The following is a 72089-nucleotide window of genomic DNA, read 5'->3' as shown; positions in this document are numbered from 1 at the left end:
ACAAACATTTCGTGCAATAGGGGCAATAACTTTGTATTTATTCAAAGGTATGAGCCGAGGGGCTATATTTTAAAATGTCTTCAGATGTCCTACTACATCCATGAAAAAGTTTTTCTCTACCACCCTTAACAAAAGAGATCTAAAAACTCATTAATTAACAGATTTCTAAATGACCTTGACCGTTGACCTTCATGTTATTTTGTTCGGCCAAGGTAGACGCTTCCATCCCAAGTGGTCCGAAGTCTCTATGATAAATAATAAAAAAGTTGGAAGTGGTTTAATGGAAATTCAAATACTTTCAGGGGCAATAACTGATAGAAGGGGGTGGCGGATCCTTTCGGTATTAGTAGATTGAAGAATCCTCTAAGTGTACTGAAGACATTGGTAAAAGTTCCAAGTCTCTATCTCTTATGGTTTCAGAGGAGTAGCGATAACAAGCTTTTCGTACACAAGGGCAATAACTTTGTAAGTTCTGGGAGTTATCAAGCAAAGGGTCATTTGGTACCATAACTTTAAATGGCCAATAACATAAAGAAAAAATTGTTTTAATATCTCTTGAAATAAAAAAGCTGTCCCTGGAAAAAAAGAGAAGAAAAAAATAAGAACTAGTAGACTAATTGTTCTCGAACAATTAGAGGTCTTTCCACCTCATTGTTTTTTATGTTTGAAATAAGATTGCTTCAATAGAATAAACTATTTTTTCTGCGTTACTCCATTAAAAAAAGTGTCAAACGATTAAGTTTGCAATTTTTTATTACTTGACGACCTTGACCTTTGACCTTTATGTCATTCTCATCTGACAAGGTAGACGCTTCAATACCAAGTGGTCTGATGTATCTATGATTATTAATTCAAAAGTAATTTGTGTTTTTATTGAATGTTCGAAACTTTCAGGGGCAATAACTGCTAGAAAGGGACTTTGGACCCTGTTAGTATGAATAGATTGAAGAAGCGCCTAAGTGTACTGAATACATTAGTAAAAGTTTCAAGTCTCTATCTCTAACGGTTAATGAGGAGTAGCGATAACAAGCATTTTGTACAATAGGGGCAATAACTCTATAATTGTTAAAAGGTAAGGGTTAAAAGGTTGTATTTTTAAATGTCTTAAGATGTCCTACTACATCCATGAAAAACTTTTTCTCTCCCATCCTAAACAAAGGAGATACAAAATTTCATTAATTTAGAGATTTCCAAATGACCTTGACCTTTGACCTTTATGTCATTTTGTTCGGCCAAGGTAGACGTTTCCATCCCTAGTGGTCCGAAGTCTCTATGATAAGTAATAAAAAAGGTTGAAGTGATTTTATAGATATGTAAATACTTTCAGGGGCAATAACTACTAGAAGGGGGGCTCAGATCCTTTCGTTATGAATAGATTGAAGAACCCTCTAAGTGTACTGAAGACATTGGTAAAAGTTCCAAGTTTCTATCTCTTATGGTTTTAGAGGAGTAGCGATAACAAGCTTTTCGTACACAAGGGCAATAACTTTGTAAGTTCTGGGAGTTATCGAGCAAAGGGTCATTTGGTACCATAACTTTTAATGGCCAATAACATAAAGAAAAAATTGTTTCAATATCTCTTGAAATAAATAAGCTGTCCCTGGAAAAAAAGAGAAGAAAAATAATAATAATAACTAGTAGACTAATTGTTCGAGAACAATTAGAGGTCTTTCCACCTCATTGTTTTTTTATGTTTGAAATAAGATTGCTTTAATAGATTAAAGTATTTTTTTCTGCGTTACTTCATAAAAAATTGTCAAACGATAAAGTTTGCAATTGTTTTATTGCTTGACCTTGACCTTTGACCTTTATAGCATTTTGTTTGGCCAAGGTAGTCGCTTCCATCCCAAGTAATCCGAAGTCTCTATGACAAATAATAAAAAAGTTGGAAGTGATTTTATAGAAATTTAAATACTTTCAGGGGCAATAACTACTAGAAGGGGACCTCAGATCCTTTCGGAATGAATAGATTGAAGAACCCTCTAAGTGTACTGAAGACATTGGTAAAAGTTTCAAGTCTCTATCTCTTACGATTAATGAGGAGTAGCGATAACAAGCGATTTGTACAATAGGGGCAATAACTCTGTTAATATTTAAAAGAAAAAGCCAAGGGGCTATATTTTAAAATGTCTTAAGATGTCCTATTTCATTCATAAAAAAGTTTTTCTCTACCACACTAGACAAAAGAGATCTAATAACTCATTAATTAACAGATTTCCAAATGACCTTGACCTTTGACCTTTATGTCATTTTGATCGGCCAAGGTAGACGCTTCCATCCCAAGTGGTCCGAAGTCTCTGTGACAAATAATAAAAAAGTTGGAAGTGATTTTATAGAAATTCAAATACTTTCAGGGGCAATAACTACTAGAAGGGGGCCTCAGATCCTTTTGGTATGATAGATTAAAGAACCTTCTAAGTGTACTGAAGACATTGGTAAAAATTCCAAGATTCTATCTCTTATGGTTTCAAAGGAGTAGCGATAACAAGCTTTTCGTAAACAAGGGCAATAACTTTGTAAGTTCCGGGGGTTATCAGGAACAGGGTCATTTGGTATCATAACTTTAAATGGCCAATTACATGAAGGAAAAATTGTTTCAATATGTCTCATAATAAAAAAGCTGTCCCTTGGAAAATAGAGAAAAAAAATAAGAATAAACTAGAGCAAAGCTCGTGGCAAAGCCACGAGTAGGTCTTCCGTTGTTGCTGCGGGTTGAAAATATATGTGATATGGTGTCAAGCGGTTATAATGACTAAACTTTCAGTTCTGCTTTTATATAAAAACGTGTTGTGATTGAAAGCCTGTATATAAAACGTGTTTTGAAAAAGAAAGGAGGAAAATGTGTAAGGAAAACTATTTGTCGAACACAGTTTGTGTAATCGTTTCAAAAATTCTTTAAAAAATGAGATGTTTAATGGCGAGTTAAATTTTCAAAGGGTAGCAAGCATTGTTATAAACAGTATGTACTCATGATTCATGTCAGGAATTGTAATTTTTAAAAACCGAACCCGCCTACAAAACACGTAACCTTTTCTATAGGATAACTTCTTTATTTAAATCTTTCTTAATTTTTGAAGACTATGTGCAAGTTAAGAATTATTACGAGCTGACAAAATTTAGTATGATGGCTTCTCTGAACTTTTCTACAGGGAAATGTGTGTCGTCTGATATTATTTAATGATACGAGTAGACTTGGACATTCAAAATAATATATAAATCAGCTAAAAAAAAAAAAAGATCGGCGGGAGAATTTATGCAAAAGCGAGCATCTAAATTTTACACCAGATGGTGCTGTTTCATAGAGACACCGCTATGTAACGTGAATTAAATAACCTTATTTACAGAAATGAATATTGCTTCTCTAGACAATGTAATAATATGCAAAATTCTTATTTTTATGTCAGTGGGTTGACTAATTACATTGTAAATTAAAAAAAAAACTTCAATTGCGCTTGCGTAAATTGGAATTCTTGGAAGGAATTAGACAGTCTGTGTTAAAAAATTCGAAGAAGTTATGAAACTGGTCAGTTTCTAGATCAAACTGCGCATTGATGTATTAAAGGACTATCATGGGTATCGTCTGTACCCACGGTCCGGAATCCGTATGTGCAGTCATACATTGTATGTACATCGATACACCTTTACCTCCCCACCTACAGCCATACAAATCAGGGTGCAACCTTCATATACACATGCATAGTATTAAAGTTCTTGAAACTATTTATCTTGTATTTTAATATATTGGGTATTCATTGTTCAGGTAAAATTAGTATTCCACTTGCTGTAGCAAACCTTGTAAGTAAATTAAGTTGCATAACAACCTCATAATACACAACTTCATTTAAAATTTTTTTTTATCAACTTTCATACAATTAGCAATAAATAAAATCCCCAATAACGCACATCTATCTCACTTAAGTGTAACTTTGAGAAGCGCATATATTTTTGGGAGGCAGATATGTTGCTATATTGTAGTCTGCAAGTCAAGTGAATTATCATGGTCTTTCAAGGAAATAAGAAATCTATCGACACTTGCAGTACTTTGATGATTTCTATGGCGATCGACTGCATTGCATAATGTAGTCGTATTTCCCAAGAACAAAATTTCCTTTGACTTCAAACTTTTAATTATAATACATTATGAATTATTCTGTTCATACATGTAACTATAGAAGTTTAGCGTGTTTAACAGGTTAATTTATTAGCCACATTCTCAGGTTACGATTTCACATCTTCAATGTGAAGATGATTGACTTCGAATAATAGTCTTATTGTTTATAAAAGCACCCTTCGAACTGTTAGTCAATTACATATGTTCTGAGAAGCGACACAAGATTTTCGGTCGCACGTGGCGATTGAATTAACACAGACTGACCGAATAAGCAAACGGGTGGGAAAACGAAACACGTTGAGGAGAAAATGTTACACATATCGAGAAGTCATCAAAAACGATTTTCGACAGATCTGGTTATCTTTTCGCCAACTTAAAAAAAATCCAGAGCGAGCACTTGTCAGCGGGGCGGGAGGAGGGGGGGGGGGGGGGCGCAGCAAATAGTTCGCTTCCACACTAAAACGAACAACCATGTAGAAAAAACTACTGAATTGATTAATATGTGACCTATAAAATCTAATCTAAAGTTGTTTAAAACTCATGTGAATATCCTTTCAAATAATCATCAAATGCCTCAATTCAGGACAATTCAGGACATTCTTTTATCGTGCTGGCACCTACCGCAAACATGTAACATGGAACTTTGATTATAATTTGATTTGATTTTTAAACTACCTTGTACGCTATCGTATAATTAAATCAATGCTTAATCAACTGTACAAGTAAAATAAATTTATCTTTTCATCTTAAACCTATAAAATAGTTGAAAACATAATAAAATGCAGTTTTGTCCGTGCAAAATATGAAACATGAACGCGTGATAAGGTTCATGTAGAAGAACACGAGCCGACCGCGGATCACTTGTCCACTCGCGCTGGATCTCCTCTGCCATGTGCGAGGGATGATCATCATTTAATATTAGTGTGTGTGTCTAAAAAAATTTAGATATACAAACTAACCATTAATTTATGTCTGACGATGTTTCCGATTTGGAGTAATATCGTTCATTAATATTCACTTACACTCAAATTTTTAAGTAAATAAATACAAGATGGACAAACTTTTATAACATAAATTTAAAAAAGTTCTTGTATTTACGGATATATAAACTCAAACACGTTCATATTCATCTAAGTGTGCGTGGCGGTGTGCGAAACTTGTGTATTAGATAACCGCTATCCGCTAGGTAGTGCAGCCGTGGCTGATCTTCTCGGCCGTGGACGAAGGATAGATTACGTAAATGTAAAACGCACAGACACGCACAGCTCAGAACCCAGGAAGATTTGAAAAGTTTGCAGTATAATAACCATATTCTATCAAATAGAAGTTCTTTATTTTAAACCCACAATTGATCTATGTCTGATATTGCTTTAGATTGAGAATGACATTGCTTTTATTAATTAACTGAACGATTTCTTAATTAACACCTAATCGTTTAGTCCATAAACTTTTATGTGTAATCAAAACTAAAACAATTCTTGAGTTTGCAGCTAAATAAACTCATATTTGAGAGACGCAACTCTCGTGTATTAGATAACCGCTGACCGCTAGGTAGCCCAGCCGCGGCCATGGTGACCGATTTTCTCGGCCGCGGGTGAGGGAGAGTTTCGTTAACTTGGCCTAATTGCCGCGAGAACTGGTCAACATGTATTACTTTTTACCCTCATATTATGCAAAACCTGAACACAAAAACAGTTTTATGAGATCAATAAAGTCACAAACAACATTTTTTGCAGCGACGTCCATATCGAAAAATTTACCGTTTTAGAGTTATGAGGCAAAGACTTTTAAGGGATCTGGACGCCTCATTTTAGGGGCTAGCCCCTTTGTTTTGGTATCAAATGAAAGCTCTTAATATTCTGCACAACTTTTGTTCTATATGTGACTAGAAAAAATTTACAACTAAAAAGTTATTAAGCATATATACAAGCAAAATTTAACATTTTTTGAAACATAAATTTCGATGTAATTTTTTAAGAGGTAAACGTGGGTTAATCAAACATGTAAAACTAGGAGGACAACGTTCAAGATGTCTACATTAAAGATTTGTAAATTAAAACTACTTGCTACGGATCAACTCGGAGCCTTTGCAGGTACACGAGACCCACTAAAAATATATTCAAAGGTGAATAACTCAAAACCGGAAGTAGCCATTTCACAATATTTTGTGCTATAGTAAGCTGTTGTCATTTCCAATAAACCCTGAAAATTTGAATAAAATCTAATGACAAACAAGCGAGATATTACAGTTTAAAGAAACGTCTAGAAGAAAAAGAAGAAGAACTAGAGCAAAGCTCGTTGCAAAGCAACGAGTGGGTCTTCCGTTAATGACGGAAGTAAAGCTGGAAGTTCCTGTAAGAAGCAGAGCTCTTTAACCATTAACAATAGTAACTAAAATAAAAAGATCAAAAAATCGAATTATTCCTGGTACGACTTAACAAAATCCGAATGATTTTAAGTACGAATTAACAAACACCTTTCCAATTTTAAGAACAACTTAACAAAAAAAATCCGAATAATTCAAGAACGACTTAACAATTATTTTTGGTACGAGTTAATTCTACTTTGAACAAAACGCTATTTTTTAAACCAAGGACACGGAAACAAAATTTCCGGAAAAATCAATTTTTAAACCCCGATATCTCTTTAATGAATCGTCCGATTTTAAAACGGCTTTCAGTGTTAGATTCAGCTTGATAAGCTCTATAAAACACATATTCGTTTTTGATTTGATCAGAAAATTCATTTTTTCGAAAAATTTGTTTCACTTCCGGTTTCGACCGGAAGTGACAGATTTTCATTTCGAGCCTTATTACAGAGGTAAATCGACCAAATCATAACCATTGAAAATTTCAAGCCTCTATCTTAAAGCGTTTTTGAGAAAAGTCCGGGACAAAATGACTTTTTGAAATTTTTAAAAATGACGTCACGTCAAAACGGAGGTAACGTTCTCTTTTAAACTTTAACATTTTTGAGGGACGCCAACTTGCAAAAATCTCTGAAAATTTCATAAAAATCGGTCAAAAACCTTTTGAGTTATGAGGCAAAAAAGGAGTCAGAAGAAAAGAAAAAGAATAATAATAATAACTAGACACGATCTCGTTGCGAGCAACGAGGAGGTCTTCCGTCCGATTTTTAGAAGGTGAAATGACGTCATCGACTTTAATTTTTGACAACAAAACATGATATGGAAATAGGGGTGAAGAACGAATGCTTTCCTGTAATGCTTTTTATAAGTTCTTTTACGTTGCTTTTTTAAATACCTGCATTTCTTCCAATTGAAATAGAAAAGATTAAACTATTTTACCTCTGGCCCCTAATATCCCTAGTTAGTTAACGCATGAGAAAATCATTATATTGTTGGGATATATAAACGTATTATACATAAAGTCTGTCCCAAGATATTTTTGCCACACATTTTCTCAAATTATTCGATATTTGTAAATATCTCTTGATTCAGACGAGGTTCATTCGATAGTATGAAAAAATCCCAAGATTTCCCTTTTGTAACGTCCCCTCTAGCTTGTCAGGTTTCAATACACGGCTAAAAAAAGAATGTCTACGGGGATTTTGCATTGCATCAGCCAATATAAAGCCCGGATGAAAACGTTGAAAAATTGTGCTAGATATTCCGTGAGACTTCCGAATTGAGAAAAGATGTAAACATTCCCCATTATAAATCTCCGTAGGAAATCTGTTTTTGATCCTGTGAATGTTTACGAAGGAAAATAGTAATTTCCGAATGAAGTTTGACCCCCTAAAAACGTTAATACCTAATTACGTAACACATGATAAAATCAATAGATTTCTTGGATACATAATAGTTGAGATCGACACAAAATTTAAAATTTTGATTAATTCATGTGATTTTGAATGACCATAGTTGTGAATGGAATTGTAGATCATTTTGGAGAATAAGCGGGTATTGAACATAATTAATGCACATGATCATGTACATGACAAATAAAGTGTCTTACACATGTAAATCTTAATGTAAAAGCTGCTTGGTACAATTTTCAATAAAATGATTGTATGCTTTTAAACGATGGTTATGCTAAGTATGTGTGCAATAATATACGTTGCAGTAGTTTTTCCGGTCAATTAAGCCATATTTCAATGAAAAAAATTATGTACATGTTGAAACTCGTTGAATCCGGATGTTGTGTATTACGGCATGCTGCCCAATCCGGCGACATTATTCAGCCCCTTGACATTTTCCTATCATTTTTGTGCAATCCGGATCCTGTCTATTCTGTAAACCGGCGAAATGAAAAAACATACTGCTTATAATTAGTGAGAGTTATCTCCCGTAGTCCGTCTACTTATCGATCGGTCGGCCTTCTGCGAGATATTTTAAATGCTTAATTATCGACCAATTTTTCTGTCGTTGCTATTGATTTAAATAACTGTAAATATAGATCCAAACTAGCAACTCATTTCAGCTAATACCGTAAAGTCTTGTTATGAATTGCAAAAATTAGATAATTAGATTATAATTCACCCCATTTTTTCAGGCCGTGATTCAGGATACTGTGAGAGTAAGACTGCCGATATTGTTTGTTATCCCCGTTGTACATCGTATGGCTACACGTACAGAGTTTCATATTATTCTAGATCTGTCAAAATGCTAATTTTTTTTAAAATAAAATTCTCATTATATTAATATTCATCCATTGTTTCCCTGCATCATAACAGTTCTCGCCATCAGGTGTTTCAGCCACCTGTTGACTTGTTAATGTTTTGTTTAACAATTTACGGTTAAGCATGCACTTTACAGGTAGATCGGATGTTTGAAAAATTATCAATAACGATGATTTGATTCAAAAAGTATTTCCATCGTATGTATTCCGTTATGGATTTATTGTTTCAAAAAAATAATTTAAAATGAAAATTGGTACCGTATAGATAAGATCGATGAAATCTAATATATTTCAGAACAATTGAAAATTTTACAAGAATACAGGATCAGGACCTACTGCATTAAATACTAAAATTAATTTGCAACAATGTCCTCTAAACCGGATGTTGCCTAATCCGGCCATTTTTTTTTCAGAACCACCCTCCGCCGGATTAGACAATTTTTGTGTATATCCACAAAATAATCGACATAAAAGGGTTTTGCGTTATTTCGCCTCGTGTTTAAACTGGCCCCTTACGTCGAAGCTAGTATGATTGTATTACGACTTTGACATCTGTCTTTTTTTATATAATCTGTTATAACATATGAAAAATACAGCATGACTATTTAAACAAAAATAAAGCAGTGTACATTTGTTCATTAATAGTGTTTATGTTTCCGTTGTTTATAATCATTGCAAAACATGCAGGATGAATAAACCCAATCATTCGAAGGATGAAACCCAACGGTTTCCTTTTTTAAACATTCCAATGATGTATTTTGAGGGGTTTTTTGTATGCCCAAATTTTTTTTTTATTTTGAATATTTCTAACGTTGAAGGGAGAGCAATTCCGTGTAAATACATCTATAACTTTGTAAGATCATTCATTTGGTTTGCAAGGAATTAAAATTATTTGATACTGTAATGGCCGACAAATCAGACCATGCAGCTTAAAGAAATTTCTCAACTTATTATACCTCGAAACGTTATTTCAAATCAGACACCAAACAATAAAGGGAAATGGAAATATTCGGCGGATATAAATGTTAAAGTATTCTTATGATAAAAATTGGTATTTTTGGCAAACATAAATTAATCATTTTTTATCTCCTACAAGATATAATCGCACCTGTGTTTTGTATCCATCTCTTTTAAACTCTTTTTAGCCAAATCTGTAAAAATTCGTGGTCGTTTCACCGTCTTGTTTTAAACCCCGCTGAAATGTTCACAATCGATTCGCTGTTGAACGAAAGACTCGACTAGAAAAACTTGCTGCATGGACCGTCTAACATTATTAATTTTAATGATGAATTCAGAAACTTATAGATTTCAAAAAGTGTCATTTTTTGTTAAGTTACAGGAACGTTGTCATTCATGCACATAACATTTGTACAAAATAAGTTATATGTTATTCAACCAGTGTTTGAAATTTAAGACCGTTCTTGAAATATTTGGGAAAGAAAGTTTAGGGGTCATCCTTTCATCTTTTTATCGGGCCCGTGTAACAAAATTTGAGCCATTTCCGAATAACTGTGTGCACAAAAATCGTAAATAAAAGAATGCAGGTAACGGGAGCTTTAAACAGGGGAGCAGGGAGTGCTTTAAAATTCATATTGACATATATTAATGTACCGTGTAAAATTATCAATCATAGTCATTAGATAACTGCTATTGCCTGATTGGCGAATTTGATTTGCCTATTGACTCCATGACATCTACAATTTCGCTTGGTTAAACGTTAACATTTTAAAAAAAACTATATATATAAGCATGTACTCCAATCAGGTGTTGTACTTTACAGAACGTTTAAAAAATAACGCGATTGCCGAGCGCTTCTTTTTTGGGAAAAATAGTCCTAATCAGACAGTGAATACATAATACAGCATACAGACGTTTTTATTAATATATATATAATTTATGTATTAACTATTTAAGTGTGCTTGAATATGCAAAATTTAAAGCCAATTCGATTTGTATTAGATAATTAATCTACTAAGTATTATTTTTAACCATGTGTACTCTACTCGATTTTTAACTGTCCGAATACAATCAAAATATTCACAATGAATGCACATGTACATAAACTTTTTATAACTCACATATTCTTTCAGAATCAAAAATAAAAATAAAATTTTGATTAATAATAAATTAATAAAATCAGCAATGAGTATGCTTTTTAATGAATCTGACCACCATTGAGAAGAGGTTATTATACCAATATTGTGACCCTTATTATTTAACGGCCTGAATGTAAATAATTTTTCAACTTCTTTAAAAATGGTTAGTTTTATCATGCCCGCACCTACCACAAGCATGTAAAATTGTACTTCTTAAGCTGCCTTATCTCGAACGCTTTTTAAAAATATTTTCAACTTTTACTTACTACATCCTGCTTAACCCTCTCTCTCTCTCTCTCTCTCTCTCTCTCTCTCTCTCAACTCATAAAAAATTCTAATACTTTGTTAGACAAATGAAGAATCACATTATCATAGATTACAGATACTTATGTGAATATCGCCAATATTTTGTTGAAATTGGTAGTGTAATGCATTTAATTCTCAGCAGCAAAATGTCACAAATAGAAACAGGTGAATTTATTTACATTTCATCGTACGACTGTAAAACGTATTATATTCATCGATGGCAGTTTTTTCCTTTATTTTACGAACTATGATTTAAATCAATGGTTTGATGTATCGTTAACCGATATCATTGGAAATGAAAATAACAACGAATCAAAGAGCATTAAAATGTGGGATAACGTATAAACACGAGAAGCATGTGTCCTACAGCGAATCGGCTGTCCACTAGCGCGGCTTCTCCTTGGCCCGTGTTATGAAAATGTGCACTCAACGTGGTGGGTTTGAAATGTTTGCAGTTTGATAACTAAATTTTATTTTCCAACAATAAAACTATTTCATGACATAGACAAGATCACAAAGAACGCCCCTTTTTCAATGACAGTCATACAATCTTTTTTTTTTATTATTACAAGAGCAAAACAGCAATACTTCGTAGGTAATGGTATAATCTTTTTCCATTTACTCTTTAATATCGTTTAAATCTGAATTCTTTGTGTTTGCAGCAAAATAAATAAACCCGTGTGTGTATTACAGCAAGGCGCATATCTTGTGTATTGGATAACGGTAGACCGCTCGCTAGTCCAGCCGCGACCCATTTCCTCGGCCGCCGGCAAGGATCGGATACGTATAATTGTTTACATACATGAAGCTCGGAATACAGCTAGATTTTAAATGCGACTCAAATACATTGCATAGAAGTAATTCTTTTACCCATAATGTGTTTCCCTAGAAAAGAATTACACTGTTTCAACACTTTCCGAATGCAAGCTAGTACACTGTCTATGGTAGTAGGTAATGGTATAATCTTTTTTTATTTACTATTAAAATCACTAATATCGGAAGTTTTGTGTTTGCAGCTACATATAAAAATCCATGTGTGCATTACAGCAAGACGCAAATCTTGTGTATTTGATAACGGCAGACCCGCTCGCTAGTCCAGTCGTGACCTATTTCCTCGGCTGCGGGCAAGGGTGGATACGTAACTGTTCACATACACAGCTCGGAATACAGCTAGATTTTAAATGCGACTCAAATGAATTGCATAGAAACAGTTCTTTCATCCGTAATGTGTTTCACTAGAAAATAACTAAAATGTTTAAACACTTTCCGTATATAAACGGGTATCCTTTATGTCAGTTATACGCACAAATACCCCGTTTATTTGCCAAATAAAACACAAATACATGGTAACAAGTCTGGCTTTTTACACTCATATTACGCAATACCCGAACAAAATATTATTGTTACGACATTAATAAGACCATAATGAACAACTTTTGCAACGACAGCCATATTAAAATCTTAACCAATTTTGAGTTATAAAGTGAAAACTTTGAAGGGTTCTAGGCCCTTAATTTGAGGGGCCAGCCCCTTTTTCTAGGTGTCAAACAAAAGATCTTGTAAATATAAATTGTTTTTCTTCTACATGTCTTAACAAAATATTTGTGAGAAAAAAGATAATCTAAGAAAACCAGGCAAAATCACAACACTTTTTTAATCTCATTTTTCGAGCCCTACCGAGCTTTAGCGCCTTTTGCGCCTGAAAGTGATTAATGCCTTATTACATATCTACAATCTTTTATCTATCATTCCTGAAAATTTGAACTAAATATCTTTTATAGTTTTTCATAACTCTCTTGGACAAGCCGTCCCTCTGAAAATCAAGAAAACGTCGATATTTCAAAAACGGAAATGACGTCATCAACCAAAAAAATTTCCGATCAAGTTTAAACTAATATCAATAAGATCTGAAAATTTTATTAAAATCGATCAAAGAGTTTCCGAGTAATCGCTGACACAAAATCGGTAAGAAAAAAAAAGGAGAAGAATGAGAAAAAAAAACCGAAGAAAAACAATAAGGTCTTCCGTTGGAAACGGAAGACCTTAATAATAAAAAGAAACCGAAGAATAACAAGAGGGTCTTCCGTTGAAAACGGAAGACCCTAAAAATAATAATGAAGAATTTCCAACAGAATCAGTACAAGGTCTTCCGTTGGAAACGGAAGACCTTAACTAGTAGACTAATTGTTCACGGAACAATTAGAGGCCTTTCCACCTTCCATAATGATTCAAAAAAATTCCCGAAAATGTTGATAATTATTGAGTAATTAGAGAAAAATCAATTTACGAAGAAAAAAAAAGTAAAAAAAAAAAAAAAATGGGTTCCGCACAGTGGTATCGATCCGAGTACCCTTAGATTCGTAGGCAAGAGTGTTGCCACTACGCTATTTCGCTTGTTATCTGATAGAAGGTAAAACTTGTTGAGTTGTGTAGTGAATTTGGATGATGATAGAAAGAAGAGACGAAGCGTTCTTCTGTCCATCTAAAATTGATACCCAACGCTGAGGAACCTTTAGAATAGATAGGGGCTTAGCGATTGGTTGGGAGGGCAGTATTTGTTCACCAGTTTATTCATAAAAATCAGTGCTGCTTGTAAACAATGTGGCCGGATAGCGTTGACTAAGAAATCAACAGGTCAGGTCAAACTCTGGTCGCCGGCGGGTATTTGAAGGTGTGGGAACGTCACTTTTGCTCAGCTGATGCGAATTCTCCCTGTGATTTGAAATGCACGTGCTTAGAAATCTACTAACTGTCATGCATTCGTGGATTACAAGTACGGAAAATCGGAACTGAATTAAGGCCAGTCATGTATTTCAGCCAAGTCGGGAAATAAACAAACTGAAAGAAAATGTAAATTTAATTCATCTAAAATCGGGGTCTGGGAAGGAAGAGTTATCTTTCGTTGCACTTCAACACAAGTCGTCACAGGTTGCCGATAGAAATGTAAACACAGATTTTCAGTGAAATTTGAGCGTGAATTTATTAGATACAAATATCGAAGCGTTGAAATTTCGTTTCTCGGGACGATGGTTCGATGCCGCTGAGGTAGATAACTTTCTTCAATAGGGTTCATTTCGTTTGAAATTTGGCAGGCAATTAGATTCAGGTGTGAGTAACAGTCCCATGAATTTTCGCCAAGTTCTACAGAGTTTTACTGGAGCTGGAATTTTTATTTGGAGGCGTAGTCTAAAACGCGGTCTGGAGTCAAATGGCAGGCAGTGTTTCACCTTTTTAAAAAATTCTGACAAACGGTTGTAACACTTTTTTAGGTTTTATTTTAAAAAGGAATATCAAATTTCAAGTTCAAATAACGAGGGTCATGTTCATATAAGAATTCAATCCTTGTATAAAAGAAGGCCGGGGGGGGGGGGGAAGCAAATTGTTCATATAACTGAATCTGATATATATGTTGCATACACTTATTACTCATTAGTTCTAAGAGGTCAAAGATCAAGGTCAGGTCAAAGGTCAAGGTCAAAGGTCAAGGTCAAACCTAAAAATTAGGGGGGGGGGGGTGTTGGTTGTTTTAAAGAGCTTATTGCACATATAAATGAATCTGAAATGTATATGTTAAATATACTTGTAACGCATTAGTCCTTTAAGGTCAAGGTCAAAGGTCAAGGTCAGGTCAAAGGTCAAGGTCAAACCTAAAAATAAAAGGGGGGGGTGAATTTGTGTTTAAAAGAGCTATTCGTACATATAAATGAATCTGATATTACAGATGTTGCAGATACTTATAACACACCAGTCCTAAGAGGTCAAAGGTCAAAGGTCAAGGTCAAAGGTCAAGGTCAAACATTAATTTTTAAAAAAAGGGGGGGGGGGGGTGTTTATTTCTAATGTGTTTGTGAAATCAATGAAATTGAAAGGGGAATTACTGCCAGAAAGGGATGTTGGACCCTTTTGGGATCAATAGATTGAAGAAACTTCTAAGTGTAATGAAGACATTGGTAAACGTTTCAAGTCTCTACCTGTTATGGTTTCAGAGGAGTAGCGATAACAAGCATTTCGTACAAAAGGGGCAATTACTCGCTAACTATTACAAGATGGGAGCTGAAGGGCTACATTTTGAAATGTCTTAAGACGTCCTACTACATCCTTGATAAAATTTCTCTATATCACCCTAAACAAAAGAGATGCGAAAACTCATGAATACACATATTTACAGATGACCTTGACCTTTGACCTTTACGTCATTTTGATCGGCCAAGGAAGACTCTTCCATCGCAAGTGGTCCAAAGTCTCTATGACAAATAGTAAAAAAGTTAGAAGTGATTTTATGGAAATTGAAATACTTTCAGGGGTAATAACTGATAGAAGGGGGTCTCGGAACCTTTCGGTATGAATAGATTGAAAGAGCGTCTAAGTGAACTACAGACGTTAGTAAAAGTTTCAAGTCTCTATCTCTTATGGTTTCAGAGGAGTAGCGATAACAATCACTTCGTACACAAAGGGCAATCACTTTGTAAGTTCTGGGAGTGATCAAGCAAAGGGTCATTTGGTACCATAACTTTTAATGGTCAATCACATAAAGAAAACATTGCTTCAATATCTCTAGAAATAAAAAAGCTGTCCCTGGAAAAAAAGAGAAGAAAAAAAATAAAAAACAGAAGAAAAACAAAAGGTCTTTCACCTGAAAGGTGGAAAGACCTAACTAGTAGACTAATTGTTCATGGAACAATTAGGAGGTCTTTACACCATTCATTTGCCCTCTTGTTTTGTTCAAATCATTTGCGGGAAATCTGTAAATTTTAAGAAAAAAAAAAAAAAAAATTGGTTCCGCACAGTGGTATCGATCCGAGTGCCCTTAGATTGCTAGGCGAGAGTGTTTCCACTACGCTATTTCGCTTGTTATCTGATCGGAGGTAAAATTTGTTGAGTTGTGTAGGTAGCAAGGGACAGTTTCGAATAAAGTCCCCGGTCAGTATTTTTGTAAAATTGAGAGTTGCTGTACTTGAAGGCTTATGAGTGTTGCTAAAATTCATGAAATGATTTTTAATGATTATCATTAGTTAGAGGGGTGTCTCTTGTTGAAATTGATATGCAATATGTAGGCCCCTTATGTTAGGTACATGAGAATCAGAAGTAAAATGCGAAACCTGCGGCTATGACTATACACAGTGAAATTGCAAGTTACAGACGGGAATCAGCTGATGCGAATTTTCCTTGTGATTTGAAATGCACGTGCTTAGAAATCGATTAACTGTCATGCATTCGTGGATTACAAGTACGGAAAATCGGAACTGAATTAAGGCCAGTCATGTATTTCAGCCAAGTCGGGAAAATAAACAAACTGAAAGAAAATGTAAATTAAATTCATCTAAAATCGGGGTCTGGGAAGGAAGAGTTATCTTTCGTTGCACTTCAACACAAGTCGTCACAGGTTGCCGATAGAAATGTAAACACAGATTTTCAGTGAAATTTGAGCGTGAATTTATTAGATACAAATATCGAAGCGTTGAAATTTCGTTTCTCGGGATGAGGGTTCGATGCCGCTGAGGTGGATAACTTTCTTCAATAGGGTTCATTTCGTTTGAAATTTGGCAGGCAATTAGATTCAGGTGTGAGTAACAGTCCCATGAATTTTCGCCGAGTTCTACAGAGTTTTACTGGAGCTGGAATTTTTATTTGGAGGCGTTGTCTAAAACGCGGTCTGGAGTCAAATGGCAGACAGTGTTTCACCTTTTCAAAAAATTCTGACAAACGGTTGTAACACTTTTTTAGGTTTTATTTTAAAAAGGAATATTGAATTTCAAGTTCAAATATCGAGGGTCATGTTCATATAAGAATTCAATCCTTGTAGAAAAGAAAAGGGGGGGGGGGGCAAATTGTACATATAACTAAATCTGATATATATGTTGCACACACCTATTACTCATTAGTTCTAAGAGGTCAAGGTCAAAGGTCAAAGGTCAGGTCAAAGGTCAAGGTCAAAGGTCAAGGTCAAACCTAAAAATAAAAAGGGGGGGGGGGGGGTATTTTGTATTTGATAGTGAAATCAATGAAATTCAAAGGGGAATTACTGCCAGAAGGGGACGTTGGACCCTTTTGGGATCAATAGATTGAAGAAACTTCTAAGTGTGCTGAAGACATTGGTAAAAGTTACAAGTCTCTACCTGTTATGGTTTCAGAGGAGTAGCGATAACAAGCGTTTCGTACAAAAGGGGCAATAACTCGCTAACTATTACAAGGTGGGAGCTGAAGGGCTACATTTTGAAATGTCTTAAGACGCCCTACTACATCCTTGATCAAATTTCTCTATATCACCCTAAACAAAAGAGATACGAAAACTCATGAATACACAGATTTTCAGATGACCTTGACCTTTGACCTTGACCTTTGGTGCAGCCAAAAAGTTCCTGGAAGCCATCGCCAGTGGTTTCGCGGCTCTACCTTTAGTCGTTACATTTTTTTTTTTTTTTTTCATGAGAATTAAAAAATTTGAGAGGCAGTCGTTCTAAGAGGAGACTGCGAAACCTTCTGTCTTTCGGCGAGATGCAACTACACTTCTGACCGACATCGTCCGCGAAGGTTTGCAACTTGCAAGTGTCGCGGCTTCAGAGGAGTAGCGATAACAAACTTTTACGAGCGCACGTCAATAGTTACGAGACGTGTGGAGTTTTAAAGACGCAGGGTCAAATGCCCTCATCATGTTCCGAAAGCAGTAAGACGTGCATGATAGCGTTTCGATAAGTCGCGAAACAAAAATTTCACTTTGCTTACGGAAGAAAAATAATAAGAACTAGTAGACTAATTGTTCTCGAACAATTACAGGTCTTTCCACCTCATTGTGTTCTATGTTTGAAATAAGATTGCTTCAATAGAACAAATTATTTTTTCTGCGTTACTTCATAAAAAAAGTGTCAAACGATTAAGTTTGCAATTTTTTAATGCTTGACCTTGACCTTTGACCTTCATGTCATTTTCATCTAGCAAGGTAGACGCTTCAATACCAAATGGTCCGATGTATCTATGATTATTGATTCAAAAGTTATTTTTATTTCTTTATTGAATGTTCGAAACTTTCAGGGGCAATAACTGCTAGAAAGGGACTTTGGACCCTGTCGGTATGAATAGATTGGAGAAGCGTCTAAGTATACTGAATACATTAGTAAAAGTTTCAAGTCTCTATCTCTAATGGTTAATGAGGAGTTGCGATAACAAGCATTTTGTACAATAGGGGCAATAACTCTATAATTGTTACATGGTAAGGGTCAAAGGGTTATATTTTGAAATGTCTTAAGATGTCCTAATGCATCCATGAAAAAGTTTTTCTCTACCACCCTAAAAAAAAGATATAAAAACTCATTAATTAAGAGATTTCTAAATGACCTTGACCTTTGACTTTTATGTTTTTTTGGTCGGCCAAGGTAGACGCTTCCATCCCAAGTGGTCCGAAGTCTCTATGATAAATAATAAAAAAGTTGAAAGTGATTTTATGGAAATGTAAATACTTTCAGGGGCAATAACTGATAGAACGGGGTCTCGGATCTTTTCGGTATTAGTAGATTGAAGAACCCTCTAAGTGTACTGAAGACATTGGTAAAAGTTTCAGGTCTCTTTCTCTTATGGTTTCAGAGGAGTAGCGATAACAAGCTTTTCGTAAACAAGGGCAATAACTTTGTAAGTTCTGGGGGTTATCAGGAACAGGGTCATTTGGTATTATAACTTTAAATGGTCAATTACATGAAGAAAAAATTGTTTCAATATGTCTTATAATAAAAAAGGTGTCCCTTGGAAAATAGAAAAGAAAAATAATAAGAATAAAAAACATAAAGATAACAAAAGGTCTTTCACCTGAAAGGTGGAAAGACCTAATAAAAAGAAACAGAACAATATCAATAGGCCTTTACACTGTGGTGTAAAGACCTAAAAACATAAAGAAAACAAAAGGTCTTTCACCTGAAAGGTGGAAAGACCTAATAAAAAACATAAGAAATACAAAAGGTCTTTCACCTGAAAGGTGGAAAGACCTAAAAAGAAACAGAACAATATCAATAGGCCTTTACACTGTGGTGTAAAGACCTAATAAAGAAGACGCGAGATCATTCCACAAAGCCAAAATCAGAGTATGCATGCTAAACCAAACATTTTGGCCCATTTTTTTTTTACGTCGAAGGTCAAGGTCATCCGTTACCCCAAAAAGTGAAGAAGGGGGTTTACAGACTAGTCGCGCAAGATAGAATCTTGGAATTTTTGTCAAAGGGCTCTATATCGCCAGGGGTCAAGGTCAAAGGTCAAGGTCAAAGGTCAATGTCAACTTTCAGGGGATTCGCATGCGCCGAAAGATCACACACTTTTGCATTAGACAGCTTTACCGATCCAAGTTGACCTTGACCTTTGACCTTGACCTTTGGTGCAGCCAAAAAGTTCCTCGAAGCCATCACCAGTGGTTTCGCAGCTCTACGTTTAGTCGTTACATTTTTTTTTTTCATGAAAATTAAAAAATTTGAGAGGCAGTCGTTCTAAGAGGAGACTGCAAAACCTTCTGTCTTTCAGAGAGATTCAACTACACTTCAGACCGACATCATCCGCGAAAGTTTGCAACTTGCAAGTGTCGCGGCTTCAGAGGAGTAGCGATAACAAACTTTTACGTGCACGCGTCAATAGTATCTAAACGCGAGGTGTTTTTAAGACGCAGGGTCAAATGCCCTCATCATTTTCCGAAAGCAGTAAGACGTGAATGAAAGCGTTTCGATAAGTCGCGAAACAAAAAATCATTTTTGCTTACGGAAGAAAAATAAAAATAAAAAGAAACAGAACAATATCAATAGGCCTTTACACTGTGGTGTAAAGACCTAATAATAATAATAATAATAAAAAACATAAGAAAAACAAAAGGTCTTTCACCTGAAAGGTGGAAAGACCTAAAAACATAAAGAAAACAAGAGGTCTTTCACCTGAAAGGTGGAAAGACCTAATGAACATGGCATTTTTAGAATGTATGGTGCCAATATATGCACATTGGATGCTTGTGCATGCTATATGAAAAAAGATACTTCTCCAAAAGTCGATCTTTCTTTTCCTCATTTTGCTTTAACTTCTTTATTCTTCCGTACATTTACACATGATTGTCATTTGAGAGTTTCATATCAATGGTTATCATATTTCACTTTGTTCCGTTTTTAATTCTTTGGAGTATTTATAGTATTTATAGAGCTTAATTCTATGTTGCTTTAACATTTTGTTATCCGTAATAATTTGAAGTACTTTCTTTTATATTAACACTTGTTCTTTACTACATTATTATACCTAATGTTGTCGCGATAACAAACCTGAATTCAATCAAGTCGTTTGAATGAAAATAAGCAAAGCGGTAGTGTATTTGCTGCAATTGCTCTCCCGTTCCGGTCTATGAAAATACGCAGCAAGCTTAGTGAGATTGCGGGGCGTTCGCTCGTTAAGGGAAATTCCCTCCTACGTATATCCATAACAGATACACTGAGTTTTTCAAGTTCTAATATAGATTATATCCATAAAATAATACGTGTAATCATTTTTGCAAGCTTCACATCAATCTCCGAGAGTCTGAAAAATAGCGCAAACACCTGCAAAACTAAATGGGGACTCAGCTTGAAAGTAAGCATGATAATGTGCGATAAAGATATACATGTACCTTTCAGTTAATTCGTAAATGTGTTTGAATTAAAGCTGAAGTTAAAAAAAATATTATTTAGTTGAAATATGAATGAGATATACTTTAGTTTGAATTCAATCAAATTGTCCAGGATCAAAACGTATGTATCTTTTATCCCTAGCTTATTGCCATAATTAAACCTCTTCAACGTAGTTAATTTTGTTTACTTTCTATGTGTAAATCAATATGTAACGTTGCTGATATTGTAAATTTTACGCGGGCACTTATTCCGCATTGTTTCTGTTTTGTCTTAAATTGCAAGTATATAAAATCAGGAAATCGCGAGCACCAATGATTTTATAAAGTTAACTGACTTAAGAAATGAAGATAATAAGTTTTCTATTGATCGACGTATCAAAGAAAAAATTGACCGGAAAACTTCATCAATGCGCTACATAGTTTTCCGGTCAATTTTTTCTTTGATACGTCAATCAATAGAAAAATTATTATCTTCATTTCTTATCCTTTAATAAAACATTTTCAAATCAAAAAATGAAAAGTGTCATTGATCAAAAATGAAAATAATGTAAATGAAGCGGCGCGTATGAATACAAAACAACAACAGCAACAATATTTAACATGGATGCGCGTTCAGCTGATGCAGAGCTACTGAGCTGAATTAATGGATTAAACACAAATAGTGAGTTAAAATCTGAACCGGCTGAATTGAAAACAAAAGGAAAATACATGCGATAGCTTGTGATACTATTCACTGTGCTGAAAAATTCGTAATAAAACTAGTTTTCATGTGTGATGGCTGGAATATGCAACTGAAGATAACCATCCAAGGAGAGGCGATCGTGGACGAATATAGTTGATATGTCGACAAAGAATAGTATGTATAAGCGACTTTTGTAAACGTTGTGGTAACTAGCTAGCCAGTGATGTACTTAAATGGTATACCTGCCGCTTGGAATGCGCCGGAGGAGTTGATGCATTACTCTTAGTCTTAGCTTTTCTTTACGATGCTTATTCTGATGACCGATCATGTACGTGTGTAAATTTAAAAATTATCGTTACCAAATTTGAACAGCAGCTAGTGTTACCGTGAAAGTGTATAGGCCTTTATGTTCGTTATAATTATTCTGGAAAAAGAACAGCCAGCCTCGCAGTAATGTTGATTGATCTCAAGCAGACGAAATCGTGAGAAGACGCTTAATTTTCTATTTCGTGAATCAAATAATGTGTTTTGTTTATTTTTGAAGATTAAACTTTCAAGTTTTTATGTTTATAAAATTGTATTTTGTCTGCTGGCAATAAAACAGACATAACTTTACATTTTGTTGACAGTGTTTATTTTGGAAATTCCCGTTCTATAAATAGTGTTAGATCAGAACAGTTTAGAAAAGTAGATCCGGCAAAAATTTTATTGATGCAGGTATCAAAGAAATTTTTCGACCAATCAGAAGCGCCGATATCTCATCAAACGAATAAATATTAAATGATAACAGTTTACTTAATGTATGTAAAATTAAAACCTATTGGAATAAAAAAAGAAGGTAGTCTCATTTTAATGGGAGTGATAAGGAAATGAAAATATGCAAAGGTATCAAATCGTACATCTTGATTAATTTACCTCCCCCACTCGACATTTCTTTTACTAAAATCTCAATACAAGCACTAAAGATCGTGACCTTGTTCTCTCGTAGCATTTTCTTAATGTTTTTGAAGCACTTATCGTTTTTGTCAAGGCTACATTGTTCATTAAATAGATTATCAAGTTCCTGAAACAATAAATTATAATGTGATTTTGTCAAAATATAAAATCGGGCACAAGTTAAATACTCTTCGTTTTATTGAAAACTATAGTTTATGTCAAAATTTAATTAGAATGTAATGACTCAAAAAGTGTACACGTGTTATTACAATGAGTTGGCTCATTTGTAATATAGGTTATTTCTCGACACGTGAATAAATACACACGTTAATATAATGAGTTAGCGTATTATGATTTGTTCAATCGAAGTCCAATAGCCAGTGTAACGTTTAACTATTGTTTGTTTCTCATGGTCACTGTGCACAATAACGAAGGGACCAAGCACAATGAGGTATTCACCTTCTGTGAGCTTGTTCTTCACCATGTATTATTCTAAAGCCAACGCAAAATTAAATTGAGTTAATGTAAAACTTCAAAAAATAAAGCGTTGCTGCTTATCCATTTTTCAAATATTCAAAAGCGACCAAAGCGCAAATTTGAATACATTAACGCCGTTTTAACGAATAATTAAAAACCAAACACATGTGTAATAGAGGATCGGGAAGATATAGTTCAATCGTTGCATATTTAGAGAATTAACATTTAACATTACAAATGGACAGCATAGACCAATCTACCCTTATCCAAGGTTATGACCTTTGGCCGTTATTTTTTGGAAACCCATATATTTCTTACAGAATCCTTTGAAGTTCAGAGACTAGTATCTTTGTCATTTGACTATAAAAATTCGTTTCCGTTGAGTTTTTTATTGGCCCAGTATGTTTCATCACACAAATCGATGAGATAAATAAAAGTCAAAGAGCTATCACAAGACCCTCAGATATTTGATAGCAATAAGAAAGAAAAAAAGTTTTTCCATTTAATCTTTCGGTTGACCACGCAAATGGAAATGACTTTTCTAAACTCTGGATTGAACTATTCGTGTACAAAGAAAATCTTTTATTATCAGTCATTTATGACAAAATTTATTAAGCACCAAATAGTTAATTGTTTACATACACTTCATGGACATTTAGTTCTCTTCAAGAAAAAATTCTACTTTATTTTTGTATTTAATATTGACCAAATAAAATCTGTTAGTTCCACTGGTGTAGTTTACTACTTTTTAGTACTTTTCATTGACCTTGCCCCGCTAATTATTAAGTATATTTATTGACATCATCTAGTATCCATCTATTGTCGGGAGGACAGCAATCATGGGCAACAGCGCGTGGGACATAGCCTGGTAGCCAGTGACCAATCTGCAGGTGGTAAGGACGATACAACGTTTTATACACTTTTCCTTGATAACATTGAATAATAGCTAAAATAATACAAATTGCAGAAACCTTTTAATATCCGTACCTGGGACTGTGGTTGTTGATCCGGACTCTTTTCTTGTGTATACTAATGCAACAGACAATTAAAAAAATTAACAGCAAACGTAGAATTTGATAAATATTTGACCGATATTCAAGATGGATATTTATATGTTTCACAGAGTCATCAATGCATTTATTTAAAGTTTAGAAATTGATTTATTCAAAACAAAAAATTATAGTATTAAAGTACCATCATCCATAACTGATCTTTATTATCTCTTTTTTTGTGAAGAGGGGTTTATTTGACTGTATATATTTACAATGATAACGCCGATTGATATTTCCAGTTGACTTGTTTTTATATAAATGTGCCAGCCAGTTCGTTAATGTTGTGAATGTTTATATTTGATGTCAAATTAAAAATGCATTTTGGTGGGTGTTACTGTAAGGGAATCATTTGATTTATACGCATATTATATTTTGATAGATAAAAGTGAAAAAAAACCTTTGGCTGACGTAACTTTTTATTTTATATCAATGTTTTGTTGAACATAATTTCATTATCTTTTTAAACGTACTGATGTATGTATATCAAATTCAATGGGTATGTATTTACAGTGCATAATATTTCACATCAAATCTAAATGTTTTACAATTTTAAACACTGTTGAATAGTAACTGTTTTTTAACTATCAAAAAGGACCGTTACCTTTATAGATTAATGACACACATAACAAACTTTAAACAAAAAGAACATTAGACAGCTATTGTTGAAGCCAACAATAAAAGTTAAGTTTGAAATTGTAACTGCAAACAACTTAGATACTTTTAAAAACGCAGTGGTTAAAAATGAAATATGTCTTAACAAAATGTTAAAAAATATCAATTAAAAGACGGATATTCTTTGACTGCATACTGATTCTGGCACGCTGAGAAAGAAAACAGTTTGATCAATTAAGACAGTAAATTTATAACTTACCTTCAGTAACTGAGTAGCAATACAGCCTTCCCACTTATGTATGGAATGTGTTTATTGATTATTCATGGTTAATATTTAATCTTGTCCGATCCTGTTTTCATTTTAACATTTTATTTTTAACTTAACAATCCTTTATTTTAAGCACACATGTTTTAATGTTATAAAATTCACCATTGAAAACAACTCGATAGGCTCACGCTTTAGATTTGTCATCATACAGAGAGGACACATTGCGAAACCAAACTTAATTTAATACTGACTCAGATAATTATTATATTACTGCACAATCTTAAGCAAAATTCTGTAAAGTACTATAGTAGCAGAGAGTTAAATCAAACAACTTTACTCGCATCATTTGAAAAATAAAAATAAAGGAATAAATTAAATGTGTGTATTTATTTATTTAACAAATAAAATTATCAATATGAATTTCATTGGAATGGTAAAGTAAAAACGTTGAAATCAGCATTGAAAAGTTTTACAACAATTTAAGCGGCTTTAACTTGCTAACTTGCTACAAACATGTAGACCAACAAATAAAGTCAAACACTCAGGCAAAAAAGTAAGTCCGAATCAAGTCAGATTCACTGAGAATTATGATACAATATTTCTTCATCGGGGATTTCAAAATTCAGAATCCCAGTAAACATGTAGAATAAGCGTTGCCGTAACAAACGTGTAACTTCACGAATTATGTATAATTATCCATATATATTCTAATTCTGATTAAAGAACGTCGTTTAATTGACTAAAATAAAATAAAGTCGTTATCTTATCAAAAATGTTGCAGACCTCATGATAAGACCAACACAAAAATCGTATCAAATGATCGATACAGTTTAAAATTTAATTGCATATGTCCATAATTTCTCCACTTCAAAGCAGAAAATGCGATCAACTGTGAAGAATAGATACATTCCAACATCACAATTTATAAATGTAATTTTTGTTGGAACACTTTATAAATTACAGCTAGTAATCTGCCCAAAACAAGGTTTCCCTCGTAAGTAGCTATTTTATTCATTTAGTTTTTTATATCAATGGTTTGTTGAACAGACATTAAACTCAGACCCGTGGAACAGATGTTATTATTTTGTCAACGTCGTTCTGACAACGAACCATTTCAGTTAGCAAACGTTTGATATGATTCTGTTTTTTCTCCATTCTAATTTGATTTTTTTTCAATAAATCGACGCTATGAGACATGTTCCGGATCTCACTTGGTAGCAGAATTGTAAAAATATGTCTATGAAACTCACGCAAGCCTTTTTCAAATCTCTTATGCAACAACGTTTGCAGGTTTTCTTTATTCATTGATTTAACGCGGTTTTTGAATGAATCTTTGATTATTTCTTCGACCTCCATGAATTGTCCAGTAATTGTTAAGGAACCAACAGAAAAAAGGGAGACAGCCGAAATTGCTGAGATAACAGAACCTGCCACTGGACCAAGAAAAAAACTCCAGAAAAATTTATTGCTGACCCATGCAATACCACTAGCAAGAGTCATAACTAACCCCTCTTCTTTAAATGTAAAATTGAATTCCGCAATTCCTTTAAACTTTCGACAAATATTCAACATTTTCTCGTATTTATCTGTTACATCTTGAATAATTATATCGAACTCTGCTATTACGATTTTTGGGGCGTTTTCTTCCAACCACGTTTTAGTAGCTTTTTCTATTCGATCGCGAATTTTTCCATCAATTTGCATTTTATAAAACGTCTCAAGTTTTGGCTCCGTTTGCAAAATCATGTTTGAAAACTCTTCAGAATTCATGTAATCGTATAGACTTGATATTATTTTTCCAATGATGTCGTTCACTATTTTTTCCTCATCTAATTGCAACTGAAAATGAAAAAAAATACAAATTCAAAGAAAAAGAAATGCCTTCAAGAAATAAAGTTGACATTGTTTTCTGAAAAGCTCTTGTTAACCATCTTTGAAAGCTTTAATCATTGTTAAAAATAGGTTCTTCATTGTGCTGGTTTTTTTTTTGTTTTTTTTTTTTTGTTTTTACAAATAAACCTATTTTTTAATAAATAAAATATTTTATTTTAAATCAATATGATTTTAGGACATCCTAATATGAGTTTGAAATAGTCCACGCCAATTTTTATTTTTAATCTCTTTTTGAAAATTGTTGGTTAAACAAGAATAGCTGTTGTTTATTTGCGTGGCATATCTTCTTTGTAAAAGGTTCTACGTAATTTTTTTTAATTGGTGTGTTTTTTTAAAAGAATGGTGAAGTAATATTTCTTAGGCACATATTTCAACATCCAAATACACTTACTGTCTTTATTGCCTCCTCAGTTTTGGCCATAATTTCTGTAAAGGTTTGAAACGTAATGTCATTTCCCTCATTTTGTTTTTGAATGGCAGTCACTTCCTCGGAGAGTACTCTACTAGCTTCTAAAACCACACCTGATAAATATCTAAAAGGAACGATCATTCTCATTTAAAACGTCCAAATGTTAGTTTATATATTATCAACTAATTTGATAGTAGGATTAATCTACATACGTTCCATGAGTTTGAATTCTAATATTTTCCTTCTTTTTTATTAAAACATGAATGGCATCTTCAAATTGTTCAAATTGAGAATTGTACTCAGATAACTCAGCGGTGGAAAACATAGAAGTCGTCTGGAAAGCATCATTTTAATTAGTAAGATGTGACGTTAGTTTGTTGCTGAAATATTCTAGTGACGCAAAACTGATATTAATGCGCCAAAAACCGACAACTTTTTGTTATGTTTTAAATCTCTTTGCTATGTAAGACATATTGAAAGGTCACAAAAAATCAATTCAGAAACATATATCACAGATCTATGACTGTCAATGAAGATAAAAGTAAAAACAAAAACAATCGCTGTAGAATTAATTCCTACCTTCCTTAAACATGTATCAAAAATCTGGCTTTCTCTGACCCATGGCAATTTTGCTATCATCCGATCAGTTAATTTCATTTTTAACTCGTCTCGCTTTTGTCTCCCAACATCTACACAATCCCATTTGTTTCTGACAAACAAAGTATCCTCTAGGTCAAAGCACTGCATGTCTGACGCGCTAGCCTTTATTGTTGACAACACAGACAGAACCTGAGAAAAAAATTAGTTCAGCATTTAAGCATATAAAACTTGAATTAGTAAGATATTTTAAGAAGAGACTTTCAACAAAGCATTAATTATTTTATCTTTCTATAGAGTTTCCAGAAATGTTATCCTATGAATATGCGTATTAGTCCAACATTTTCATACCCTGTCTCTTTGTAAACCTCCAGCTCTAGACACATCTATGACAATGATGAAGGCAACAGCTTTAGGAATGTATTCCTCCAGCATTGTTCTGTACTCTATTGAGTCACTGATCCCAGGTGTGTCCACAATGGTGACGTTCCCATTCTGTTCTCAACAGAATGTAATTCAATTTTATAATGATTGAAAACATTTATTTAAAAAGAAATCAGCTCATAGCAAACTCATATTTGCTAATATTTCTTTTATGTTTTTACCTGTATTTTAGGGAATGGCATCAGAACATCTACTAGATGAATGTTCTTGTCTCTTGTTTTTTCCTCTTCAAGATTTTCCAGCATTTCGTGCAATTCTTCAACATTGTTATATGAATGTTCAGTCGGTTCTGAATTTTCAATTCTGTATGTAACTGCAGTAATTTTAGAGGAATGTTTCACCCTGTAGATCTTTGCTGTGGTTTCTAAAGCACCCTCGGCTAAAGTTTCATGTCCTATTAGTTTATTGATAAGGGCACTCTTACCAGTGCTCGTCTCTCCTGGAAATGAAAGTGTACCCAACATTACTTATGAATTCATAAGTTACATATATGCAACAAGTTTTTGAATTGAGTTTCAGTAATTCATCAATTAGTTTCTACAGTCTTCCGTTTCAGACCTTATAGTGATTGCAATGTTTTTCATTTTTTCCCCCTTTTTGTCCACAAGATTCCTAAGAGATGGCTGAATTGATATTCTTTAAATTTTCAGGGACGATAGAAAATGACGATATCTCAAAGCGTTTTTTTTTTTTCTAAATTCATTTCCCGTTGTCCGTTTTCTGTCCCGGAACTAAAAGCGTGTCACCTCGAGATCTCAGAAACGATAACGACTTAAACATCCCTACTTTATGGGATGACAGACATAAAGACGTGTTTAAACTATTTTGTTTTGTTCGTCGTAACTTCCGGTTGTCACCGGAACTACTTTAATGAAAATATTTGTAATGTATTTAATTTGTTTTACATAAAATGAAAATAGCATAAATCCTGACAATTGTCAGATAATATCTCAGTTATCTTTTCTTAAACAAATTTTGTACCCGCAATATCTCAGAAACGGTAGGAGATCAAGACACAAAACTTATATGGAGGATAGACATTTGATTGAAACTGTTTATAAGGTGTTTCATTTTGTCTTTAGTCACTTCCTGTTCTCTCCGGAAGCGTTTAAGCAAATGAAGATTTGAATTATTTTAGATTTTTTTTTATTTGAATATTTTATACAGTCTGATGAACAGTTATGTACCGTAGGTAAATGTACTAAAAATACTTAATTATAATTTCTTCAATCACTTCCATTTGTCCGTTTCCGGTCCCGATTAAAAAAAGATCTCAAAACTATAAAACAAACTTTAATAACAAAGGTTTGAAGAAAGACAGAAAAATGTATGAAAATATATTTGCTATGTTCTGTTTGATCCGACGTAACTTCCGGTCGTCAATGAAAGTACTCAAAAATTGACTTTTTGTCTTGTTTCGAATATAATTAATAACTGGAAAATTCCTTCACAGTATATATTATATCCATTTCTTATTACAAGAGAAATGCATTATTTTCATAGATAAATTCCTGAGGAACGGAATACCTTTTTGTTGCGATACCAACAATAGTCTTGAAAACCAACGCAGTAATGTTAAGCCGCCCAGTGTAATGAAGAATATAGACCCGGGTTTAAAATTGACCCGGGGGTTATTTTTCAACGTTAAATAATGCCCTTAGGGTCATTTTTCAACGTTGAAAACTGAGGCCAAAAGTCGTGAAATTTACACCCGGGGTCATTTTTCAACAGCTTGACGATTTTTCTAAACTTTGAATACCACGACACGTTAAGAATTGCCCCTGTTGAAAATTGACTCCAAGTTCATAGTTTTAAATTGTTTTTAAATGAATTGGAATTTGCGCTACGTGGTTGCTTATATCGTTTTAGTTTCTAAATTTTAATTATATCATTCTGTCCGATACATATGCTTTATTTGGTGATTTGTTAAGTTTGATTTGGTATAGCAATCGTTTAATATTATGACTGAAAACTTGGTATCCATTCATAAAACTATTTAACTAAAGCTAAAAAGATGACCTTTTGCTTCTGAATGTGACGGACGAGTCGGGCTAGCAATTTTTGGGACATAGAACTGATTTTCATTCCCTCGTGGGACAGAATTTAAAGGTCACCAAGGACATATTATTAATAAGTCTTTACTGTCAGAATGTTTTGTATCTTAAAGAAAATAGGTTATTTGTTTTCAAGACTTAGTGTACTTAGAACAGAATACAATGTCTCTTAAAAAAAAAACCCGACATCAACCCTTATCCTCCCTTTTATCGGGATATAATGATTGGTCTCTTAATTAAAATAAAATTGTTGAAATCTCATGATAAATATGTCCTATATATAATGGCCGTTAACATGACTTTTTAAGCATTCGATATAGCCTAATTCAATCCACAGGCACCTATATTTTTTACGTAATAGAAAATATATACACTATGCCTAATGACACGGTGTAAAAGTATTATTAGGTATTTTTGTACTAGAAGAGAAATATATGTCAGATGCCTGTGCTTAATTTTTAGGATATTTCACTGACAAAATAATAAGTGAACAATTGTTATATTTTTTGTTTTACTTTTAAAAGTCGTCAACTGTTTTTATTTAATTTATTCGACATAACTGTAAACTAGCCAAATAAAATTACTTTTTAAGTTTGTTTTATAAGGCAATCACGTGACGCGATTCATCCATTGACGTCGAGACATTCTAGTCCGACGCAAAACAAACTTTTTTGAAGCACCATCTAACTTTCTGCATATGCATAGTTCTTTTAAAAAATTCAAAATATCTCTGATTTTGATTTTTTTTAAGTTCAATAACTACGTGTAGATTTGAAGCCCAGTCATCTGAGTTAAATATTTTTCTCAATAGGGGACCTAAATACAATTTGTTTATAGACCTATTAGATATCTGAGATAGGAAGGTCCACCACCTACCCCTTCGCATGATCCGCCTTTTCGTTTTTATGTTCGATTTTTTTTTATTCACAAAAAGGCAATTTCCATTACATTGACGAAAACAGTTATGGTTAATAAACACCTGTTAAGTTTTTAAGATCAAATCTATTTAGAGACTATAGAAGCACAATTACGTTATTGTCATCCTGTACAACAATTAGGTAGCTTACTTGATTTGAATGAAATTAAGCAGAATGTTTTATGCCTAGAATAAATAACGATTTGTTTCAATAATGTTAATCATGTTAATCGTATTTAGTTACATCCTAATATATCCTAATAGCACTCTTTCACAGCAAAATAAAGCATTGAAAAGTTATCGACTTTCAAAATGTATATTTAGTTACTACAGGTCTACAGCGCTAGCATTGTTCATGAAAGAGTATGCATGAACTGTACATGATTGTTAAACATGTCTCAAACCTCTAACGTTTCCAAAATGCTACAAATACAAGGGCATACTCTAAAACCTGGGCTGGTCTGGCTTGGCCCCATTGGCCTGGCCTGGCCTCAAAGTTGGCCTGGCCTCACTTTTGGCCTTAAAATTAGCTTGGCCCGAAATTATTGTCTGGCCTCAAATTTTGGCCTGGTCCCTAATTTGGCCTCTTCAAAAATTATTGTCCTCAAATTTTAAAATCGTCATTAATCTCATATTCTTACATTAAGATTGAATTTTTATTAATTTTTTTTAAATTTGAAAATTCAATGCTTTTTTATGTTTAAAGAATAATCATATGAAAATAAAAACATGACAATCGAACAGTTGTTCAAGATAATTAATTTAAGTCCCGCTAATCACAGAAAAATACCTATGACATGTATGTATAGCACTATCTAACTATTGTTAAGGAATAGATTATGCCAATACCAAAGCGATTAACTTTAAAACTAAGAGTAGCCATCCCACCCCATCTCCCATTTGAAATTTAAGTTAAAAATCATTTCAAGAGACTAATTGATATCCAAAGCATTTGTAAACCGGTACATAGCATTAAATAATTATCATGGTGTATTGCACTTTAAAGTTAGCAGTTTGTTTACATTACCTGTCAACACCGATTAAGCTCAAATTTCCCTCCCTAGCAGAAATTCGATATCAACCTTTTCTGTCTCTAATCTGCTACATTGGGGTCAGATTCATTCGCAGCAATGGTAGGGCGTCCCGGTGATAAAATACGGCTGGAAAACGCTATTATTTGAATCATCGCAAAAATACTTTGACCGGGACTATTTCTTAGAATCTATGTTACATATGTTGACAACGATATTAAACATTATATTTGATGCATTTTTGTGACGTCATATGTACTTTTTAATCACATGACGGGCGAGTTCTAATATTGCAAATGATCTATTTAAATCGCATAGGCGCAAGTGATGAAGGAAATTAAATCATAAATATTTTAAAGAAAAATCCTTTGTTATATTATATACTTTAAAGGCTTTGCATGGGCTTGAAATACATATTTCGTTTATAAATGATATTATTGAAACATTTCACATTATTATCAAAGTAATGCACATTTTTACTAATCAAATTATTCAAGCTATTTACTAGAAATGGGGTAAATCCGTAGGTTTCCTAAGCACGATTCACATTGGTACTTATATTATCTACCAATTATACCTAAAAAATATATTAAAATTAAGTTGATCTTTCACCTGCGCAAAGCTGGTTTTTACTTGCATTAAAATTATTTCATTCAATTTTTTACACGTAGCAAAGAGAGTCTCCAATCCACTAGTTCATGAATAATTTTTTACTTAAAACGAAGCTTTAAAACTGCCGATTTTTTTGATACTGGTTTTTGATATGAATGAATTCTGTACGTCTAGCATTAACAGCAGCATCAGTGTAAAGGAAACGCGGTTTTATATTGGTTTGACAAAATTCACGTTTAACGTTAAGAGCATGTCTACGAAAAACCATGCAAATATGAAAAAAAACCCGGTAGCAAATCTAAAAAATGAACAGAATTTTATAAATGATTTAAAAGATACCCATCTAGAGTCCGATATATACTGTTTGTTTTTGCACTGGTTGTTTCTATTTAGCAACGACCAGTATTGCATTCTGGATAATTAGACTCTAAAATCCAGAAAAGTTAAGAGAACAATTGTCAAATTCAGTAATTAAATACAAAATGTCTAAAAATGTGTGTAAAAAAAAAGATTATGTTCCCAATCGGACGAAAATCTTCTCTGATTTTTTCTACAGAGGTGACTTTTTGTTTTTGTTTGTTTTTGGAAGGAGGGGGGGGGGGGGGTTATGAAAGGGTCATACTTTCTGAATTAAATGAGCACTAGCTCAAGTAAAAAAAAAGAGAGAAAGATTGTCAATATTTACTCAACAATATGTCTTGTATACTTACACATCAAAATAGTTCGGCTTTAAGTACTTTAAGTACTTCAGTACTTTGAATTTTGTAGTTTTGCACCTGTAATTATTCATACGTGTATCTAATGGGTACTCTGCCTGCCTTAATGTGCAACATTGGCAAATAAATGGGTGTGTGCTGTAGGTAAGCTTGCTTACATTTTTTTTTTATTAATAGTGAGATATATAAGATTTTAAGAAAAATAGTTTAGTCCACTTCAGCTTATATTCAAATTCCCATGATTTGTCGTGTTTAAATGGCACTGATTTTTAAAAAAAACCTGAAATGTGTTAAAGGAACCCTTCAGTTCAGTAAAATATTGTTTGGCTCGCGAATATATCGGGTTTTTTTCCAAAATAAATATGTGGCAATGTAAAGGTGATGCTAAACTACAGATTCTGGAGAGTTTTAAAAGTAGAAAATGTCAAACTTTAAGACAATATATTTGCAATATTATTGAGAGTCCAAAGACAGATTTTTGATATACTGTAAAGTGATTGTCCTTTTATAACTAAAACAGATTTAAGTGAATTTAAATTAAATTTTCCGACTTTATAGAATTTAAAAAATGTATATTTTTACAATTTTACAAAAAGTTGGAAACATGCCAGATTCGTGACCTATCTGCAATTATCAAAAATAATATTTGGGAATTCTCACAAAATGATTTACACTAGTGTAGCTTGTTAGTACTAACTCTAATATCGATTTCATCTTGACTAACAAATGCCAGATGAGTTTCTTTGTTTCCTTTTTTACCTACTCATCTATACATTTTTTATAGTCACGGATGTTTTGAATGTGAGCAATTTCTACGCTTAATATATATTACAAGGAAATTGACATAGGAATAATGTCATCGGCTAATATCACCATTTTGCTGAAAACACTCATAAATGGTAAAAATGTTTAGATAATAAGTTTTCCATTCTACATCCTATTCAGAATTATGAAAGACCACGGGCTTTAGTTGGAGTCAATAATTTACAAATTGTTCAGCAAGTTACTATGAATTTCTTGGATCCAAAGACAAAATATAACACTGAAAACAGATTTTGTGGACAAAAATATAATTACTCAACAATTACAAGTTGCAAATATATATATTATCATATAACTGTATATATATTATTTAATACACATTTTTAAAGCAAAACAAGTATATTAGGTATTGAGCGGAGTTCGGTTGCTATCGGATATTTTATATTCATTAAACACATGTTTTATAATTAAAAAAACCCCCAAAAAACTTAAAACCCTCACCTGGTTGTTTTTTTTAAAATAAATGACTAAAGAAATTATTCATGATGTATACTTATTTTAATTTCTGTTCCTGTTTATATATAAAACATTAGTACAGTAAAACTCGGTTATAGCGATGTCCTAAGGACCAATGGATTAATTCGTTATATCCGTAATTTGTTATATCCGTATAAGGAATTCTTAATAATACCTATAGCGAATTCTTTATATACATTTTTTTTTTCATTTGCAAGACTACAATGTTTGCTAATTGGGGCTTAAAATAAAAATACATTCCTTTGATACCTTTAATCCAAGTAATCGGATTAATAATCGAAAAATTTACATGAAAATAAATTCATTCAAACTATTATGTTAAATGGTAGGGCAAACATTTTTGAAACTGTAAAGAACTTCGTCAGAAAAGTGTTAAATTTTGTTATTATTCACCTCTACGGGACTCAAAATCAGTTCGCTCTATCCGTAAATTCGTTATATCCGAATTCGTTATAACTTTTTATTAAAAAATTTACAGGGGACTCAAATTTTTTTCGATTTATCCGAGAATTCGCTATATCCGTGTTCGTACTAAACGAGTTTTACTGTATTATGTCACTTGTGTTGAATATGGGTTGTACTTTTTCTTGGGTATGATGCAATTGCCTTAAAACAAATTAATCGTTAAAGGGTGATAATTGCAAAAAAGAAGCATTTAGTGTGTTAAAAGTTGAAACAAGAATGACATAAATGCAAAATGAAAGCTCTTGTAATAAAACTCACAATAATAAGATTATCGCGTGGTTCATTGATAAGTTAGCGTGGTTCAGGAACAGACGTGTATTAATATTATCAAGTATCTGGATTTACATTGTGAGTTTTATTATAGGACTGTAGTGATTTGTGAAATTTATATAACTTTGCTCAAAAATCATATAGCGTAATTAACGCTAAACTGCGTATTAACGCTGAACTGCGTATTGACGCATCATTTTGCGAATTATTCGCATTGACATTTGCGCATTTAACGCATATTCTTACAATGAGTGAAAACTCTGAGCATTCGGAAATGGCTGGTGGCCTTTCGGAAGAAAAAGAGGCTCCAGTGAACCCATCAATACTGATAATGATGAAGGAAATGCAAAACAATATTGCTTCCTTGGCATCATCTGTCGGGGAGTTGAAAAGACGAGGACAGAAACGGAAAGCCGAAAATCAACCGTGTTCCTCGAAAGATTTGAGTGATGTGTCATCGGATGAAGAAGATGAAGAGAAAACTCAGAGGGACGAGTTCGGCGATTTAGTTGATGAAGTAGATGAAGTTGAAGAGTTCGATAACGACACTATTTTAGATGAACTTGCCGAATGTTTTGGCACAGAAGAAAAATGTGGCGAGCCGGTTCATGAAAAACTGGCCAAAGTAACTAGCGATGGTGTAAGTGCAGTGCTCAATGCTGAAAAGATCAAGGAAGTGAGCGAGAAGTATAATCGACCACGGAATGTGCTAAATCTGTCACCACCTAAGATTAATGAAGAAATTCGAGCACACCTCAGTCGGAAAAATTGAGAAAAATGTCCTCAATAGCTGGATAGCAAGGAATTTTTTTTTTCTTATTCTTCCTTTACAAATAAAAATGCCAAATCACAATAGGGAACATTTTTCACACGTACCAATGAGGAAAAAAGCTTGTTTACTTTACCACCGAAAAATAACATGGGCATTAAAAAGGCCGCTATATTACAAAAGAATAAGGAAGATTCGATTTGTGATTTATCCTTAAGGACGTGTTTGTATTTGTAAATGCCTCTGTCGGCTATTAGAATAAAATAAACAATATTCTTTGCTACAGTACAGCATATACTCAGTATTTGAATGAATCTTATTAGTGTATCTTTTAAAGGAATAACAGTTATAGATATACACTATTCAGGATAAATTGATGTTATTTGTTAAACAAATCATAGATGTAGCAATAGATTCCCTTTATTAAAGTGGAACTATACAATAAAAGAGGTGTTGCAGTCATTATGTAATTTTCCCCTCCAACGAAAGCAGATACAATGGACAAATTTACAAAACATATACTGATACTGATATTTATTAGATACGATGTTAAATACTACATAAATTAGTTTGATTCGGATACTTCATACCACTTTCATTTTATCATTAAATGGTATGTTAGTTGATGGTATGTTAATTGATCACTTATACAAAAGTAATAGATTTCGTAGATTTATCAGTCCGATGTTAACAATGTAAGAACCAGGAACTTTTTTAAACTGACAATTTCTATTTTTCTTTTAAAAACTGTCATCTTTGAGTTTTTTTTTCAAACAAATATCGTATTATCTTATATTATCTTATATTTAAATCCGGTATGGTCTGTTGTGTCAAGACTGGTCGATTTGTTTGTCAAATTCAACAAGAATATGTTTATGTTTGAGTGTTGAATAGTGCATTGTCACCCTTGACATCTGTTATATGTTGAACGCCCCTTTTTAGATTGGAAAATATTTTGTATGTATATGTCTTTAAATATGTTTGTGTGAGTAAAAGATCTATATCCTATGTGGTACTAGCAGTTGGAAGGGGGGATCCTCTTCCAAGTAGTCGATACGTTTTAGACTAGCAGCGGTGACAGGAGACCTACTCGTTGCTTTACAAAGGTTGCTTTAAATAATGTCGTTTTCAAAGGAAGACCTCGTAATTATTGAGCTCGTTACGATTAATTAGGGTCTTCCGTTTCCGATCACCTAAGTTATTCTCAATATTCTTTTTCTGCCATTTTAAGAGCTTTATTTCTCGAACACTATTTCACCGATTTGCTTCAAATTTTCAGGACTTACAGAGCATCAAAGAAGAGAAACGGTTTTAATTACATTGTATGATGACATCACTTCCGTTTTCAGATATTGAAATTTTAATGAAATTATAAGGGTCATTTTTTCAATCAATTCCTCTGAAACTAAATACGATAGGAAGTTGAAAATTTCAAAGATTGTAGATGAAATTATGAAAATGTATCGAAATGTTTCAAAATATGGATAATGCGCAAGGCGTAATTTTTTCACAAAAATATTGCACATTTTCAGAAATATTCTGAAACTTGTCTAATTTGCTAAGACACGTAAAGCAAAACTTATTTATATACACAAGACCTTTCATTCCATATCAAGAAAAAGGGGCTGTACCGTACAGAAATCATTAGTTACGTAAATAAGGGTTTTCATAAATACGTTTTATTTCCCTTTTACCTCCGGCTACCGACATTTTAGTTGACGATTTCTATTGTTCTGTTTAATGTTACACCCCCTCCCCCATATAAGACCGATAGCACTATTCATGCTTCACTGCATTCAGGTATCTCATACACCCGAACACAAAACCCACTGTACTGGCAAGGAATATCCAATAAATGACGAAACAATACAGATTGAAATCCAGGCACAGATAATTCAAAAATTCTTCGATAATTGTAGAGTTTTCCTGTGTTAAACATCGCACATGCGCAAACCACACACTGTGACATATCGAGCAATGTCAATGATCGCATGGATTTTAGAAACGGAGCGTTTTTGTTGGAACATATGGAAACAATGTTACGTTGATACTTTCTTGGATTTATTATAATTTTGCTACTGTGTAGGATGTAGTGCCGCCGGGGTTTTCAAAAAGATGCAGACGTTATGCACTCTGTATGAACAACACACATATTCGATGTGCATGCAAAGTAAGGCAGCTCTCTCTGTGCAAAATAATACGGATACCTTGGGATTTTTTTCAAAGAATAAATCTATATTTTGTATTTCATCGATTGTTGTTTACGTTATTCTTTATTACAAACATGCTACTACAATGTGTAGTTCATGCATTTAGAAGTCTGTGCAACCTGAATGCCTCGATCGGAAAACAACCGACTGTTGCAACCACTATTGAAATAAAACCACTAATGAAATTTATTATTTTATTAGTTACTTGGAATGTGTTTCATAAGAAAAATCACCTTGCAACCACTATTGAAATAAAACCACTATAGAAATAATTATTTCAATAGTGTAAGGGGACGTATTTCATTATCATAATCACTTTGCAACCACAATTGAAAATACAACTACTATTAAAGTAATGGTTTCAATATAAGTTGGGGATGTATTTCATTATAAGAACTAGTTTACAGACACCATTTAAGTATAACTTCTATAAAATTTATTTTTTTAATCGTAGATTGGAATGAATTTCTTTCTGATCCATATCCGCCGTCCGCATCTTATCCCCTCATAGTTAATATTATAAAATACAGATCGGTTTATTTCTCGGCAAATGGAGTTTGTTGAAATTGTTTTTAAAAGCTTTGAATCTAAGGTAAAGCCAAAATCAGAATTAAGTGACGTCAAGTTCAAAGACAGACCAAAGTTGTATATCATATTTGCAAACTATTTTGAAATGCAAGAAATCTAACAAATAATTTCAAATACACAACTATGTTACAATTTTCACTGCTGTGCAAAAATAAATAACCAATTCTCGGAAATAAACATGCATATACAATTGTGTTTATTTAACAAACAATTTCAAGTACACAATTAAGGTACTAAAGACTAAAGACTAGATTCGTTTTCATATTTTTTCTTTACCTTTCTCTTTCTATAGATATATCATGTTTTATGTAAATTATTTGTACTAGAAGACAACGTTGAAAATTGCCAGAACTTTAATCAAAACCCCTGCATATTAAAAAATAATTCAAAGCTTATATATTATTATAAATAATATGTTATAGTGCATATAAATATGAGATGAGTAATTTTAATAGTGGTTGGGGATGTACTTTATAATGACCAATATTGAATGAAATAAATTATTTCAATAGTGGTTGGGTATGCGTTTTATTATAACCACTATTGAAATAAATTATTTCAATAGTGGTTAGGTATGCATTTCATTACAACCACTATTAAAATAATTTATTTCAATAGTGGTTAAGGATGCGGTTCATTACAACCATTATTGATATAAAATATTTCAATGGTGGTAGGGATGCATGTCATTTTAATGCCTATTATTTCGACTGTGTATAACACTCTCGGTTCCAGATGACAGGTGGTATGGGAAACATGACCAAATAGATGTAAATCAAAGAACATCATAATAAATAAGGAATTCATCATCTCATAAGACATACTTCTTATCTTAAGGAATTCTCCTACCAAAAAGGAGAGAGTTACACACAGACGAAATAATAGGCATAAAACTGAAATGCATCAAAACCACTAATGAAATACTATATTTCAATAGTGGATGTAAGAAAACGCATCCTTAACCACTATTGAAATAATTTAATTAATTAACTAATTAATTCAAAGCAATTTGTGATCTATGAAAAACACCCCCCCCAATAAAAAAACCAATTCCAACCAAATATATATTACAATTTATATTATTATACGATGTCATAATATCGGATATCATTCTGAAAAACATGTAAACTCTACCATTCCTTAATAAGGTCGACTTATACTTTTATGGTGATGTTATTTTAATGAGGACATTCCTTACTTTTATTCTCATTTTTTGAAGAAAAAAATGGTTGCTTCTGACATACTTGCACTTTTATTTTGATGAAATGCCAAATAGTGGACGACATTTATTGTTTTTAGATTAATCCTTGGCAGTTTTCTTTTTTTTAAGCATGTAGTTGTTTTTAAACTCGTAATATTGATTAGTATGTTCTGTTGAGGTCGAAAGATACTTTGATAAAGATATATGGTGGACAGTCTGTCCCCAAGGGTACTTGTGGCTCGGTACTTCCTCTTTCATCAACAGTACGACTTATGGATTTTGGAGATGGTTGACTGTTTGTTATTGTCATTTTTTATGAAATGTGAAATGAAATAAGAAAACAATCTTCATAGTGTCAATATATTTTGCAATTAAGAAAGATTCTTTTGAGTGAATATCAGCCACTCAGGCATTTGCAAAACGGTATAAAGTTATGACTGTTTCAAAATACCATCCTGGTCACTTTTTTAAGTTCAATATGCACTTAATCAATTAAATTAAAAAAAAAAAGAATGGTTATATTTATCAAATCAGCACAGACAACTATATGTATCATTTCATTTTCCTACAGCAATCTTAAAGAAAATTCAATTAAAATTAATTAACAGATACGATATTCAGGGAACTATTTGTCCCGCAACGGGCCCTTTTGTAAAGGAAAATAATATAAATTGAGCAGTTAGATAAAATTTCAAGTCATCCTTCTTTGGAAGTTCAAAAAACAAGATGCATTACCTGCAACGACAATTCCACAGTCATGTTTCTGAAGATCTTTTATCCTATCTTTCAGAGATTGTATGACATTTGGGTGCTTGTTTTCAAGGGATTTACCAACATCATTCCAAAATATATCCTCCTGAATCAACTGAAGAACTTTTTCAAAATTATGTAACAGTCTCCTCTCGGGTTCTAACCTAGAAATAAAATGATTTATTTAATTATTTTATATCGTTTTTATGTTAACAAATGGTATTATAATAGTATGTTTTTGGTTTCAACAAATATATATATATATGTGCAAGATTTGAAACGTTGATGTTTAAATCGATTAGACATCCTCCTCCTCTATGGATCAATGGATGAGTTTATAAAATGATTCGTAAATCTCATCCAAAAGATGAAAGGATAAGCAGGACTTCGAGATATAATGACACATTCATAGACCCAATATAGTAAATAAGTCAAAAATGGAATGTTTAATGTCAAAACCTTTCCAAAACATATCTTTTGAGGATATTTCTCTTGTGCATACCGAGTATGCTGTTCTATTAAAAAATAATACTTTGCACTTATTTGTTTATGGCCCTTTGCTTTTAATTTGGACAAAGCTTTGATTTTGCCATTTCCATATATCATATTAAAGGACTAGGACATACAAAGTCTGACAAATCCCCCGTACCTAGAATTTTAAAATGGCAAATGAATATATAAAAAATCTTTACATATGAAAGTGTGCATCAGTACATGTACATGTATAATACAGAACGGCATTTTCTTATAAATAAATAATATACACTGATACAAGCGATAGGTACTTATCTCCTTTGTTTTATTGTTTTACGTTCTAAACATTACACCATGATCTCATGTCTGTGCAAACGCTATCTTTATCCGACATTACAGAAAATGAACACTACGTACATGTTATTGTTGTCATTATAAAAATTGTACAAGATGTTTTTTTTCATAATAATCCAAAAAAAAGTAAAAAAAAAAAGTTTTACTTAAACGCAAGTGATTTGAAAATAAAACGCCGTCTTTATGATTTGAGCCCAAAATCAATCAAGTAGTACCAACTACGAGCCTCCGCCTATCACTGTGAGCTACGTTGACACATTTAAATAATTGTGAATATATTTCAAATTAACTGTTTGACAATGCTCAATAAGTAAAACGTTTTTGGTGAAAGTCACAATTTTGACCCATCATGGGTCAGAACTCCATTTTAATAAGTCTATAGTAAAAATCAATAAAAACTTACTTTTTAGATAAAAGTTTATTAAAGATGGAGTCAGGACCTAACTTTTGCAATTTAGAATAGTGAATGGTCCAAAGTTAGGCAAAAAACGATGTACAGCTTAATTTGGAAACCTATATCTGCTGTGTTTAAAGAATGAAAGCACAATATTGACTTTCATTGAAGATTTTAGACTTAAAACAAGGCATACAAACAAAATATTTTCACTTAAGTTGAAATTGTTTCGTCTTTGATGCTCCAGGCGGGTGATATACAACGCCTTGTACGCCCCTGTTCTTGAAAACTTGACCGAATCAATTTTTGCTTACGAGCTACAATTGTACATTTCCTCAATTTTTTAAAGTATGGAATAATTCAATTGCAAATAATATTTTAATGCACAATATCAAAAGAAAAATACTTATTACTTGAATATGCCCGTTCCATTTATGAATTTGTGAACAGCAGCAAAAATTGAAACTTATTTCGTGTAAGGTAATTAAAACATGATTCAAGTAAAATTATTTTGTTTCGTCAAGCAGGTTCTTTAGAAAGCTATTACTTGTTGACTATTTTAACTCATTTCGTCATGCAAACCCCGCTTGTGATCTGATAATAAACATATTTGACATTTTTGAGTAATGCAGACTTTGTAATACCATGCCATGTTTCGTGATCCCATTGATCACACTAATTGCAAGCTATATTCCTATGACGAAATCCTTATATCTTTATCATAGTATGAGTTATCATAAATGTATCATTCAAATCATGATCTCCTATTCTAATGTTGGTGAATAGATCTTTCAGAAGCATATTAACCAATTTACGTATAACAATATACTGTTTTCTGCCTTTTAATATTGAACAAAATTTACCTACCTGTGTATTATGGACCTTAAGAATGTTATACACATGGTATAAATTTAATTTGTTCATTCTAATATTGGCCTTATAAATTTGTCATTTTATCCGAAAAAGCGCATATTTCAGTTTTAAACTATGTATTACTGCCAAGTTTAAGCAAATGTGATAAATTATTGAAAAAAAAATCCACTAAAAAATCATATATCGTTCCTTGAAAATGGAAAATCCATCCTAAAATAATGAATCTTTTATAAAGAACCAAAGCAAATTGATAACACAGAACAATTTCTATCTTTTTGTAGTGTATATTATCATGTTATCTATGTTTTTTTAAATGTCAATACATTATAAAAAAAACAAAATCTTACTCAAGATAAGAACTGGTTGTTTGGTCTTCGTCAACTATCGATGTATCCATCTCTCACTTTTTTTTTCTTGGTTGCTTTTTATCAAATCCCACTTCTTTAAAAAAAATTAAGAAAAAATCGAAAGTTTGGTAAAGGTAATGAAACGAACTGTACTTTTCAATTAACAGACCAGCTACCGAACATCATTGCAGATTGATCGATCAGTACAGTTGTAATTTTTTTTAATCTTATCTTCGGCAGCTTTTAAGGCATTTTTTTAGAGGCGGGATATTATCTATAATCATTGCCAATCAGAAAATGTCCTAAAAATACAAGTCAACACAGTGATCAGCAAGTACTAGTTAGATAAGCGCTTTAATTTGATCAATAATTGTGTCCTAACGTAATGTTTTTAATGGAGGCACAACGTAAAACAAAGACAGCTGAAAACGATATTAAATGCAAAAAGTATTAGATGTACATTGAACATTATTGACATTATTCATAATCATATTTATACCTCCTCATTCTCCTACCTACACATCAAACAAACTCTCAAATATGTTGAAAATTTTATTGATCAGAATATGATTATATCCTGATCAAAACATATCAACATTGATGTACATCATATCTAGTACATACCAATAATTCAAGTAGAAGAAACAAATCAAAATACTTTCACTGTAAAAAATATATGTTAAAACCAACTGCAATATATATAATATGTAGAGCAGAATATTATACAAGGTAAACTATGTATTCAAACACAAAGAAAATTATTCATAATACAAACTGATGGCAGAAGGTGGGGGAATAAAAAAAAGGGACGCTATCTTTCAGCCAATCAGATTGCTTCAAATTCAGCATTAAGACTGAGGGGCTCCCCGTGGGGAAAGCTGTGCATGTTAAAATAAAGTTGTTTATATCTACAGATTAAAAATACATTCGTTTGCATAAAACTATTTATAATTATAAATTCCATATACACTCTGTTTTTGGACATATCATTATATTCCATCTCATCAATTAACACTGTATGTTGCAATTTGTAAAGAAATATCGTTCACTTTTGATGTTCAACATGTTGGTTTATACTGTTTTTATAGATAGTGTTAACATTGCATGGAATATATAAATTAAGTTTTCATCTTTTTTAAATATTGTATTGCTTCTAGCAAGACTTCTTACATGCATGTTGTAGAAGATTTGAAAAATACAAGTAAAACATTTCTATGTTCGTTGTGTATTTAGTAGTTATGTGTGTCTTGTTACTTTGTCAAATAGACACAGATAAACTCTGCTCTCATAAAAAAAAAATGCTTTACACAATGATAACGCCAAACACTTATATCTGAGGAAAATCATTGGACGAAATGTTTGATATTACCTTTTGTTTAATGTTGGAGAGAAGGTCATCTACAGTTTTAACTCATTTAGGTGTAAACTTTTTATCAAAACTTACTCAAGGTAACCATTAGTTGTTTGCTATTTTTCATCTTTTAATCCTTCACTCTTTCCTATGTTTGTCTTTTACAACATCAAACTTTGACAAAAAAAATTGAAAAAAATTATTGGAAAGCTAATTAATGGGAAATAAAGTGGATATTTATCCGCAATACGTACCAGCTAGCAAACAGCATTGAAAAACGACCACTGACTGTGCAATAAAAGGATATCTTATCTCTTAAAGTTTATTAGGTAATGGTTTGTAATGATCTCCAGTAAATGATACGATATACAGACCCCTGCAATTTCATTGAATGATTACAGTTTTTCTAAAAAAACAAGACAATTCCTACATGAATCGTGACAATGGTCAGCGAGTACAAGTAAGATAGAAAGAGAAAATACATGCAGTTTTATTCTTTCTTTATTTTGTTTAAAAAAGGAGGTATGTATTATCAGCGATAATTTTAAAACGAATACATATAAAAATACGCAGAGATTCTTTCGTTTCGCTAACAAAATATTTTTGAAACATAAGTAAAAAAAATAACAGAGTTTACCGTAATGAGGCATCAGGATTATGAAACCACCATTTTTGTATTACTTAAACAAAAGTCGGCCTCCTTAAATTCAAAGAGATTTCATGTCATGTAACAGTCAACATTTACCGTACACAATCTTGTTTTTGTTTTTGCTGAAATGCATTGGAGACACTGGAAGGCAGTATTTGAATGCATGCAAATTAAGACAAACATTCACGACAACATTAACATATTAAAATTTCTAATTATAACACAGTCAGATAAATTTTTTTTCTCCAAACAATAGGGGTTTTTTTTGATGATTTGTGTAAATAAAATGTTCTTATTAATCTCTGAACACTGAGAGACAATGGTATATTTACACTGGACATGCATATACAATATGTACGCAAATTTTACTAATTGCACAATTCATAACAGTGAACCAACTTTAAATTTACATATTCTATTATTATACTTTCATGTTTAATACTGAAATCTGATTGGTTAAGACGCAGTTGATAATCCGTTCTATTATCTCGAAAACCATTGTCAACCTCCGCTTCGTGTCGGTTGACAATGGTTTCCTTTGGGTGTCAATTTCAACTGTTACCCTCCCAAACAGGCACTATTTATATAATGGCACATTTAAACTGAAAAAAAAACCCAATGAATTCACATTTGCAAATGACACAATTATCCTTGTTATTCACACCTGACTATTTAAATATTAAGAAAAAATATTTTTTCTACCTCATGTACCATTGATTTGGTTTGAGAGAGAAAAAACATTCTTTCACTTAATGTTCTTTCACTGCAACAAATAGACCAAAGTTGTTTCGATATGGCCATTAAATTAATTGCAGTTTTTCCCCGAATTGCCAATTTTGTGCTGTTTTTTATAGGTTTCTTTCTCCTTTTGACTGATGCAGTTATCTGATTTTTATCCCAAGTACTTGTGTTATTTTATCCCACATAATTTCAGAAACATGACATCAAGAATATTCTGATTTAATAAGATTGCATGTAGGTTTACTCTCTTCCCTCCCAAATCTCCAGAAGAATAAATGCTTTATAAATTCTTACATGCACAAGTTATAAAGAGTCACAAAGAGTCAGTACATATGTATATGTAAACAAAATTACAACAAAAGAAAACAACAAGAAAATAAAAACACAACAAGAAAAGAAAACAACAAATATTTTGCGTTGTCATTTGCACCTGTAAATGTGTGCAAAATTAGTGTACCTGTAAAAAAAATAAAAAAAAAAATAACTGTTTTTATTCTACATCCTGGCTTCTGCCCTGAATAATTTATTATCCAAGATCAAGGGTAATGCATGTCAGAATGGCCATAAAGAAGACCTCACATAAAAAAGTAGAATGCGTTCATATGGAACGCCATAGCTGCCTTAAGGTCAATTTCATATTATATGAATTGGTATATCTTTTATATGCAATAGTAATATCATTATATACAGTGGTAACATCATTATATATTGTAGTTTCACCATAATATTAACGCGGCATCTTTTTCAAAATAAAACTGGACCTCTTCCCCATTGAAACTTTTCAGCGAGAACCAGTTTACAACATCATCATAAAGAGTTACGACTGCATATAAAGAAGTTACCACTCCATATAATGAAATGATCACATCATGTAAAGAGCTGACCACATCATATAATGACTCAACAACGGCCTATAATAAAATTGTCACATCATATAAAGGATTTACAATTGCATGTAAAGCTTTCACCACAATACATTAAGGTTTTACCACCATACATAATGGTTTCAATACACCATTACATGATGCTAGTACTGCATATAATGAACTTATCACCAAATGTCAAGACGTTGCACTGCATAAAAGGATTTTGCAACTGCACATGAAGAGTGTACCACATAACATAACGATTGAACAATAGTTCATTATGAGTTCATCTCTGTATGAAATGAGTTTATCATATCGTATAAAGTTTTATTCATAGCATATAATGAATAAACCACTGCACATAATGATCTTACAACATAACGAAATGATAATGCCATTTCATATGAAGATTTTACCCCTGAATATAATGATGTAATCAAAGTATATGATGATGTTAGCAATGAATATAATGATGCTAAGACTGCATATAATGATGTTACCACTGCATATAATGATATTACTATTGTATATAAATGAAATACCAATTCATATAATATGAAATTGACCTTAAGGCAGCCATGACGTTCCATACGTTCAATTTGTAAATGCAACACATCTATGATGAAAATATTCTATTCATTTATTATAAATCTTGTAAACTTTAAAATTAAAAAAAGGAAGACAATCCTATTACTTTTGTTTTAAAAATCACCTGACAATTTAATTACACATATGTACAATATGTGCTTTGCACACAAACTTGCAAATTGAATACACGGAAAACAGTCCTGAGTGAAGAGTTTGCATACACTTATAACACTATGATCGAGGAAAAATTACTTTTAAACATGCTTGTTTTAATTACACTTATATAAAAAAAGATTGAAGTCAATTGTTAACGGAAAGTTTGTTCACTCTTCCTAAAATAAATCATACTAACAACAGACCAAAACTTATATCAGACAGAAAACACACATACCCCCCTCTCTATCTCTCTCTCTTTCTCCCCCTCTCTAAAATCTAACCTTTACTCAAAATGTCTCTCATATTCCTCTTTTTCTAGGACCCCCACCTTTAAATATGAACCATATCATCACTACTAGTCTTCCCTCTTCCTTACATTATCCTACCCACAACACTTGCAACTCTCTTTACCACATCTGACTTTTTAACCAACAGCTTAATCTGACTCCACAACCCTGCTCTCATTTCCTTAAACCATCTACACAGTCTCTGATTCCCTCTCTTTTAAATTGCCCCTCTCCCCTCTCCGTCTCTCTACACCACATCTGACTCTTCATTCCACATCTGACTCCCTATACTTTACACTACCCCTTCCCCTTCTCCTGCCCCCTTAACCATCCACCCCATGCATGACACGTTGCAGAAGATGGAAGGAATGAACCTTGCTCATATGGAACCCACGAGGTATTGCTTAATATCAGTATTTATTACCAGAGTTTTCCCGATTTGGCTTCAATGAATAATCATGCCCTTGGAAGAAAAAAAGTCTTCATATATTCCACTATCTTACACCTATTACTGTTTTCTTAAAAAAACACTGTCGAATATCAAAAAATTTTCTTCAATTTTTGAACCTTGCTAAATGAGACAATAAGATGAAAGAATGATATATAACAAAGGGAGGAAATTTAAAGCTTTTCACTATTTTTTTGACTACATTCTGATCAGCTTGTTAGCTGTTTTGTTTGATCTGTTTACAGATGTTGTAGTCGGTTTTTAAGGTTTTCCTTGGTATAGAGTATTTACACAAAAAGCAAGAATATTCAACAACATTTTTATTGACGACATCCTGCGTTGTGCTTTGTACAGATGTTGGAGTCGATGGTCAAGAACCCCCCCCCCCCACACACACACACACGAGGGCGGAGTACAGCGACGTGGCCAATGCCTACTAGACGGACTGTGTCATGTTGTTATGAGACACTGCCAAGGGAATCTACCCACTAGAGTCAGTCAAAATGATGCAGAAGGTCAGTCATAATATGTTAGTCAGTCATAGGTCCCTTCATTTTAAGGAATTTAATGTTTCTACCTATGTTATATGAAGTAGTTTTTGATTTTTAAAACTGCTAAGAATTTCATTTGTTATGGTAACCTACTATTTAAAATAAAAGCATCATTTGTACGATATTCTAATGTAATTGCAAGCAGATTAGATTATTTTACATTCAAATAATATCATATTTCACAATAAAAGATAAATATGTGTAGCCAATCAAATAAGGATTTACAACCAGAATTCATTGATCCAAGATCACAGGGTAAAAAGATGATGTACTGGTGTTTCATAAAAATATACTGAGGCTTTTAAACCAAATGCGTTTTTATTATTTTGTTGTATAGATTTGCAAGGGGCAGAGTTAGCAGTCTTCCACCACCAGCTGTTTGAGGAACTCCGAAAGGAGACACCCACCCCTAAAGACGGCACCCACACTGTGGCCATAGCAGCGTTGGAGGCCTCGTTCAAGTGTATGACCGCCGTCATTATCGTCATCACCACCTCAGGAAGGTATGACTGTTTTTCAGTACCTAATGTTTAGAATAGTCTAATACAGTGCATTTTCATTTGCGATAGAGTATATATATGTCTAGTACTACCACTATGTTACTGTTACTAAAATTATCATTATCACACTATTACAGTGTATGTAGTGTATATTTTTAAGGAATAAGGAATCATGCTTTGAGTATTTTGAAGTGATAATTTGGTCGAGGCTTGGTCAAATCCAATACAACATATAGAGTTTTATGATAGATTCGACCAAGCTCAGACCGAAATTATCACCTTTTTATATTCTAAAATGATTTCTTATTACTTCTAATTATTTCATTTTCAATTTTTTCACTATAATTTTTTTTTAAAACCACTATTCAAAAGACGAATTCTAAACTATATAATATAATATAGAATTCGTGTGTGTTTGAAACGTACAGTTCATTGTTCAGTAGACACCTTTCTCTGTAGTATTATCTCTGTTGTTTGGCTTTGTCCTACTGACGCGTTTACTCATCTAGTATGGTTTTCTTTTCCTCTTCTGACATGTTCCCTGCATTACTGATGCTATGAACATATCTCTAGCATTTGGGACTCAGATCAGTAACTGGCTTCATAATTAGGATGTGTGGTGTTTGTTCCAACCCAACTTTCTTGAACTCTGATAAGCGATAAGCTCACTTGTCTGCCATTTAAAACAATCCTAATTATGCATAGTTTTGAAGACTATCAATAACTATTTTCAATTTCATATTCCAAAGTCATTAGTACCGGTAATTATTAGGGATGTTAATTCTTTTCAAAGTACATCATGTGCATCATGTATTATTAACATACTTTAAAATGCTTAACAGATCCACAAAATATGCACTACAGTATTTGGTTATTATTCAGCACATGAGTACATAAAGTAACTTTAACCATTTTATTAAAACAGAATCACACATACCCATAATTAAGCATTTTCGCTGCTTTGTCCCCACGGGTTGAGTAGTTCTTTATGATTCTAGTTAAATTGCATCGACGACTTAAAATTATAATTACTTTTCAGAAAATGCCTTTGCTTGCCATACCCTTTAAAGGTATTGCTTGGGCTTCAAATAGCTATTTTCTTTATTAAAGATTTTGTAGCGGCATTTCGTCAAACCATCAAATAAAAGCATATTTTTTAATCAAAAACGATTTACATAAAATTTTGGTAAATCTGCAGGTTTTCCAAGCATGATTCACAAGGGCTCTTATATTCTCTACCAATTTTCCGTAATCTATTTTAAAATTGTATTAATTTTTCAACTGCGCCAAGCTGTAGTATGCATGAAATGTCTCCAAATATTTACAAGTTGCAGGGAGAGTTATCAAACCAATAGTTTTTAAATAGTCATTTATACCAAAAGATGCTTTATAATCGCCGATTATTTAATGCTGAATATTGATATGAATGAGATCATTTCTGCTGGTTTTAACAACAGGACACCTTTTTTTACAATATAAAATCAATAACATGACCACAAAACGAATCACCTCCGAAGCAATTATTTACGCTTGATATTTGATACTGTCCGTCTATTTAAAGAATGTGGATGCAATGGTTATTCTGTTCTGCTGTTAAGATTCTGCATTGGCTGTCGGTAGTTATTCCACGTGGACTGAATGACTTGTCTGTAGCAGAAGGATGACCATTGTATGTAAACCGATGTTTCTCGATTCCATTAACAACCACTACTGCATGAGCATCGCTATCAGATACACATATATCTAGATTATGGTTTTAACAGATGTATTTAGAGTGAAAAAACGAATAAAGAGGTTGACCTTTGTCATCAAATTGAATAGTTAGTTTATCCATTTTTCCAGAATAACGCACAACTTTTGATTGCGTTTAATAAAAGTTGACCATAATAACCAAAATGTCACCACAGAAAGTACTACAAACGTTGCGAGGTATCCATAGCCCTAATCCAATAACCTCTTCTATCTATGTATCCTTCAAAATGTTGACAGCTTTATCTTTGTAATCAGTGTAAAGCAGGTCTCCGCTCCTTGACACTGCTATTTCCTGTGGTGAATTACCCGATTTAGTTTGGATTGACTTCACAAGTCGTCCTTGGAAGTCGTGGAGTCTCATCGTGTTCTCCTGGTCACGCGTCCAGATTTGTTCAGTACTTCGACAGGACATAACAAGAAACTTTTGATCGACTCCAGACTTTAAGTCTATATTTGATATTAAATGCGGTACTTCAATGAGCAATTTTTCAGGGGTAGATGGTTCGGAAATTGAGGCGGATTCGTTTGTACTGATGGACAACTTGGACAAAGAACCAAATTGTTGATAAATCTGTTCGCTACTAATCGTTTTAGGGGTAAAACTTGGCAATGACAATAGGTGCTTTTGGGGCAATCTTCTGAATTCATCATTAATAGATTTGTATGCAGAAACAAGACTGAGGTCATTGGACTCTAAGAATAACTTCAAATCCTCTATGCCCTTTGTGATTTCAGATATGGTGATAGTGATTTCCGTTTCCTTATCATTTAAGACACCTAGATGATCAGAGTTCATCATATCAACATCAGATTTCAATGTTTTGATTATAGTGTCTATTTCCTTGTGTCTCTCGTCTCCCTGTTTGTCGATAGCTTTTTTTAATTTCTGAGAGTTTTCCTCAACAGCTGATTTTTGAATTAAGATATAAGATGCAATTTCTTGATACTCAGGATAGATTGTTTTCTCTAACTCTTGTAAATCTTCCCGTAAGAATGTTTTCTTTTTCTTTAAACTCTCTAAAATACCCACCTTTTTTGTGATTTTCGTGTTCACCACAGGATATACACAGTAAACAAATTGAAATATCGCATTGATAAAGAAGACATTGTTTTGAGCAATGTTTTGGACATTTATAAGTAGATCCACGGTTTTTGAATAACACCAATTTGTGTTCTTTGGATTCGTCTAAGATATGTTCTCCAACACATGCTTTACATATATGTATGTGACAAATGTCACAGTACAAAGAAGGCATTGGCGTCTCACAAATATGACACCGTAACACATCCTGGCCACTGTAACTTGGATCCATTGTCAAACGTATATCTTTATCCTGAACAAAAGTTCTGAAAGATTGAAACGTAGAATAACTACCAAAATTTTTATGTTCCTCTATGTAAAGTGAACGATTGCAAAAGCATATGAATTGCCAACTTGTGTGTCCGCCATCTTTACGACATCTGAGTATCATGATCTGAGGATGTATATATTTATATCTATAAAGGGAATAGGAACCTTTACTGATGCAGAGGGTAACTAAAATGTCAGTAAATTAATAAAAATTAATAGAAAGATCCTAAATATCAAGATGCGCGATATTTGGAATCCGTTGGCTATTTTGAAGTGGGAATAATTATGTCCTTTGACTCTATCTTAAAAATCCTAAAAAGCCGTTCTGTTAATTTTAACCGTCAGCAAGTAGCGTTGAAAGCATTTTAGTTAAATGCTTGAAACAAACATATGACTTAAATGTTTTCCTAAAAATGACAAATAATTGACGGAAATTTGAAAAATTGCAAAAACTAAAAAAAACTCCCAATTGTTGCGTATGCATTACATTAGCAATATTTATTACAAACCTGATCCAATATGGCGGATGAAGGTGTTACTTTTTCTTGACTGTCCATCATTTTAGCTGCGAGATCATGCGCACTTTTTCTCGCCTGTCTATCTTTCTAGCTGCGAGATAATGCACATATTTCAGACTTTATAAGTATGTGTACGACAACAGTGACATGCATAGATAAGAGGAGTTTTAAGTTCCAGAACGGTGGGGCACAGTGTTTTGCTTATAATAATGGCTTATATTATCTTGATTACAAGTTTGTCGTCCACAAGGGATAATGGTTACCGCCTTTATCATTTTTAATACCTTTGTACAATAAAACTTATAAAATATAAGATAAGAATGCACCATGGATCAAATCCAAGAGGTCCAAAGGCCTTGGCGCTGGCCGAGTTTCATAGCTCGTATATGAAATTATCAAGTACAAAAAATGGTCATGTGTCATTGAGTAAAAAGTTAAAAGATTAAAACCTTCGTCTCCAAGAATGTTTTGAGATTTGATAGCCTATATGATTGTGCCCATGAGAATAGGGCCCTTATGGCGGTTTTTTTTTTCTTCAGAATTCCAGATTTTTATGGATTTATACTTATATTTGTCAGAAGATTAAAGGTGTTAAGTTTCATGAATATCCAATAACTATGAATATCTTTATTTGCTATTTAAAGTTATAGATTCTTTTTTACTATGACGTTGTTAACCTTACGACGTAACGTTATGATTTCATCAACGTTATTTGTATGCCAGGTATATAGCCCCATTGTTTGATTTGTTATAATCTTTGCTTTTTAAGATATCATTACTAAATTCCTATTATTAACTTTTTAATAACATTTCATAACAATAATAATGCATTTACATTAATAAATATTTTTTATATAATCTGTGCACATGAAAAATATTGCTGTCACGAAAACTTTGAAGTCTTTTTAACGCACATTCATTTTTTCTGAATAATTTTTTCTACTAAAGAACTGGTTTTATAAACTACATGTACAATTCAAAGAATGTTTCTGAAATTTATGTATTCATTATTAATAACTAAGTACAATGAACATGGCATTTTTAAAATGTATGGTGCCAATATATGCACATTGTATGCTTGTGCATGCTATATGAAAAAAGATACTTCTCCAAAAGTCGATCTTTCTTTTTCTCATTTTGCTTAAACTTCTTTATTCTTCCGTACATTTACACATGATTGTCATTTGAGAGTTTCATATCAATGGTTATCATATTTCACTTTGTTCCGTTTTTAATTCTTTGGAGTATTTATAGTATTTATAGAGCTTAATTCTATGTTGCTTTAACATTTTGTTATCCGTAATAATTTGAAGTACTTTCTTTTATATTAACACTTGTTCTTTACTACATTATTATACTTAATAGTGTCGCGATAACAAACGTGAATTCAATCAAGTCGTTTGAATTAAAAGTCGCATTTTTAAGCAAAGCGGTAGTGTATTTGCTGCAATTGCTCTCCCGTTCCGGTTTATGAAAATACGCAGCAAGCTTAGTGAGATTGCGGGGCGCTCGCTCGTAAAGAGAAATTCCCTCCTACGTATATCAATAACAGATACACTGAGTTTTTCAAGTTCTAATATAGATTATATCCATATAATAAAGTAGTAATCATTTTTGCAAGCTTCACATCAATCTCCGAGAGTCTGAAAAATAGCGCAATCACCTGCAAAACTAATGGGAACTCAGCTTGAAAGTAAGCATGAAAATGTGCGATACAGATATACATGTACCTTTCATTAAATTCGTAAATGTGTTTGAATCAAAGCTGAAGTTAAAAAAAATTATTTAGTTGAAATATGAATGAGATATATTTTAGTTTGAATTCAATCAAATTGTCCAGGATCAAAACGTATGTATCTTTTATCCCTAGCTTATTGCCATAATTAAACCTCTTCAACGTAGTTATTTTTGTTTACTTTCTATGTGTAAATCAATATGTAACGTTGCTGATATTGTATATTTTCATATTTTACGCGGGCACTTATTCCGCATTGTTTCTGTTTTGTCTTAAATTGCAAGAATATAAAATCAGGAAATCGCGAGCACCAATGATTTTATAAAGTTAACTGACAACAGTTTACTGAATGTATGTAAAATTAAAACCTATTGGAATAAAAAATAGAAGGTAGTCCCATTTTAATGGGAGTGATAAGGAAATGAAAATATGCAAAGGTATCAAATCGTAAATCTTGATTAATTTACCTCCTCCACTCGACATTTCTTTTACTAAAATCTCAATACAAGCACTAAAGATCGTGACCTTGTACTCTCGAAGCATTTTCTTAATGTTATTGAAACACTTATCGTTTTTGTCAAGGCTACATTGTTCATTAAATAGATTATCAAGTTCCTGAAGCAATAAATTATAATGTGATTTTGTCAAGATATAAAATCGGGCACAAGTTAAATACTCTGCGTTTTATTGAAAACTATAGTTTACGTCAAAATTTAATTAGAATGTAATGACTCAAAAAGTGTACACGTGTTATTACAATGAGTTGGCTCATTCGTAATATAGGTTATTTCTCGACACGTGAATAAATACACACGTTAATATAATGAGTTAGCATATTATGATTTGTTCAATCGAAGTCCAATAGCCAGTGTAACGTTTAACTATTGTTTGTTTCTCATGGTCACTGTGCACAATAACGAAGGGACCAAGCACAATGAGGTATTCACCTTCTGTGAGCTTGTTCTTCACCATGTACTATTCTAAAGCCAACGCAAAATTAAATTGAGTTAATGTAAAACTTCAAAAAATAAAGCGTAGCTGCTTATCTATTTTTTTGCAAATATTCAAAAGCGACCAAATTGCAAATTTGAATGCATTAACGCCGTTTTAACGAATAATTAAAAACAAAAACATGTGTAATAGAGGATCGGGAAGATATAGTTCAACCTTCGTATATTTAGAGAATTAACATTTAACATCACAAATGGACAGCATAGACCAATCTATCCTTCACCAAGGTTATGTCTTTTGGCCGTTATCTTTGGGAAACCCATATATTTCTCACAGAATCCTTTGAAGTTAAGATATTAGTGTCTTTGTCATTTGACTATAAAAATTCGTTTCCTTTAAGTTTTTTATTGGCCTAGTATGTTTCATTACACAAATCGATGAGATAAATAAAAGTCAAAGAGATATCACAAGACGCTCAGATATTTGATAGCAAAAAGAAAGAAAAAAGGTTTTTTTCTATTTCATCTTTCGGTTGACCACGCAAATGGATATGACTTTTCTAAACTCTGGATTGTACTATTCATGTACAAAGAAAATCATTTATGACACAAGTCATCTCTTTTCTAAGCACCAAATAGTTAATTGTTTACATACACTTCATGGACATTTAGTTCTCTTCAAGAAAAAAACTACTTTATTTTTGTATTTATTATTGACGAAATAAAAACTGTTAGTTCCACTGGTGTACTTTACTACTTTTTAGTACTTTTCATTGACCTTGCCCTGGAAACACTAATGATTAGGCGTATTTATTGACATCATCTAGTATCCATCTATTGTCTGGAGGACAGCAATCATGGGCAACAGCACGTAGGACATAGCCTGGTAGCCAGTGACCAATCTGCAGGTGGTAAGGACGAAACAACGTTTTATACACTTTCCCTTGATAACATTGAATAAAAGCTAAAATAATACAAAAAGCAGAAACCTTTTAATATCCGTACCTGGGACTGTGGTTCTTGACCTGGACTCTTTTCTTGTGTATACTAATGCAACAGAAAATTAAAAAGTTAACAGCAAACGTAGAATATAATATTGATAAATATTTGACTAATATTCGAGATGGATATTTATATGTTTCACAGAGTCATCAATGCATTTATTTAAAGTTTACGAATTGATTTATTCAAAACAAGAAATTAGAGTATTAAAGTACTATCATCCATAACTGATCTTCATTATCTCCTGTTTTGTGAAGAGGGGTTTGTTTGACTGTATATATTAACAATGATAACGCCGATTGATATTTCCAGTGGAATTTGTTTTTTATACATGTGCCAGCCAGTTTGTTAATGTTGTGAATGTTTATTAACTGTCAAATTAACAATGCATTTCTGTGCGTGTTATTTTATGGAAATCATTTGATTTTATACGCATATTATATTTTGATAGATAAAAGTGAGAAAAAAACTTTGTCTGACTTAACATTTTGTATGTGGAATAGTGTCACTAGCGTACTTTACAAGTAAAGACATGTTTACCCCTTTTCTATTGCTAGGTAAGCTAGCAACACACAAAACGACGACTATGCAAAGTGTGCAGAACGAGATACGGTCCATCTTGGAAACAGTGTAGATAAAACTGAAAACAAAGCTACTCAAGATTAGTGTGAATAGATTATTATACATAATCGTACATTTTCAAATTGCTATAGCGATAATAGTTCTTTTTTATTAATAGCATACTGTTTTTGGTTAAAAGGATGGTTTTACTTTTGACAATTGTTAGTTTACACCTTATTTAATTAGAAATCCCCCTAATAATGTTCTAGATTCCTTACCTTTTCTACCAATCTTAACATTTCAATGTAATTTACTTTTTTATAGCAATTTTAGACATATTTTTCTTAAATGATGATGTATGTTGTTTAATCAGTTTGACCTTAGAAAAAAGTCATTTCTTGTTCTGAATTTTTCTTATAACTTCTCATTAAAGGGACTTGGACACGATTTGATGTTTATACTGATAAATATAGAAGTTTATAATGCTATGTCAAAATTTGAAAGTCAAGTTATATGCAAGATACAGAGTTCATAATTCTTTGTTTTGTAAACAAAGATCTAATATTGTCATTATAATTACATATGTGTTGTTTTGGTGTAAGTTTCAATAAAATGTATCTTTCGTTTGTTCATAATAGTATTTATGACGATATTGAATTAGTTTAAATTGTTTTCTACGTGTCATTTTGTCTAACAAATGGTAATTCTCTACATTACATTTTTTGTAAACAACTATAAGACTCGAGCTTTGTTTACACAACAATCAATTCTTACCTCTGTATCTCGCTTATAACTTGTCTTTAACATTCAATATGCTGGTCAATCATTTAAAATGCACCAATAAACCATTTTATACATAAAAAAGGAATACATTTTTTGATCTCAAATCGTATCCAAGTCCCTTTAAGGAATAAGTTAAAGTGTTTAGATAATGGTAGATATTTCCCCCTTTTTTGAAAGATAATTTGATTTGATTAGTCTGTGATAAGATTGATCTTTCTGTGAAACAAACTGTGTGAACAGTACATGTATATAATGGTACGCATACATATAAAAAGATCATAACCTTATGTACACATGCAAAAAATATTGGTCTGCATTTGAACATTGTAATGCAAAATCTTCAACTAGTGTGTATGTCATAATTTCTGTGCTTACTCAATCATATTTTCATAGTTTTATAGAACTATCAATAATGGCGCACCTTGAGTAGGGACCCACTACCATTGATTAATAGCAAATAATAACCGTACGATTAATTAACACTGAATTTTGTCAACAAAACAATACATGTACAGATATATTGTATTTTTAGTATGATTAATGCTACACTGCCTATTGAGACAGGTAGATTGTTTACTCTTCCCAAACAGAACGTAATTTCATTATCTTCTTAAACGTACTTGTGTATGTATATTAAATTCAATGGGTACATGTATCTATTAACAATGCAAGATATTTCACATCAAATCTAAATATTTACAATTTTAAACACTGTTTAAATTTGCAAACAAAGTCATCGTATCGATATCTTCTGAATCATTTGATGATATATAGAGTTAGCTCTCTTTGTTAAATTGTATCAAGTATCGGTCAAATCCCTACATCATTCATGTACCATTCATTTTCATCTATTGTATCATAGTTTGTACATACTGTACATATGTTTTTCTCTACACTTTAGCTTTTATTCAGTTGTGAAAATATAAAGTTCGTTCTCATCTAATTAAAATTGAATAGTAACTGTTTTTTAACTATCAAAAAGGAACGTTACCTTTATAGATGAATGACACACATACCAAACTTTAAACAAAATGAACATAAGACAGCTATTGTTGAAGCAAACAATAAAAGTTAAGTTTGAAATTGTAACTGCAAACAACTTACTAATAGATACTTAAAACGCAGTAATTAAAAATGAAATATGTGTTAATAAAATGTGAAAAAAACTCAATTAAAAGACGGATATTCTTTGACTGCATACTTATTCTAGCACGCTGAGAAAAAATACAGTTTGATCAATTAAGACAGTTTATAACTTACCTTAAGTAACTGAGGAGCAATACAGCATTCCCACTTAGACAATGCAGTTCAGAAATGTGTCCACACAATCGCATGTAATGTGTTTATTGATTATTTGACATGGTTTATATCTAATCTAGTCCGAGCCTGTTTTCATTTTAACATTTTATTTTTAACTTATAAATCCTATATTTTAAGCACAAATGTTTTAATGTTACATAATTCACCATTGAAAATAACTCGATATGCTCACGCTTTAGGATGCAACATGTTGTATTAATGATGTAAGGGTAATCTATTCTTACCTTATTAAAATACTTCCAAATTTTAAATTGCATATCGGATCGTTTAAAATTGGACATGAGATTTTTCGCAAACTTGTTAACCAGTTCTTCTTCTTTTAGATATATTGAGGCTGAAATTCATGTTCCAGGCGACCAGTTAGATTTAGTTGCATGAAGATTATTCTGCGTCGAATAGCTGCCCAGAAAACATTGTTGGAAATTTGTTCCAAAACTTAGGCCAAAGGTACAAAAAGTCGTTACTTGGTAGGGGGTTGCCGTCAGATTGTTACAAAAAAAATCAACCATAAGGCATTCCTGAGTAAAGAATGTGTAAAAATGTCCCTGCAACTTAAAACTGCTGGAAATAATGCGACAATATTCGGACGAACAGACAGACAGACAGACGGACGAACGAACATAAACACAAAGCTAATACATTCTTTCCTTCTGAAGGGGGATATAATTATCTGAAAAGGTATGACACTAAGTGAGTTGTTCTACGATGAATGAAATAATACTGAATGATAACGTAAAAATTGAATGTATTTACTAGTAACTTACTTGGAGTACACGTAGAAGTCAAGATTTAACTACTGTTGAAAAATTAAAATAAGGCTAAGTGTTTCTTGAATGGAAGAAATAGAACTCATTCACTTGCAAAGTACAACCTCTAGTGAGGAAAATGGATAGAACATTTCAGAACGAGGAAATAAAAAAGCGGTTGGTGTACTATTTAACGTCATGGCGAAAAGTGTAGGACAACTTCATCATGCATCGCGGACAGATACCTTGATTCGGATCTCTGCATAATAAAAAAAAAATCAAAATAAAATGGAACAGTTTAATGCGTTGTTAACTGTTTTGACAAGAGCTTTCCAGAACGGGGTGCCCCGTAACTTGTGTTAACTATACTATGTCCCGAGTTTTTGCTTCCATCACTTTTTGTTTGATATTTCGATAATCATAAATACCTTTGTGCTCAAACTTCGTTTATCCACTGATATGAAAAATGTCCAGGTTATCTGTTTTGAAACGTCCCTCTCAATACACATTCCAAAAGAAAAAGTCTAAGGGGATTTTGCTTTGCATCAACCATTAATAAGCCTGAATGATAAGGTTGACAAATTGCGCGAGGCATCCCGAGTACTTCCGAATGGAGAAAAGATGCAAACATTTCCCATTATAAATCACCGTTAGAAATTACTTTGAACTTTTATGAGTGAAAAATGATAATTGTTCAAAGAAGATATCTTGGATATATTTCCTTTCATCGTTTCAACTGTACTTGTTTCACATGTGTATTTTTATTAAAAATCATCAAACAGTGATGGAAGCAATAACTTGGGACTATAATTAATATCCTGCATGGCGGTAAGTGTAGGACAAGTAAACTATCGGGCAAATACTTTGGATCTGACAACTTTTGTTTAAAAATATGCAAATAAACTTGCATACCCAAGCGCTCTTTTTAAATTCATACATTCATATACCACAACAGATTGGTAGTAAACATACAACATTCATTTGTAAAGCATGAACAGAATGTGTTTTACGTCTATATGAATAAATGATGTACGCACAAAACGTGGAAGATGAATAGGATAGCGGGGTGGGCGGGGGTCTTTCATCTGCGTTCTTATTCAGGACAATTTTAAAGAATATGTTAATAAGCAAAAAAGAGGAGATTTTAATACATTAAATAAAAAAAATCAACCAAAAATGTATATGATTCAACACATGAAGCATTGTATCATATTAAGCTATAAGGAACTAATTCTTGCTTGCGCGGGGTATCATCTAGTTTTGTTGATTGTAAGTCGAGCTTTGTTTGATTTTTGGAAACTGCATGGCTTTTTAAATGCAGTGTCTTGTTTTAGATATATATCTCTTTATTTAGATATAAAATAAAATGTTTAACAACTCATAACTATTTGGATTAATTGCCTTGTAAATGTAAGATATGTTTATAGTATACCGATTTGCTATTGCTGAAGGTCGCTTGCCTACTAGTGATCTACTGTTATTATTTTCAGGGACACATGTAATACAACATGCCTCATGATATGATGGTCATGGTAAAATTTCTAAGAAGTCGCCGTTTTACATGGATATTGATGAAAGGGGCCATTTAAATTTAAAACATAGTAAGATCACTATTATTTTACTATACAATGATTCGGTAGTGGATACCCTTACCAAAGTGTTGTGTTTGCAGCAGATATGCAGCAAGTCTGCTGCAAGTCAACAGCTAACTGAATTTTAGTGCACATTATATGCAAACTTGAAATTTGCTTCATACTTGCTTCAATAATAACATTTCTGTGAATGATGAAAAGCAACGATGTCAACACTGTTAACACTTCCTCCATTTAGAAATTCTTCCCATATTTACCAATTGATCTTAGTAATCTGCATAAGGTACTTAATAAAACTTTAATAATTTGAACACAGCAATGCTATTTGGCCAGTTCCATGGCGTAGTTTAGATTGCTGTCAACAGTTCTCCTTAGAGATTGTTAAGTTGCATATTTTCCTGCCCACTCGGTCACCTAGATTTGTTGTCATGCAGAGAGGACACGTTGCGGAATCAGACTTCGTACTCGTTTATTTTATGTATGTGGTGATGCGTGGTTTAATCTAATACTGGCTCAGATAATTACTTTTATTCTTGCACAATCTTCAGTTTTCGAAAACGAAGGTCTCTGTAATGTAATATTGATAACTAAAAGTTAAATCACACGAGTAATACTCGTGCCGTTGGAAAAATAAAAATAAAGAAATAAATAAGATTTATTTATTTATCTATTTCACAAATAAAATTATCAATATAAATTTCATTGGAATGGTAAAGTACGAACGTTGAAATCAGCATTGAAAAACTTTACAACAATCTAAGCGGCTTTAACTTGCTAACTCGCTACAAACATGTAGACCAACAAATAAAGTCAAACACAAGTCATTCAGGCAAAAATGTCCGAATCAAGTCAGAATCACTGAGAATTATGATACAATATTTCTTCATAGAGGCTTTCAAAATTCAGAATCACAGTAAACATGTAAAATAAGCGATGCCATAACAAAATTGTTTCTCTCCGAATGATGTTTAATAATGCCCTTATATTCTAATTCTGTTTGAAGAGCGTTATTTAATTGACTAAAAAAGTCGTTATCAAGAATGTTGCACACCTCATGATAAGACTAACACAAAACTCGTATCAGTTGATCGATACGGTTTTATATTTTAGATTTGTACAGTTTTTTCATAATTGTATATGTCATATGGCCATAATTTCTCCATTCAAAGCAGAAAATTCGATGAATTGTGAAGAATAAATTCAATCCATCAACCCAATTTATACATGTAATTTTTGTTGGAACACTTTACAGCTTACAGCTTTGGGATTTACAACTACATGTCTTGTCAAATCCAGTTTTCCCTCGTAAGTAGCTTATATAGTTTCTTATATCAATGTTTTGTTGAACAGACTTTAAACTCGAACCTGTGGCACAGATGTTATCATTTTGTCAACGTCGTTCTGACAACGATCTAATTTGGTTAGCAAATGTTTGAAATCATCCTGTTTTTTCTCCATTTTCCTTTTCTTTTTCTCCAATAAATCGACGCAAAAAGACATGTTCTGGATCGCATTTGGTAGCACGATTGTAACAATCTGTCGATGAAATTCACGCAAGCCTTTGTCGAGATTCTTTTGCAACAAGTTATGCAGTTTTTCTTTATTCATTGATTTAACGCGTTTTGTAAATGATTCCTTGATTATTTCCTCGACTTTATACATTTGTTTAGTAATATCCAAGGTACCTACAGACAATGTAGAAAAAACCCAAAATGTTGAAATAATTGCAACTGCCTGTGGACCAAAGAAAAAACTCCAGAAATAATTATGACCGACCCATGCAATGCCACTTGCCACAGTCCAGAAAAAACCTTCTTCCTTAATACCATATTGGAATTGGGGTTCCGAAATTCCTTCCACACTTTTACAAACATTCGACATTTCCTCGTATTTATCTGTTATATCTTGAATAAGTAAGTCGAATTCAGTTTTAACGATTTTTGGGACGTTTTCATCTAACCACATTTTCGTAGCTCTTTCCATTCGTTTGTGAACTATTCCATCAATTTTCATTTTTAAAAACGTCTCAAGTTTTGGCTCCTCTTGCAAAATTAGTGTTGAAAATTCCTCAGAATTAATGTAATCGTATAGACTGGATATTATTTTTCCATAAATAGCCATCATCATCTTTTCTTCATTTAAATGGAACTAAATATAAAATAAAAATAAATATGAATTCTAATACATTGAAAGGCCTTATATATATATATATATATATATATATATATATATATATATATATATATATATATATATATATATATATATATATATATATATATATATATATATATATATATATATATTTAAACCTTCTCAATTAAACTTAAAAGTAAAAAATCATGATATGTTTTGACTAGGCTAGGCTAGTTCATGCCGATACAATTTTCAAACTACGAAATCAATGTACATGTATAAATATGTTCCGTGTTAAAAATTTTGGAACGTAATTTTTCTTTTTAAATGAGGAAGTGATATTTGTGAGCAACATAAAAACTCACTGTCTTTTTTGCCTCCATAGTTTTGGTCATAATTTCTTTGAAGTTTTGGAGTGTAATGTCTTTTCCGTCTATTTCTTTTTGATTGGCAGTCAGTGCCTCGGAGAGTACTTTACTAGCCTCTAAAACCACACATGATAAATATCTGAAAAGAACAATCATTGTCATATAAAACGTCCAAATGTAAGTGTAAATTAATAATTTATCAGATAATTTGAAAGTAGAATTAATCTACATACCTTCCATGAGTTTGAATTCTTATATTCTCCTTCTTTTTGATCAAAATATGTATGGCCTCTTCAAATTGTATAAATTGAGAATGGTACTCAGATTTATCAGCTGGGGATAACATAGAAGTCGCCTAGAAAACAACGTGATAAAAAGTTAGTTATTGCTGAAATATATGTGTGGTACATAACTTATGCTGCACCAAAACTGCAAAATAAAAGTTGTTTTCAAAATATGTTCTTTGTTGTGATGGACATATTGGAAAGAAACCAAAACAACTGAGTAAGTCAGATACAAAAATCAAAGACTCTTTAATTGCCAATGAAAATTAAAGCAAACAAGATATCTGTGAGCCAATGCTCACTAGTGATACCCCTGCTCTGATGTGAATATGCAAAATAAGCAAAGTCGACATTTAACAGAAAGCTGGCATCCGATTGGTACAGAAATACATCCTACAATATGGCATGCCTAAACAAATAGTGTGTTAAAATTTCAAGCATCTCCGATAAATAGCTGCTGAGAAATCTTTGAAGAAAATTTGTTTGAAAATGTTGGCTACAGTAAACAAAGTACTCATTTAACAGGAAGATGACGTCCGATTGGTACAAAAATACATCCCACGATATGGCATGCCTTAACAAACACTGTGTAAAAATTTCAAGCATCTGCGATAAATAGCTGCTGAGAAATCTTTGAAGAAAATTTGTTTGAAAATTTTGGCTACAGTAAACAAAGTACTCATTTAACAGGAAGATGACGTCCGATTGGTACAAAAATGTATCCCACGATATGGCATGCCTTAACAAACACTGTGTAAAAATTTCAAGCATCTCCGATAAATAGCTGTTGAGAAATCTTTGACGAAAATTTGTTTGAAAATTCTGGTTAAAAAAGAAACAAAGTCATTATTTAACAGGAAGTTGACGTCCGATTGATACAAAAATATATCCCACAATATGGCATGCCAAATCAAATAGTGTGTTAAAATTTCAAGCATCTCCGATAAATAGCTGCTGAGAAATCTTTGAAGAAAATTTGTTTGAAAATTTTGGCTATATAAACAAAGTACTCATTTAACAGGAAGATGACGTCCGATTGGTACAAAAATAAATCCCACGATATGGCATGCCTTAACAAACACTGTTTAAAAATTTCAAGCATCTCCGATAAATAGCTGTTGAGAAATCTTTGACGAAAATTTGTTTGAAAATTTTAGCAAAAAATAAACAAAGTCATTATTTAACAGGAAGTTGACGTCCAATTGATACAAAAATATATCCCACAATATGGCATGCCAAAACAAATAGTGTATTAAAATTTCAAGCATCTGCGATACATAGCTGCTGAGAAATCTTTGACGAAAATTTGTTTGAAAATTTTGGCTAAAAATAAACAAAGTCTTCATTTAACAGGAAGTTGACACCCGATTGGTACAGAAATATATCCCACGATATGGCATGCCTATACAAATATTGTGTAAAAATTTCAAGCATCTGCGATAAATAGTTGCTGAGAAATCTTTGACGAAAATTTGTTTGAAAATTCTGGTTAAAAAAGAAGCAAAGTCGTCATTTAACAGGAAGTTGACGTCCGATTGGTACAAAAATATATCCCACGATATGGCATGCCTAAACAAATAGTGTGTTAAAATTTCAAGCATCTGCGATAAATAGTTGCTGAGAATTCTTTGACGGAAATTTGTTTGAAAATTTTGGTTAAAAAATAAACAAAGTCGTCATTTAACAGGAAGTTGACGTCCGATTGGTACAAAAATACATCCCACGATATGGCATGCCTATACAAATATTGTGTAAAAATTTCAAGCATCTGCGATAAACAGTTGCTGAGAAATCTTTGACGAAAATTTGTTTGAAAATTTTGGTTAAAAAATAAGCAAAGTCGTCATTTAACAGGAAGTTGACGTCCGATTGGTACAAAAATATATCCCACGATATGGCATGCCTTAACAAACACTGTGTAAAAATTTCAAGCATCTGCGATAAATAGTTGCTGAGATAAATGCGAAAGAAATTTTTGTTACGGACGGACAGACAGACGGACAGACAGACACACAAGGGTAAAACAGTATACTCCCTCTCCTTCGGAGCGGGGGTATAAAAAACAAAACAATCGCTTAAGAATCAACTCGGACCTTCCTTAAACATGTATCAAAAATCTGGCTTTCTCTGACCCATGGTAACTCTGTTCTCATGCGATCAGTTATTATCATTTTTAACTTGTCTCGCGTTTGTCTTCCAGCATCTATACAATCCCATTTGTTTCTGACAAACAAAGTATCTTCCAAGTCAAAACACAACATGTCTGACGCACTAAGCTCTATTGTTGACAACACGGACAAAACCTGGAAAAAAAATAATGCAAAATGTTTGTATATGCTGACATAAATCTTGAATTGGGAAGATATTTTAAGAAGAAACTTTAAACAAGGAATTATTCACCTTTTAATACCAAATAAAATATCAAACATTATTCTAGAGTAAATCAATTAAAAAAGCTAATGTGTTGCTTAATTATGGCGTTTTAATTAAAGATACATGAGTTATCCTTTAAGCTGTACTTCAGATCTGGGTTTCAATCATGACTTTTACCAAGAGAAAATAATATGCAGCAAAGGATGGTTTCCAACAGAATCGATTCACATCATATGTATATGCGTATTAGCCAAAATATTTTCATACCCTGTCTCTTTGTAATCCTCCAGCTCTAGACACATCCATGACAATGATGAAGGCAACAGCTTTAGGAATGTATTCCTCTAGCATTTTTTTCAACTCTATAGAGTCACCGATCCCTGGTGTGTCCACAATGGTAACGTTCCCATTCTGTTCTCAACACGAGTCATTAAATTTAAGATTAATTAAAAACATTTATTTAAAAGACAATCACCTCATAGCAAACTCATATTTGCTGATATTTCTGATGACAATGCTTATAAACTTCCATATATACTTTTACCTGTATTTTGGAGAATGGCATCAGTACATCTACTAGATGAATATTGTTGTCTCTTGTGTCTTCACTTTCAAGATTTTTCAGCATTTGTTGCAATTCTTCAACACTGTTAAAAAATTGTTCCGTCGGTTCTGAATTTCCAACTCGGTATTTAACTGCACCAATTTTGGCGGAATGTTTCACCCTGTAAATCTTTGCTGTGGTTTCTAAAACACCCTCAGCTAAGGTTTCATGTCCTATAAGTTTATTTATCAGGGCGCTCTTTCCAGCGCTCGTCTCTCCTGCAAATTAAAATATATGCAAAAATTACTTTTGAATTCAAACGATACAACCATGCAACATCTGTTTTGAGTTGCAGTTTCATTAATTAATTTATCAATTGGATTTTCTGATTATGATTGGTTCTCCAGTATAGCAATTTTTTTTTTACAGTTTGAATAATTCGAAGCAGTTTGTAATCTCTAAAAAGTTAATCTTCTTTGAGAGTTGAAAAAGCCAGACGCATTACCCGCCACTACAATTCCACAGTCATACTTTTGAAGATCTTTCATCCTATCTTTCAGAGATTCTATTATCCTTGGGTACTTGTTTTCAAGGGTTTCACCAACATTATTCCAAAATGTATCCACTTGAATCAACTGAAGTACGTTTTCAAAATTATGTAACAGTCTTCTCTCGGGTTCTTCATGTGATCTACAAATGAGACGTGTTATTAAATTATTTATTATTGTTTCTTTATGTTAACGAATGGTATTTTTGTAGTTCTCTTTTGATTCCATATTATTTGGTTACAATAAAAATAGTTATATATATATATGTCAAAACCTTTCAAAAACATATTTCCTGATTATATTACTCTGGAGTATACCGTGTATGTTGCTTTATTAGAAAAATATACTTTGCACTTATTGTCTTTGTTTACGACCCTTTGCTTGGAATGACGTAAAAAATTGCATTGGCTTAGTGTTAACCTGTGTATCACTGCAAAGTATAACAAAATGTGATATATTCTTGAAAGAGGAATCTACCATATATCATTAATTAAAAACTAAACATCCCTCCTAAAATAATGAATGTTATATTAATTATAAAAACAAATTGATAAAACAGAGCAATTTCTATCTTCTTGTAGTGTATATTATCATGCTATCTATATTTTTTTATTTTTATGTTATAACATCTATTCATAACTAAACATATAAAATCTTACTCAAGATAATCGCTAGATGTTTGTTCTTCGTCAATTGTCGATGTATCCATTCTTCACTTTTTCCTTGGTTGCCTTTTATCAGATCACACTTCTTAAAAAATCAAGAAATAAATCGAGAGTTGTGGTAGAGGTAATGAAACGAACAATACATACTACACAATTTACAGACCAGCAAACGAACATCATAGCAGATTGACCGCACTCAGTGCAGTTAAAATCTTTTCTTTGGCAGCTTTAGAGGCAAATGTTACTATCTATAAACATTGCCAATCCTATCGTTGACATTGTAATGTCCCAAAATACAAGACAACACATTGCTCAGCAAGTACTTGTTAGATAAGCGCCTTAAGTGGGTCAACATTTGTGTCCTAACGTCATGTTTTTTCAATAGAGGCACAACAGTTTGTTAAACAATATAAAATGTCAAAGGTAAAAATTGTCCATTGCACATCATTCATGAAAATACATAGTTCAACATCTTTGTATTTACTTTTTTCGTTCATAGTGTTAACATTGCATGTAATACAATGTACATAAATCTAGTTTTCATCTTTTTTTCATATTGTATTGCTTCTAGTAAGACTGCTAACGTTTTAGAAGAACAAAGAAACAAGTTAACTTTTTCTTAATGTGAAGTTAGTTGTTACGAAAATTTGCGATTCGTTATCTATTTAGTGGGTAAATGTGTCCTCATTTTTGTCACAAAGACACGGATATACTCTACATATTTCATCATTGGACGAAATGTTTGATGCTGTATGTTCCTACCTTTAGTTTATCTTTTTTTTATTAATTCTTTCATATTCAAAAACTTTCACAATATTGCATGTATAAAATAAATAATCCATCTCGGTTGTATCCCATAGTCAGGTTTCAGTAGTACATACAATATTCATACCGCTGCTTTGCAGAAAGATTTAAACCCTATCCAATATGAATTTCAAATAAGAAGAAAAAAGAAAAAATGGAATTGCTTATAATAGGCTTGCTATTTTTATGATTTTGATAGCACTAGCTAATGAATTAATCCTCAGATAAAGGAACGTATGCCATCTAGAGTTATCAAAATCTTACTCAAGGTAATCGCTAATTGTTTGTTCTTCATCTATCCTTCCTTCACCTTTCCTTTGTTTTCTCTTTTACATGATCACACTTCTTTACAAAAGAATACTAAATAAAACCTTAATGCAAAAAAATTACTTGAAAGTTAATTAACGGGAAATAAAGCGGAAAATAATATGCATTACGTACCCGTTAGCAAACAACATTCCAGCACGACCCCTGACTGTGCAGTTATAGGATATCTTATCTCTCTAAATTTATATGGCAACGGTTCTACAGTAAGTGTTACGATCTATTGACCCGAGCAATTCTACTGTTTGATAAAAGTTTGTCTAAAAATACAAGACACATTTGTACTTTAATGAGGCCATACCAATATAATTTCTAGTTCGTCGGACATCCAGTGAAAAAAGGTACGAGCGGACGAGCGATTAAATAATACAGTTATTATTTTTGTAGTCAAAAATTTTAGGCGTTATATAAATAAATTTGTGCGGACGGTTATATTTTTTCGTTTTGTTTCTGATTTATATATTTAAACTATTTAAAATACAAAAATTAGTGCGGTAATAGAACAGAAAACAACGCAGAATTTCCTGGATGCGGGAAAGTAATAATAATATTATTTGTAAAGAGAGAGAGAGAGAGAGAGAGAGAGAGAGAGAGAGAGAGAGAGAGAATTCCAAAGCTGTCATCTATTTGAAGTGTGTATAAATAAGTTACTTGTTATTTTCAATCAGTATACTGCAATTAAGGAACAGCCAATTCTTCCATATATGGATCATGCCCCGCTGCACGACTGACACCTTACTTGAAGGTCGCACGGGGTCCGACAAACAAGAAATTCTATTGGTGTGGCCTTTTAACAATGGCCATGAGTACAAGGAAGATAGAAGGGGAAAATAGGAACTTTCTTTTATAAAAAGGCAGTATAATATGTTCAGTGGTAATTTAAAAAGGACTACATATCAATATTACATGAAGCTATACGCGTCATTCCTTCTACGGGATACCTTTCACAGAACATTGTTTAAAACAAAGATAATCAAAGATTACAGCATCACTTTTATGAAACCCCCATTATCATTATTCTTAATAAAGTCATTAGAATGAAACAATTTTTGTATTATACGATACGATATTGATATGATACATGCAATATATAGTGTCAAATGAAACGAAACGATGTTGTATCATGTGACACGACAGGCTGTTGTAAAAGGACAAGTGCGCCTACTGGTCCCGTTAAAAGGTGAAAAAATGAAGATTCAAATTAAGCATAATTTTTTTTATCTCTCATCAGCTATTGATATTTGAACCTGAAGAATAGTTTCAGCGCTGATTTAAAGTACGTATATAAAAGCTGGAAGCTTCACAACATAGTAGGGGTCAGCCAACATTCGTGAATTTATGTAGTTAATCGAGTACGGGTATTCAATTCAAAGCCATTGTTTACCGTCAACCTAACCATGTACGAACGTGAGGAAAAGACAAAAGACGCATTAGAAAACTAATGTTGTACAACATTAGACTGGTACCTAAACTATGAAAAATACGAAAATATCAAGGCTTTCCCTGATGCAAGTGACAGCTATTACCTGCGATACTCATGTTTGAACCCACGTATGGAATAAATTATTTCAAACAGTCACGTTGGTTCTATCCAGGTAGTCAAATGTGCTCACTGTAAAACACTGACATGTTTTAAATCGTTTTCCAGGAATGTGTTTGATCACTATGGTAATGTAGCAACCTCTCATGATACACCGTTCACTAATGATATAATGTTGCATTAGTGGTCAGGATGTTGACCACTAATGATATAATTTTATCATTAACGAACAACCTAACCTTCAGCTAATGATATAAATTCAGATTTATATCATTAGCGGTCAAAAACCGTAACCTCTAATGATATGGCAAAAATTGTGAAATAAGTACTACCTTGACCACTAATGATATACATTTGCACACATTTTCAATTGCATTAGTGGATTTCCAACCTTTAATGATATAATATGATATAATATAATATATTTGCGCTCTATACTTTCAAAGGCAAAATATCAAGGAAAAAATAACGACATTTACATTAGCAAACAAAATCTACTTAAGTGTTGTCATAGATGGACATGTCATGGACAATGGTGACTAATGTTGAGTCTGATATATTAGACAACCTCTGTTTAATGTTGGATAAAGATTT

General features: G+C 32.5%; 2 protein-coding genes, 1 long non-coding RNA gene and 1 pseudogene across 3 annotated transcripts; all 4 read right to left on the bottom strand.

The window, feature by feature from the left end:
• Positions 1-25232: 25232 nt before the first annotated feature.
• On the bottom strand, positions 25233-43584 carry LOC128173645 (uncharacterized). Its single transcript, XM_052839318.1, has 8 exons — positions 43463-43584; positions 41006-41184; positions 28301-28578; positions 28047-28190; positions 27678-27887; positions 27311-27432; positions 27081-27222; positions 25233-26635 (listed from the first exon to the last, which is right to left on the bottom strand). The coding sequence occupies exons 1-8, from the start codon at positions 43510-43512 to the stop codon at positions 25853-25855; spliced, it is 1908 nt and encodes a 635-aa protein (XP_052695278.1). The 5' UTR covers positions 43513-43584; the 3' UTR covers positions 25233-25852.
• A 7978-nt stretch (positions 43585-51562) lies between these two features.
• Positions 51563-52664, bottom strand: LOC128173989 (tripartite motif-containing protein 29-like; annotated as a pseudogene).
• A 3667-nt stretch (positions 52665-56331) lies between these two features.
• Positions 56332-57723, bottom strand: LOC128170483 (uncharacterized). The gene is made up of 3 exons (XR_008241850.1): positions 57448-57723; positions 56911-56952; positions 56332-56807 (listed from the first exon to the last, which is right to left on the bottom strand). It is a non-coding gene; the product is annotated as an uncharacterized LOC128170483 (long non-coding RNA).
• A 4827-nt stretch (positions 57724-62550) lies between these two features.
• Positions 62551-69973, bottom strand: LOC128172574 (uncharacterized). Its single transcript, XM_052838358.1, has 9 exons — positions 69896-69973; positions 68822-68912; positions 68120-68304; positions 67615-67892; positions 67338-67481; positions 66791-67000; positions 64647-64768; positions 64411-64552; positions 62551-64057 (listed from the first exon to the last, which is right to left on the bottom strand). Exons 2-9 carry the CDS (start codon positions 68869-68871, stop codon positions 63263-63265), a joined length of 1926 nt encoding a protein of 641 aa, XP_052694318.1. The 5' UTR covers positions 68872-68912; positions 69896-69973; the 3' UTR covers positions 62551-63262.
• Positions 69974-72089: the final 2116 nt, after the last annotated feature.

Source organism: Crassostrea angulata, chromosome 2 (assembly GCF_025612915.1).
Source record: "Crassostrea angulata isolate pt1a10 chromosome 2, ASM2561291v2, whole genome shotgun sequence".
NCBI classification, from domain to species: Eukaryota; Metazoa; Mollusca; class Bivalvia; order Ostreida; family Ostreidae; genus Magallana; species Magallana angulata.
This window is presented reverse-complemented; position numbering and strand designations above follow the sequence as displayed.

Coding starts and splice junctions, on each gene's coding strand:
- LOC128173645 (XM_052839318.1), bottom strand. CDS start 43,512: ATGGATACATCGATAGTTGACGAAGACCAAACAACCAGTTCTTATCTT. Junction 27,223..27,310: donor AGAATTCAAACTCATGGAAC/GTATGTAGATTA, acceptor CGTTCCTTTTAG/ATATTTATCAGGTGTGGTTT. Junction 26,636..27,080: donor CTGAGGAGGCAATAAAGACA/GTAAGTGTATTT, acceptor TTTCATTTTCAG/TTGCAATTAGATGAGGAAAA.
- LOC128172574 (XM_052838358.1), bottom strand. CDS start 68,871: ATGGATACATCGACAATTGACGAAGAACAAACATCTAGCGATTATCTT. Junction 68,305..68,821: donor ACATCTAGCGATTATCTTGA/GTAAGATTTTAT, acceptor TCTCATTTGTAG/ATCACATGAAGAACCCGAGA. Junction 67,893..68,119: donor CTGTGGAATTGTAGTGGCGG/GTAATGCGTCTG, acceptor TTTAATTTGCAG/GAGAGACGAGCGCTGGAAAG.